The 67443-nt window shown below is 39.4% G+C and overlaps 6 protein-coding genes across 6 annotated transcripts; 2 read left to right on the top strand and 4 right to left on the bottom strand.

Annotated features, from left to right (window-relative positions):
- Nucleotides 1-7356: 7356 nt before the first annotated feature.
- Nucleotides 7357-10756, bottom strand: LOC149104904 (G2/M phase-specific E3 ubiquitin-protein ligase-like). The gene is made up of 3 exons (XM_089271449.1): nt 10690-10756; nt 9964-10163; nt 7357-9619 (listed from the first exon to the last, which is right to left on the bottom strand). The coding sequence occupies exons 1-3, from the start codon at nt 10714-10716 to the stop codon at nt 8101-8103; spliced, it is 1746 nt and encodes a 581-aa protein (XP_089127575.1). The 5' UTR covers nt 10717-10756; the 3' UTR covers nt 7357-8100.
- LOC149104903 (uncharacterized) lies at nt 10746-11381 on the bottom strand (the record flags this gene model as incomplete). Its single annotated transcript, XM_089272292.1, has 1 exon — nt 10746-11381. A coding segment is annotated over exon 1 (636 nt), but the record flags the coding sequence as incomplete, so codon positions are not given.
- A 5734-nt stretch (nt 11382-17115) lies between these two features.
- Nucleotides 17116-27935, top strand: LOC110052805 (uncharacterized). The gene is made up of 4 exons (XM_089271480.1): nt 17116-18055; nt 21754-21758; nt 27271-27477; nt 27745-27935. The coding sequence occupies exons 1-4, from the start codon at nt 17591-17593 to the stop codon at nt 27890-27892; spliced, it is 825 nt and encodes a 274-aa protein (XP_089127606.1). The 5' UTR covers nt 17116-17590; the 3' UTR covers nt 27893-27935.
- On the top strand, nt 20483-24041 carry LOC149104902 (uncharacterized). Its single transcript, XM_089271460.1, has one exon. It carries the CDS (start codon nt 20617-20619, stop codon nt 21487-21489), a length of 873 nt encoding a protein of 290 aa, XP_089127586.1. The 5' UTR covers nt 20483-20616; the 3' UTR covers nt 21490-24041.
- Nucleotides 27936-33268: 5333 nt separating the features above from the next.
- On the bottom strand, nt 33269-39114 carry LOC149104901 (uromodulin-like). Its single transcript, XM_089272291.1, has 4 exons — nt 38715-39114; nt 38361-38510; nt 34498-34626; nt 33269-33641 (listed from the first exon to the last, which is right to left on the bottom strand). Exons 1-4 carry the CDS (start codon nt 39013-39015, stop codon nt 33316-33318), a joined length of 906 nt encoding a protein of 301 aa, XP_089128417.1. The 5' UTR covers nt 39016-39114; the 3' UTR covers nt 33269-33315.
- Nucleotides 39115-58128: 19014 nt separating this feature from the next.
- LOC149104900 (uncharacterized) lies at nt 58129-58798 on the bottom strand. Its single transcript, XM_089272290.1, has 2 exons — nt 58498-58798; nt 58129-58289 (listed from the first exon to the last, which is right to left on the bottom strand). Exons 1-2 carry the CDS (start codon nt 58796-58798, stop codon nt 58132-58134), a joined length of 459 nt encoding a protein of 152 aa, XP_089128416.1. The 3' UTR covers nt 58129-58131.
- Nucleotides 58799-67443: the final 8645 nt, after the last annotated feature.

Raw genomic sequence — 67443 nt, 5'->3', positions numbered from 1 at the left:
AGACACCACACGCACAGCAAGCTTTAAATTCGTGTGCTCTGCTAACCCTCTCCCCTTTTTCTGCCAGCGCCGATCGTGATAGCTGTTTAGCCTTAGAAGCGTACTTTACTTTCTTTCGTCGGAGTCAGGCAAGTGTACCTTTATAGCCCTTACCTTTACTCTAATTAGTCTGTCCTTCTCCATTTTGGCTATTGTTAACCTTCGTTTCAAGTTGCTGTTAGTGCCCTCTCCTTTTATACATCTATGGCTAAACATCGCGTGTTAATAATAGGGCACTCCTTCGTTCACCGACTTGCGGCGTTTGTGCAGAAGAAGCGGCACTTGCATGCGTTTATCACTCTTAGTGATATTGCGGATATTCATTTTCATGGCGTTGGGGGCCGCACAATTGAGAAATTTCGTGAGTTTGACTTTACAGTCGTGCGCCAAATTGCTCCCAAGATCATTATTTTGGAGCTTGGCTCCAATGATCTCGTTAAGGTCGCGCCTGAGACTGTTGGCTCCGAGCTAGAAAAATTAGTTCGAGATTTGCACGATGTATATTCAGTCGAATTTGTTGTAGTAGGGCAGGTACTGCGGCGACGTACGCGGGACTCAGAGGAGTACAATTGTAAGGTGGGCAAGCTTCACCAATATCTTAAGGTAGGGTCCGAGCAGTTGCCTTTTTGTTATTACTGCCGGCACAGAGGTTTCTGGACATGCAAGCGAGACCTTTATTTACCTGATGGGGTCCATCTAAACAATTTAGGCTACTACAAATTTATGCGTAGTATTCGAGGGGCTGTTTTGAAGGCTGTGAAGTTAGTGGGTGTGTCCGCCGATTAATTGCCGTTGCCCAAGGCCACGTAGCCATCGTGATCTTTTAAAGGCGGTATTACAAAATATTTAATACATGCATCATATATACAGATTTCGCAGGCTATACTGGAATTTGGAATTACTTGCACTTGACATTTATGGCGTAATTAGTGTGTTATCACCTGGCGGCTATTGTTATACCACATTAGTGTGCCCAACACACTCAGGCCATTATAGGACAATAGTCCTCTTGAAATGTCTCGGATTGTTTTACAGTATTGCACTTGACATTATGGCGTAATTAGTGTGTTATCACCTGGCGGCTATTGTTTAACTGCATTAGTGTGCCCAACACACTCAGGCCACTATAGGACAACTGTCCTTTTGAAATGTCTCGGATTGTTGGTTTTGTTATGTTGCCTGCTTCTATGTGTACTTGACATTCGTTGGCTTTCACGTAAGCCTTTACGAAATGTCTCGGATTTGTTTGTGCCATTTGTTTTCAACATATTAATCGCCCTTGGCTCATTGGCTGAAGTGCCAACCTGCTAAGACAAGGGGAGTACACCCACTAGGTTTGAGCTTCACAGCGTCTTAATCTGATCTACGTTTGAGTAATGTAATTTCAATTTTTCATAAGCATGCCTCCTAAACGAGCTTCTAAGAGCCAGGCGTCAAAAAGTTCCACACAGGCGGTATCGGCGAAACAGCGCCGTTCAGAGGGTAAGTCTGCGTCCCTGCCTAACAGCACGACGTCCTCACCACAGTTCAGCCCCACCGCACTGAGTGAATTGATATCAAACGCGATTTCTGGGGCCTTACAGTCGGCCGGCATCGGCACTCTCAACATCTCTCCCGCAGTTGGCGAACAGAGACCTAGTAATCAGTCCACGTCACAGCCCACCGTGGTTGAAGATGCCGCCTCAAAAGAGATTGCAGATCTGACGAACACCGTGGCTGCGGGTAGGCTAACCTTTGCGTCCGAGAAACCGGACGGCACGTTTTCCAGTGTCACTTTTGACCTCGAGTCTCGCGTCTCGGATCGTATCAAGGCAAAGATATGGGCGAACGAATATGTTGATTTCGGGTCTCTCCTCTCCGTATCACCAGACGAGTCCCAATATCGATTATCTGTCGCAAATGACCATGATCACCCTAGTCTTTGCCTTGAGCACGTTAAGCCAAAACGGCGTAGCTTATCCATTGACCAATGGGTGACTGCATTTAATGTGTTTGTAGCTGTTTATACAATTAGGGTACCTAAGGCGACAAGTTCTCTGATGAATATTCTGAGGTGGTCAGGGACATTGCGGCAAAACAAGGTAACTGGCGTTATTACGACGAGCAGTTCCGATTTCTTCGCCAGTCTAAACCTGACCGATACCCATGGGATAACGTAACTTGGGAATTACGGCGCCAGGCCATGCATAGCTCCCTCACCACCTCACGCCCAAACTCGAACTATGATTTTCGTGCAAGGCGGCCCAACCAGCGTCCCTTTCAGTCCTTTCCCAAAGGGGTGTGTTGGAGATTTCATTCAGGTCAGTTCTGCAGGGGCTGCAATTTCAAACACTCCTGCTTCAAATGTGGGGCAGTCCATCCCGCAAGCCAATGCAGCGCTAACAGACCGAACAATAACACAAGCAACGCAGCCTCTAGCATGCCCTCTGGGAGTGACAGTCAGGGAAGAGCATCGGTTGTTGAGCCGCGGGCCAACGCCGGTAAGGCCCGACCGTCTCGCATTTTATCTTAAGGGCTATAACAACGTAATTTCGGACTATCTTATCCAAGGCTTTATTCACGGTTTCTCAATACGATATTTTGGTTCTCCCCTTGCAATCCGATCCCCAAATCTGAAGAGCGCCATGGACAATCCGACTAGCGTGAATAATAAGTTGTCAAAAGAGCTCGCAGAGGGCAGAATTGTGGGTCCGTATGATACGCCTCCCTTTGAAACTTTTAGGGTATCGCCCCTAGGCATCGTTCCCAAAACGTTACCGGGAGAATTTAGGTTAATTCATCTTTGTCTTACCCGGAGGGGTTATCTGTTAATGATGGTATTCCTAAAGAGTTAGCCACCGTAAGATATGCCACTATCGATGATGCTGTTAGGCTCATTAAAGCAATCGGACAGGGCTGTTTTCTGGCTAAGACAGACATTAAATCATCGTGCAATATATTTGAATCACTCAGCACTATGGGGTGCCATTTCCGCCAAAATTATTGTTTTATTATTATTAGGCACAATGTTTTATTATTAGGCACCAGCAGGAGCCATAATCGGGGACGGAGACCGTAAGCCTTAGGATCCGCGCGCACCTATGATATGGGACAATTTTTCTATTTTTAGAACAAATTGCGCCATCCTGACGTCATATATCCGCGCGGATCCACGCACATGTCGGGGGCTCTCGCGGGGATGTTGTCACGTTGCGTGATCAAATGGTGAGAGTTGAGAGACTTGAGAGATTATCTTGCGTATTCTTCACAGCGATGGCAGGGAATAAGGCAGGGAATACGAACCAGGGCGCTTATATGTAGTTTTATGCTCTGAGCTGACGGAAAAGGTGGGCTTTTCAGGGTCGAAAACACTTCAATCTCGCGCTGGGAATGAATAATAAGATCTACTCACGCTAGTTGTAAGCTTACGCGTATGTTTTTGCGTTTGTTCTGATTTAAGAATATATCAAGAAAACTATCTACTCTGGTATCGAGTTAATTTGTGAGTTTCTCAGACAATGGTTAATCATAAGCAAAACCTGTTTTGATGGTTTTTTATTGTTTCTGCTCGTTTGGTGAGTTTGCAAAAGTTTTTGAAAGGAAAGTCTGACGCGTACAATTAGCTCATTTGCATAGTGCAGCTCGTGCACTTTCAAGTCCGAGTCGGTGTTTTCAATTGTCAACAAATCTTGACAAAGATTTCTTTCTTTATCTTTTGTGCTGAGATGCTGCAACAAATTTCACGAACGCAAAAAAGGCTAGTAACATCATGTGGGGGAGTTCTTCAACATAAGCATGGTGAAGTTTCACACTGCGAAAATGAAAATAGACAAGGAGTTTTGATAACTCGATCAACAAAATCGAAATCGTTATTCGAAGTTGATTAAAGAAAGCGTCATCGTAACTTTGCTGATTATTTCTGCTTTATTCACATATTTTCAGCTCAGCTTTTAATATGTCCTCAAACATTTATCAATCTTAAACATATTTAAAAACTATAGAGTTATTGTTTGAGTTCGATGTACGCTTTCACACGAAAGTGCGGCGGAAGTACAATTTGCCATGTTTACTTGGACTGTAAAAAAACACGCATCGGCGGGCGCTCTCATTCATCGACAACAGAGAATTTACTGGATTTTTACACGAATAAAACTGAGCAGTATCTACGGACGTAAAGTTATTGGGCCTTGATGAAACATCAAGCGTTGCTTACAATTCAGGCGAAACTCAAACTGACCAAACTAGCAATTATTTTGTTTTACTTTTCAATCGCGATAGACTGGCAAATTCCTCGCAAGCGTGTGGCAAGAGGAGCTGGGAAACTATGAAGTCCTGAAGCTCTGCTATATCTAAATATATCCAGCTAGTTTTTTGCTGTGTAATGGAAAAGCTGTTAATCTTCAACGTATGTGAAATTTAAAGTGGAGTAATGTACAGCTCATGTAAAAGAAGCATCCGTCGGAACACAGCCTGGTCAGCGATATATATAAGCTTAACGTGGAACATACTTAAATTCGACACTGTCTTACTTCACTCAGACTGGAGCAGCTTACGACGAAAATACTTAAGCAAAATTCCAACAGACGTAAACGCGTTGAGTTGTGGGCCAAAAACATGAAAAACTTCGGGAATTTTGGACGCCATTTCCCCCGCGCGACATCCGCAAAAATCCTCGCAGCATGTACGCGCGTGTGCCGCAGGTGATGGCGCAATTTGTTCTAAAAATAGAATTATTGTCCCATATCATGGGGACAACCCCAATACTAGAAATGGCGCGCGCTTACGGTCTCCGTCCCCGATTATGGCTCCTGGCACCAGTTAATTATTATTAGGCACAATGTTTTATTATTAGGCACCAGTTTATTATTATTAGGCACAATGTTTTATTATTAGGCACAATCTCTTATTATTAGGCACTATTTTATTATTGTTTGGCATTATTTTCTATTATTATTTCATCTTTATTATTAGGCACTGTTTCGTATTATTTTCGTACCTTACTATCTCCAAGTAGTCAGCGGTTTTACACATGAGAACAGCATGGCAGACATTGCGAATGATCAAGGGATAGACATCTTGACTTTGTAGGCCCAGAAAAAGCAAAATGTACCTGAGTATGTAGAAGCAATTTATCCTCGAAGTATAAAACGATGGCAACTAACACTATTTCCGACTTAAGGCATGAAGTTACCTCCCGATTACAAGAGATTGTTGCTTGTGTTGGTGTGTCTCATGACAGTGACTTAGTGGAGGAGCTTGAAGAAATTCAAAAGCATGTGAATCTCCTTGATTCAGTGACAAGAATACCTGAAGAGTTGTTTAATTTGTTGAGTAGCGCACGATCACTTTTACAGCAGAATGAGGAAAGAGCAAGTGTTGTTCGTAGTGGTACTCCTGGTAGGCCAGCTTATGACATCAGGAAGGAACAACTTGAGATGCTTCTAAGAGCTAGATTTAGTGTCCGATCTATTGCAGACCTTTTGCACGTCAGTTCAAGGACCATAGAACGACGAATGCAAGAACATGGCCTCTCAGTACGTGCTTTATACACCGAAATGCAGGATAGTCAGTTGGATGACATAGTGAGGGATATAAAAAGAGGGAACCCAAGCTGTGGGTCAAAAATGTTGGCTGGGTACTTTGGTGCAAGGGGTATATTTCTGCCTAGACGTCGGATAAGGGAGTCACTTTCTAGGGTGGACCCTCTTGCAGTTGCTGCAAGACGCTGCAAAGCAATAAAACGGCGCGTGTATAATGTGAGCAGGCCACTTGGTCTCTGGCACTTTGATGGAAATCACAAACTTGTGAAGTGGCGTTTTGTTGTCCATGGCTGTGTGGATGGCTTCAGTCGAATCCCAGTTTTTTTTATCATGCAGCACAAACAACAAAGCTGTTACTGTGTACTCACTTTTTATCAAAGCGGTACAAGACTGGGGATTGCCCTCAAGAGTCAGATGTGATCAGGGATCTGAAAATGTGGATGTTGTCAAATATATGTTGAGTACTCGAGGAACAGGGAGAGGCTCAGCTCTGGTTGGTAAAAGTGTGCACAATCAAAGAATTGAGCGAATGTGGCGGGACGTGTTTGAAGATGTTTTGGCAAATTTCTACGAGTTGTTTTCTCTGATGGAGGAACTGGGTATCTTTGACCCTTTATCTGAGTGTGATTTATGGTGCCTTCATTATGCATTCCTTCATCACATAAACTATCGTTTACATGAATGGTCTGCTGCCTGGCTGAGACATCCCTTGTCTACAGCCAACAACAACACACCTCTTCAACTTTGGATCAAAGGTTCACTGAATTCTGCAGAAAACAATACAGACCCGGTTGATGTTACTGATGAATATGGCATTGATTGGAATGGTCCTGTTCCCCTTGATGAGGACACTGTGGAAATTCCACCTACTTCTCAAGCTCTGACAGATGAGCAAGTTGCTGACCTTGAGTCAAGAACTGAGTTACTTCGAGAGTCTTCAATAACAGATGATAAAATTAAACTTTACAAACTTGCCAAGGAATTTCTTGAGCAGCATTAAGTTGAAGTAACAATCCACTCTGGAATGTTTAAATGAATGACTTCTTACTGATACCTGAATGTGTGTCTCAAACCAATGGCAGACATACATGCAAGAGAGGAGCCTAGGGTACCCAGCTTCACCTTTGATGTTCAATCAGTAATGATTATTTTGATGGTCTGTTGTATGCCCATAAATTATAGTTACTATATGACTTCAGCTCCATTAGAAAAATCACAAGTTTCTCCCACCCATTCATACATAATTTGTTCACACATGGTTGTTTACTCTGTCCTTAAGGCTGCATTCATTAAAAAGCAGGAGGGGGGAGGAAATTGTATAGAGTACTGTATTTTTAACATCCCCCCTGAAAACGGTACAAAATTACGCATCCCCCCTTACCTGCTTGGAAAAAATTTGTATCCCCCCCTAACAGCTTCATGTCAGGAAACTCGAGTCCCAACTTAATGTTAAAGCATGCTTTGTTCTTTCACTTTGTAATCAGTGGCGTATCTAGGGTCCCTCGTGTGGGGAAAATCTTTGGGCTTCCACCTTAACCTAAGGCCCAAAGGGCTGGAAAAAAATTTTGGGCCCTTCCTTATAAGCTGAAATGGATGCACTTTGCAAAAATCACGCTTAAAAATATTACCATTATTCTGTATATATTTGATGTCTAAAAAAATAAACATCCCCCTGAAAATTGCTCTGAGAATTAACATCCCCTTTCTGGAGTACAGAAAAAGGCTAGACATATCCCCCCTCATTTTCCTCCCCCCCCCCCTCCTGGTTTTTAATATGGACGCTATAAAACAACAAGAATTTTAAATTGAAATTCTTTATTCACCTAAATGTAACCCTGCAATAACAAAATGTTGAACTTGAACTTGTTTAACACAACCACTGAGTAATAATATTGGACTAATATAAGCACTATGAAACTAAGCTTACTTTAGTGTAGGATTCTCCTATAACGTTTCCTATTAATTTTGTCCATACAGCAAACCTATAAAGGTCTATAAAATTGGGCATGGTCGTATTATATATGTTGTTTATAACTTGCATGCAAGGAAGAACTGCATATATTTCAATTAATATGTAAAAACATAATTAAAGAGCCCAAAGCAAGAATGTACTCCCAAGCGAATCTTGCTTTTTTGCATCAATAAAAGAACTTTCTTGTCAATATTTTCGGGTTCAGGGATGTGCCTGCAACTCCAATTAACCACCCAAACCCAGAATTCTGTAAACAAAATGGTCTTAAAATTAAAGTCACTTAGGACATTTTTCTCAGGGCTCTTCAATTTTCTGAAACAGTAATCAGTAATATTGATAAACAGTGTGAACTTTATGCTTAACTGTATCCACTCTTACAGGTTTCCCAAGTAATAGTATGGCAACTTTAATGTAAAATGGGTGGCCCTCTCTTGAACATTACAGTATTCTACTGCTATCAAGATGTTTTCATTTTGATATAATATTATAAAAGTCACAGGTTCCCAATTTTGTAATCTTCATACATGGCTATAAAATGTAAATGTCTGCACAGACAATATTCTGTTTTCCCTAAGCATAGCCAAACCCTTTGCAGTTCCTGATTGCAAACGTCATTGCATCTCTAAATGCGACATATATTTTGTGAACAGTTGGAAGGTACAACATAGGCCCACATGTACTGGCCTTGGGAAAGGGGGATAAATTACCATCTTTGTCAGGATCATGAAGGAACCCAAGAGTTAAATCCCAACCGACCCGTAGTGGTGGTAATTGTTTACACCCGCAAGTAAAAAATAGCAGATCACTTAAGGTGATCGTTGTTTCCCCTTCTTCTACATCTTGTAAATAGTCGCACCAGTGAGAAATAATTACATTTTCTAATGCTCTGTTGTTTGAGCCTTCTTCACTCTGAAGAACAGTAAACAAATTCTTGAATGAATCGGCATCTAATTCGACTGGACTGTAGCAAAAAGCTTCATGAAAAACATCAGGATTGTTTGTAATTGCCTTCAAGACACCCAAGTCTGATAAACCCTGTTTGAATTGTTCCAGGGCTGGCCACGCCCTCCCCAATGTGAGCCAATGAGCTGTTCGTTTTACAATGTTGTCAATGTCCTTAATGGACTTAATTTGTTGAAGGGTACCCCCTAATTCCAAAACCGTGTCCAGATTATTACGTGACATAACTTCATTTCCTTCTTGAACTGACTGAGCCCTAGAAAGTTGTTGCAGAGAGGTCTTAAGTTCAGGTTCATATATATCCTCAACAGCTACCTGTACTTTATCTGGACCATAGATCAAAGCATCATACTGAACAGGAGATAAAAAGCAAAGCCCAGGGCCCCCATGGACAAGGGACAGAGCAGTTATTTTCCCTGCATACAGGTATTCTGAGTTTGCTAAACATGAAGCATTGCATGACAGGAACAGTGCTTCCTTTGGACCACGGAACAACTGCGAATTGGCCAGCCGCTCTACAACAAGAGTTAAAAATTCACGTGTTGGCCCTCCCAAATCCACAGCACCCTCAGATGTTCCAGAATCGTCACTGAATCTCACGGATATCTTGTTACTGGGAGAAAACGATTTCCTTGTCAAACCCCTTTTTGTGCCCTCCCAGATATCCTTTCTACAGATATTAAATTTTGAAATTTTGTTTTCATTGACTGCTTCAGCTAACTCTGACAAAATGTCTTGTAACGACAAGACAGGAGTTACATTTATTACTTCCACATTTGCCACCTCAACTGAGGCTTGCTCATTATCAGAGTCCAATTCTATAGCAATTTCATCCTTAAATAAGGAGCCATAGAAAAAATCAGTGTTGCCTGTTTCTTCCAATGGCATTATGCTAGAGATACTTGATAATGGTTCTCCCTGTTCACTCTGTTCCCTTGGTAATGGTTCCCCCGGTTCACTCTGTTCCCCCGGTTCACTCTGTTCCCTTGGTAAAGGTTCACTTGACTTATTCTGTTGCCTCGGCATTGCTTTACTTGCCTTCTGCCTTTGCGAGGGGGTGCTGATTGTCTCACTGCATGCGACTTGGGAGTTTGCATCTTGATTTGAGATGTAGGAGTTACCAATGTCACTGCGAGGAAAAAGAAAGGTAAAACTACTACTTTAGTGCAATTTTCAGTATCAGTTGTGACAAAAAAATGACTACAGAATGGTGAATGAAAATATCACAACTGATATTTTTCCATATGGTAGTCCACCTCTTACAATCACTTCTTTCGAAAATTGCATGTGGTGATACAGTGTACATGGCTAATTATATGTCAAATATTGTTGTTGACAGGTACCATAACTTTGTGATAGTGCCTAATTAGTGTCCAGTTTTTGGCTTTTAGTTATACATGGTTTTTTGGATTGAATTAGTCAACTGATAAGCAACTGTTTTGAGGAATATTATAACATAAAAAACACGCTTACTTGGGTCGAATTGTAAAGAACAATTGATCACAAACAGGGCATTTTGAACTACTGCCATCTGAGGTGTTATGCCACTCCTCCAAGCAAACACTATGAAATACATCACTGCAACATGCTGGGGTAACTCCTTCACCAACAATGTCCTCTAAACAAATCTTGCACTTCTCTTTCCTACACTTCTCTTGCTTTTTAAGGCAGTTCTGGAAAAGATAAAACTTCAATTACAAATACAGAAATACTGAGGTAGAAAGATATGACCCCTGGGTATTCTACAATGTGAGGAGGGCGATGAGGGGGGAGGGTGTCTGGAATGGTTGTCGAGAATGACTAAAACATCTCCTCGGATTACATGTAGATCTTAATGAAATATAAGCGAGCCTGCAAACTAAATGTAATTAACTTTAAAGACTGCCTTTATTTTCTCTTTCCGTGACAACGACCATCTGCATTAATTGATTGAAATCAAACCCTGGTTTTACATGTTTGTACTACACCCAAAATAAACATTTCGTTCGTGACTTAAATACTTGACAATCTGATAAGAATAAACTCAACAATGTCACACAACTTCGAACTAACGACAGTGGCGCTGCGATTTTTCAAAAATACAACAGGGGACTTCACTTGGGCAGACGATAAAAACCTGTGCATTTAGCACCGATTCAGTGAAATATATGCTTAAAGCTTATATCTAAACAGCAAGTATATTTCAGTGACAGTTCTTACCTCCGTATGTTCCCTCAACTTATCCATTGCAACGAACTGTAAACATGAATTGCATATTTCTTCAAAACTGAGGGATCTGTGTGTTCTTGAACTGTGTTAAGATCGATGTCACACTGAATGGGTCGAACATAAACCCTTCCTTGACCTATAAACTGTGATATATACTGCACGGTGTTCCCTTGAGGCCCGGTAGGGATGATGTGCAATTCTCGTTTACCTGGTTCGGCGTACATCAGCTCCAAACCACCCACATCAGAGAGCTTCGGAAAGGAATCCACGAGAACAGAATATAGGCGAGCAAATGTGCCGTCTACGGGAAGGGCAATTTTCTTCTCTCCCAAACCACAAAGAAATAGTTCTCTCTTTTCTTGTACGGTAGGGACTTCGGCCTGACTTTTATCTGCCAGGCATACAAACTTTCGTGTCACGGTTTTCTCCTTCTTCTTCGCCGAGCTGCCACGTCCCCTTTTGACAGTGGATAAGTTTGTATTTGATGGCCTCTTCATGCCGTAAACGTTCGGGAAAAGCCGCTCCATTTCTGTTTTTAAACTAGTGCCAGTGCCCTGGTTCGTCGTGGAAGGAATTGGTTTAGCTGTTGAGGTTTCTCCTTCATCAGGGCTAGCAAGCCCTTCGATTACCTTAACGGCTTTTGAAAGCAGATCCTTTACCACGAAAACGTTGTTCTCCGCCATGTCATGTCAACCTATTTACTGTGCCGTGACTACTGGAGCTGCTGCCGAGCTGCTGAGATTTTCATTGGTCGAGACGAAAAAAGGCGGGAAAAGTGCTAATAATGAAAATCAATGCCTAATAATGCAACAAGGTGACTAATAATAAAAAATAATTCCAAACAATAATAAACTGGTGCCTAATAATAAAACATTGTGCCTAATAATAATAAACTGGTGCCTAATAATAAAACATTGTGCCTAATAATAATTAACTGGTGCCTAATAATAAAACATTGTGCCTAATAATAATAAAACAATAATTTTGGCGGAAATGGCACCCCATACTGCACTGCGTTAGAATGGATCGCTAAATATAGATTGCACGCGTCGTCGGTCATCCATATTTTAGATGACTTCTTATTTATTGGGCATTCGGAGGCCAAATGTCAGGTAGATCTCGATAATTTTCTTTACGTTTGCCGTCGTATAGGCGTTCCGATAGCCGATGAGAAAACTATGGGCCCCACCAATACTCTGCAATTCGCAGGGATCACTTTAGATACGGCATTGATGGAGGCTCGTCTTCCTGAGGACAAGCTTGCCAAATGCCGTACCCAGTTGGCGGATTTTTGCTCTCGTAAAAGCGTCACGCTGAAAGAGCTACAATCTTTAATAGGGCTCCTCAATTTTGCCTGCTGTGTTGTGGTTCCCGGGCGTGCTTTTCTGCGCCGTTTGATAGACTTGACTAAAGGTATCCGGAAACCCACACATCACGTCAGATTAACCCAGGAATGTAAACACGATCTCAACGTCTGGGGGGAATTTTTGAGCGTGTACAATGGCAAATCCTTTTTCCTCGGATCGCGATGGGCCACTTCCCAAAACCTCAATTTATTTACGGACGCGGCGGGCTCCTTGGGCTACGCCGCAGTATTTGGCACACATTGGTGTTTTGGAGAGTGGCCCGCCGCTTGGAAACAACTCCATGTTACTGTCTTAGAGTTCTTTCTGGCGCTTGAGATTTGGGGACCGCTTATACGTGACAAATGTATTGTTTTCTTTTCGGATAATCAGGCAGTTGTTGCTATAATCAATAAGCAAACTTCTAAAGATCGTTCAGTTATGGCTTTGCTGAGGCACTTTGTTCTCTGCACACTTAAATACAATATTTTGTTTCATGCTAAGCACATCGCTGGTCGCGTTAACCGCGAGAGCGATACTTTATCTCGCTTTCAAACCAAAATGCTCCCCAGGTACCCTCGTGCTTTAGTTGTGAAACCCATAGAGGGAGTGCCCGGTTACCCGGGGAGCATTTTGGTTTGACCGTTGACAAATCGTTGCTGACTACCCCCGGTCGGGCTAATTATAGTTACCCAACACCGCGAAAGTGTCCTAACTTTTGTGACGCGGCTGTTTTCGGGTTTGCGAGCGAAGCAATCTCGAAATAAATGTATCGTTGCGAAGGCGTTGTGGACAGAATCGCGTAGCGCGTGAACTGACATGGAACTTCAACATCTCTTCTTCGATTCTACGGAGGAATTGAGCCGGCAGGGTTATTTTCAGTGGATTTATTCGCTTCGAGCGGCGGGCACTCCGGAAATCAGTGTCCGGCCTTGTCTTTCTTTTAGTAGTGGAAACCCACAGAACGATAACTCGCCGAAATCGCGTTAGATCGGCCCGAGGAGCTGGCAAACAACAAAGAATACAACACAGCAACAGGGTAAGTAGATTTCATTCACAAAATATAAGAATAATTGGCTTTTCAAGCAAAGCCGTTGCATTCCAAACATTATAATCCAGCATTGTTCCGTGACGACCTAAAACGCATCCCATGGGAAATCATCGAACTCGAAGAAACACCAGAGGGTAGTTGGAACGCCTTTAAAGACCTTTTTCTAACAGCTGCCGACAAACACGCACCCATTGTTACGCGTCGCGCCCGTGGATATTCAGTGCCGTGGTTAACAAGCGATCTAAAGAAACTTATGCAAGAGCGTGATTACCACCACAAAAAGGCCCTAAGTACAGACAAAGAACAACATTGGAGCAATTATAAGCGGTTACGCAACACCATAAACACAAGAATGCGTAAAGAAAAAATTGACTATTATGCAAATCAACTGGCAGATGAAAAAGACCCAAAGGTGATGTGGCGAACTTTGCATAAAATCGTCCCCCAAAAAATCAAATCAGTACCTTCAAGCAGTGATGGTCTTACAGCCTCAAGATTCAATGGCTTTTTTACATCGATCGCAAACTCTCTGAGCAGCCATTTTGAACGTTGTACTCTGCCAAAAGTTATGTCAACTAGAGTTGAACAAGACTTTGTCCTTGAAGAGGTGTCATCCGGATTTGTTCAAAAAGAATTGCTCAAAATGAAGTCAACTAAAGCTACTGGCCTCGATGGAATTCCTGCTCGATTACTGAAAGATGCAGCAAATGAAATATCTAGACCAGTCGCCTACCTCATAAATTTAACAATTTCTACCTGTATGATACCATCTGAATGGAAAACTGCGAAGGTAATTCCAATATACAAATCGGGCGATAAGAGCGACCCAAATAATTATCGTCCGATTTCAGTCCTTCCGTTGATTTCTAAAGTAATGGAACGAGCAATTCAATCACAGCTTGTAGCATTTCTAATCAGAAACCATTCCTTGTCAGTGCATCAATCAGGATTCCGTAAGAAACACTCCACTGAAACAGCCACTGTACACTTTGTTGATCACATTTTAGAACAAATGGATAAACAGATGATTACCGGGTCTATTTTTATAGACCTAAAAAAAGCGTTCGATCTCGTTGACCACCTCTGCCTGCTCCACAAACTAGAACATTATGGAATTAGAGGGAAAAGTTTGAAATGGTTCGAAGACTACCTTACAGCTCGATCCCAGAAGGTCAAATACAACCAAGACGAATCATCGAGCTTAACTATTAGTTATGGGGTTCCCCAAGGATCCATACTGGGCCCGATACTATTTGTGATATACATCAATGATCTCCCGCAAAGTCTACTGAAGTCACAAATAGGCATGTATGCCGACGATACTGTTATATATTTCTCTGATTCCTGTCCAGATATCATCAAGCAGGTTCTTCAAAACGATCTTACCAATGTTGAGAAATGGTTAGTAAGCAACAGGCTGATACTCAATCAGAGTAAAACTAAATGGATGCTGTTTGGAACTAGGCAAAAACTAGAACACTGTCCAGACTATAAAATAGAGCTTCACGGGAAAAACATTGACAGAGTATCAAGCTTCTGTTATTTAGGGGTAACACTAGATGAGAATCTTTCATGGAACGAACATGTAGAATTGATTTGTGAGAGAGTAAGAAAACGTCTCGGCCTGCTGTCACGCATACGACCCTACCTTACTCTAAAAGCTGCTAAATGCGTGTATAATTGTTTAGTTCAGCCGATTTTTGATTACACTAACACGGTATGGGATGGGCTGTCAATCGGTTGCAGTAACAGCTTGCAACGTCTGCAAAACAGAGCAGCACGCATTATACAAAGGAGGGCAACAACCGAAGGATCTTTTAAAATGTTAGGGTGGGTGGATTTGGAAACCCAAAGAAAAGCCCACAAATGCATTTTAGTTTTTAAATGTTTAAATAATTTAGCTCCTCCATATTTGTCGGATTATTTTATTAGAAATTGCAACGTTCATTCTTACAACACGAGGACAAGGAACGACATGCACTTGCCGAAACCCAAGTTAACGCTAGGGAAAAGGACTTTCAGATACTCTGGTGCGCTTCATTTTAATAATTTACCCACTACAATAAAAGAAGCAACATCGCTCCCCATTTTTAAAAATCTTCTTAGACTTTATTTTAGAGAGTAGTTTTTATTTTTAATTTTTTATAATTGTAAACGTTAATCTCTATGTATAGAAATTTAATGTAGTCTTAATTTACGCAGGGCCCCTTTTGATACCAGCCAAGTGCTGATTGGGCCACCCTGCCTAAATAAAGTTGACCTTGACCTTCCCATACAAACCTTTATAAATTCAAACCGTTGTAACACAACACCTCCATATACTGCAAGGCGTGAGTCATGTTTCGCGTGGTCAAATTCGGTCGTTATGTAATAGTACATGCCATATGTCACGTTAGCCTGAACGTTCGCATAAAAAAAAAAAAAAAAAAAAACCCGATAACATTGAGAGCTTGGGCCGCCTGTGCCGACGCCGGTTCCGCCGGGCTTACTACCCAACAACTGGCGCATCACTTGAACGACCTTCTGCACTCAGCCATTACTGAGGGTTCGCGTAAGACTTACCAAAGAGCTTGGTCGACATATGTCGATTTTTCATCTGAATTTTGCGAGTCGCGTGCCTCGCTCCTTCCGGTCTCGGTAAACAATTTAGCATTGTTTATATCATATCTCTCGGCGAGGAAGTTTGCCTCCTCGACAATCTGGACGTATGTCTCCGCGTTAAGTTAAGTTCACAACCTAGCTAATTTTCCTGATCCCACTAAACAGTTTTTAGTGCAGAAGATTTTAGCGGCTCACAGTAAGCTATACTCTTCACCAGCCGTTCGAATTCCAATAACACGTAGCGTGTTGCAACGATTAGTGCTCGCATTAGATCATACCAACTCATCAGCATATCAAAGGCTGTTGTACCAGACCATGTTTTTGGTGGCCTTCTATGGCTTTTTCCGAGCAGGCTAACTCACGGCCAAGGGTGCGATTTTGAAATCTTTAGTACAAATACAAGATCTTCATTTCCAATTTAAAGACAATTGCGTGACCGCCGCGACAATTGTCATCACCGACTTCAAACATAACTCGGGTAGGCGCCCCTTTTCGGTTGTTTTGGACTGCGCAACGGGAACAGAGTTTTGCCCAGTGAATTATTTACAACGTTACTGTTCTATGCGGGGTACCACTCCGGGTGCCTTGTTCTGCTTTTCCGATGGATCCCCAGTTCAAACTAGCCATTTTACGCAACAACTGCGGCAAGCACTAAACTTTTGTGGACTTGATTCATCCAAACACAAATCTCACTCTTTTCGGATCGGCGCCGCATCGTTGGCGGCTGACCAAGGTTTATCGGATGCCCAGATTCGCCACCTTGGCCGTTGGAAATCCGACGCGTTTAAACTGTATATTCGTCAACCTGGAGAGTTGTTTAAGACTTAAGCTCGCCTTTCAGTCAGGGGCTGGGGCATCACAATTATTATTTCTAGTCTTCAGTAAACTACTTCAGCTGTTAGCTGTAGCTAAGATCAATGCTCGCCTTCCAGGCATGGGCTGGGGCGGCAATTTTAGCCTAGTACATCCTATTTTATTTTTCCAGTTAGTTATTTTATTTTATTCCGACGAAGACCGGGCAAGTGCTGGCTTTGTCTACTATTATAAGTGTTCTTACTAATATTACGGTTAATCATAACGTGATCCACAATTTAGCTTATCTCCAGAATTAGTTTGCCTGTCAGACAAGGGCTGGGGCAACAATTTTATATTAGAGTAGTTGTTAATCTAGAGCGCTGGAACGCGCGCTCTTATCGAGCCCGAGAACTAGCCGTTACTCGTTGGGGCTTCAGGGACATGTCAGAGAAGGGCCTGGTGTTCCTGATGCCTTCATATTACATAGTTTCCATTATCTTTATATTTGGTCGTTTCTGCACTATTTCATAGTGCGTGCGTGCGTGCGTGCCTGCGGCTTGGGTTGGGGCTCGCCACAGGATGTGGCTTGTGGCTGTTTTTTATGGCGCGTTTTCAGGGTCAAATTAAAAACTAACTTTTCCACCTTTCCTTACCTGCTAAGTAAAATGTCTGTCATTTCCTGTCTTTGAAATTAGACAGTACGCATCTCTTTTGACCTCCGAAACAATACATTCCGCGTTTCCTGAATACTAAAATCATAACATCCGGCATATTTTGACCTTTGAACAAAATTCTCCGCGTTTCCTGGCTTCTCTCGAATTTTAAGTCCGGCATGTTCTGACTTTCAATGTAATTAGTTACCAAATGTTGTAATATTTAGTTTAAACATCTCAACGTAACATCCCATACTGACACCTGACAAGCAATTTAGTTCATAATGAAATCTCGCTGCTGAGCCGACATTTTGATTTGCAAAATTTGTAAATGCACGTTTTCTGACTTCTCGATTCTACCAGGCGTCTTTTCCGCGCAAGCCTGGATCCCCTGATGCAAACCTAGTGCCAGGACCCAAGGGGGCCGGGGTTTTCCCGGGGATTTATTAATGGAGTCGACGGCACAAGAGCAATTCTTGAACAGTCTTCGCCATACATCATTCGACCTTGCAAGGAGACTTCAACAGGACACAGTTAGTGAAGATGTGGCTGATTATGTTCTGTTCCGATTGGAACAAATTTCTCGCCATTTGGTTCGACTTGCTGACAACATGCAGGTGTTTGATACAGTTCGACCCTCACTCGCCACTGTGACGCGAATGTTGTCGGAGGTAGAGCGGAATTGGTATCATTCCTCCCCAGCAGTAGCAAACCAGCCTAGAACGGTTGGGCGTCCTAGGTTCGAGATTCCACGGGAGCAGCTGCAATATCTTGCCGATTATGAAATCAACTTACCCGACATGTCCAGAGCCCTTGGTGTGAGTGAGAGTACCATAAAAAGACGTATGCGGGAGCACAATATCTCCATTACCGACAGGACGACAACCATTAGTGATGATGACCTTGATAACATGGTAAGAGTGAATGCCTACAAAAATGGACCTAAATCGCCTATCAATGGCACAAGTCGAAAAATTGATTTCGCTTGTATTTTGTCCATAGATAGGTCCTAGTAAGAATAGAAACGGACCATAGTTAGTTTCTGCTAATACAGCTTTCTTTGGTAGAAATACGCCAAAAACGATTTCGATCCGATTGGGCTCAAAATCTACTTCCGGTTTTGCTGAATTTTCCGAATATTTGATTGCTTCGCGCTCCGCAGAACAGTTACTTGAGAATATTTCAATGGATTTTATATTCAGTTCAGGTCTTCGTAGTATGACTGAGCGAAAAATAAAATAAATCAAAGTTAGTTTTGAGCCCGAAAAGAGATCAAACTGACACGCAAAATTTTACAGTGTGTGGCAAGAGAATTATTGCTTAAAAACATCGCCATATTTTTCTATGGGCTATAACTTTAAATACCGTAAAAACACTTTCTACGGGTTAAATATACACCCACCTGTTAGGCTATCAAAAAACATCTCTGGGCAAATGGTTTCAAGTCGCCCGTCTTGGCCTGTGTTTCTCATAGATTTTGCCCAAAATCCGCCGTTGGAATGTAAACAATTCCGTGACGCGGATAGCCAATCTCGAGTAAAATATTCGTTTCCAGCAATCCGATGAAAGCAATTTTTGAAACGTTGTGTGGATAAAATAATGGAAAATGTTTTTTTTTTTGTTTAAGTTAGTATAAATATATGTTTTTTCATTTGCATTGCAACACCCACGACATCCCTGATAAAGAACGTTGCTACAGTACTCCGGGAAATGATTTTAACACTTGTTTATTTTATTGATTTCACCGATAACTTACAATATAGTGGCAGTTTTAGAGATACACTTAACCAATCCTCTATGGTTTATGGCAATTGAATCATTGACTGACAAATAAAGTCAAGTGGAAATACCATAATTTCTATAAACTACTAACTGCGTGATGGCATCTCAGCTCTTCTAGCTGTGTAGAAAATTTGTACCTACACAATATGCTCAAACTCAGCTAGAAAACCTGGAATTTCTTGAATTGAATTAGCCCAGGAAGAAATTGCGTTTAAGTTTAGATCATACTGGGAAAAACTCCATCTTTTCTACTTTGGTTGTTTGATCAATTAACTGAAATTTGCAGATCATAACACTGGTAGACAAATAAACATTACAGTGGTCGATCTAGGACTAGGTTTACACTAAAGGAGTTTTTTTTGGATTCGTAAAAGTTCCGTTTACACACGACGATAACTCCGGGCACATTCATGATGGAATGGTTAACAAGCAGTTTGTTGCCTCGACAACGAGAAACAAAATGCCTCCGAAAATAAGGCTAGGGGTAGGTTGAGACAGTCTGAAGTTTTCTTTCGACTCGCTGACCACGGACTGTTGTCCATCATGTCAGGTCCCTCCAGGAAGTTATTCTGGTCTTTACTTAATATCTAGAACCGTCGAGGTTTTCGATCGTGCCATCGTCGTCATCTGCGCAGTATTATAAAAGTGATTATCTACACCTGAAACAGCACGAGGTAATCACCCAGCGACCGCCATCAAATGGCCATCAATGTGCCTACGACTCGACTACGTAGACGACTGGATCATGTAATCCGCCATTTTCGTTCCACCGCAAACTCAAAAGATCACAGGCGGAAAAATATGCGGATTCGAGAGAAAATTGTTTACACGACAAAACTCTCCAGATTCAAAAGTTTTCGGATTCAAAGTTCCCACTTTAAATTCGGGGGAGTTTTTTTTTTTTCAGATTCGTCCACTTTTATGTAAACGGCAAAATCAATCCGCCACTGAAACGTTCCGAATTCATCACGAATCCGGAACAATTTCCTCTCGTGTAAACCTACAATCCTGGCCATAAGTTGTTGGGACACCTCCCCCTTTTGCGCGCTAAAACCCTCGATTTCAACTACGTCCTTAAAGTTTTAGAACAAAAGATGAATAGAAGCAAGTACAATTGACCCCCCTCCCTCCTAGCAATGTTGCATGAAAACGAAGCTATTGTAAAGACTAGATCGGATGTGGGAAAAAAGGAAAAAGGGACAATAGAAAGTGGTTAGACAGTTGTGTTGGAACCAAACGCGATTGCTGAAAAATCGCTATTATTGGAGTAAGACGTGAATATCTATCTTCTCGTCTCTTTAGTTCGAGAGTACTGTTCTAGGAGGCGAACAATTCTTCAAACGTGGCTATTCTGAAGCTATTGTCAAGGATTTTTTTTCTTCAAGATTTTTATCAACATTGACAGGGGGAGGGGGGTAGGCGGGCTTGCGCGGTTTTGGTCTTAAGAGAGGCTGCCTGTGAAGTCATCTGCCGTAACTGTCCCAACACTTTTGACCAGGATTGTAGTCTTAAATGAACAGCGAACAGCCATCTTGTTTTGTTCGCGGAAGTCGGTCACGGAAGAGCGTGCGTGAGCCCGTCATGGTTGGACGTGGTTTCTGAGCGGAGCTTAAGTTTCCTTCTTTTATAATATTTCCTTGGTATTTTCGACCTTAATCACATCTTGGAGTGATGCTATGTAGTGCCAATTTCAATGAAGAAGACTAGTGGGAAACATAAAAGAGGAGAAAGAGGTTCATTGGAAGAAGAAGATAACGTTTCGAAACGATGCAATATGGCGGATAGTGTCGGCGAAGTACCAACTGCTGCAGCCACTCAGCCCGAACCAAACCTAATTGACATCAAGGAGATGCTAGTTGAAATACAAACTACAGTTGCAACGATACTCAGGGAAAACCAAGAACTGAAGCAAGAAATTCTAGAGCTGAAATCCGCCCTAAATGCCAACCAAAGGGAAACGGAGAAGCTTAAAACGAAACTTACCAAAGCCGAGAAAGCAAATGACACGTTGAGGAACGAGCTTAACCACACAAGAATGAAACTAAAAGATCATATTGAAGAAATGAATAACTTAGAAGAAAAATATGACGACCTGGAGCAATATTCTCGTAAGAATTCGTTGGAAATTTTGGGCGTACCTGAAGGCGCGTACACATCAACCGATGAAGTTGTTATCCGTATTGGAGAAGCCATAAACGTCGATATCAAACCGGAAGATATAGAAATATCACACAAACTGAAAAGAAAAACCACTAAAGCCGTAATTGTCAAATTCGTGAGCCACAAAGTAAAATCTCTTCTCTACAAAGCGAGAACCAAGCTTAAAAACGTGAAAACCTCTGACGTATTTCCAAGCTATGCTTTCGCGTCTCGAGAAGACCAGCGTATATTCATCAACGAGAATCTTACGAATTATCGAAGAGAGCTTTTCTGGAAAGCAAACAAGATGAAGAAAGATAACATGATTACCAGCACTTGGACAATGGATGGAAAAATATTCGTAAAGACATCGCCGAGCGGAGCACCGGTAAGGATTTATTGCGTAGAGGACTTAGACGATCTCTAAACTGTGTTAATATCAAAGGACTGCTAAATAAAAGAAGGGACTACGGACTGGATTGCTAAGCGAAGGAACTCCTAAAATAGGTCTGTTTTTTAAATTCATTATTGGTAATTTTTTTGTTTTGTTTTGTTTTGTTTTGGTGCTTACAATCGTTAATACGAGGGGGAATGCGAACCGAATTTTTTATTCCAAAAATCTATCCTTAAATGCATAAATTACACCTACACAAATGTTCGGTAATTTCATTGAATGTGAGAGGTCTCAGAGATACGGTTAAGAGAAGGAGCATTTTTACGTATTTGAAAGATCAGGAGGCCAATTTTTATTTTCTGCAAGAAACGTTTTCCAAAGTAAGCGACGAAGCCGTTTGGAGAAATGAATGGGGAGGTGAAATTTACTTTTCTCACGGGACTTCTCATAGCAAAGGTGTTTGTATCTTGATTAATCGAACGGTAAAAGAAAAAGTGACCTTCACATCCAGTGACGCGGACGGTAGAATAATCTTAATCAACCTCACTTACAACGGTCTAAAATTGTCATTTTGTAATATATACGCGCCCAACGACCACACACAACAAGTAAGTTTCATTCAAGAACTAAATTGTCTCTTAATTGACAAATCGGAAATTACAACTCTTATAGTAGGAGGTGATTGGAATTGTACGCTATCTAAAAAAGACAAAAAAGGTGGTTCTCCTTGGAGGCCAACAGCATATAGGAATTTGGTAAATATCACCATGGATACCCTTGACCTTGTCGACATACAAAGAACTCGTTATCCGAATGTTAACAAGTTCTCTTACAGGTCTAAAACGTTAGGCGTGAAATCAAGGATAGACTTCTTTTTAATATCCAAGCACTTGACAAAATTTGTTAAAAAAGTGGACATCCAAACCTCAATAGCACCAGATCACAACACGATATTATTATCATTGTCGTGGCCGAACGAGAATCCTCGAGGACCGGGTTTTTGGAAATTCAATAATTCTCTATTAGAGGACAAGGAATACACAACCAAAATTCTAGAATTATATCCTCAGCTTCGCGAAAAATATAATTATGTAAATGACCAACAGCTGTTTTGGGAACTGATTAAAATGGAAATAAGAAGCACAACCATTTCGTTCTCTAAAGGAAAAGCACAGGCGATTCGTAAGCATGAAGTGGAGATCAAACAACAACTTGATGAGCTGGATAAAATAATCTGCAATAGCCAGAACCTTGATAACATTGACGGAATCCTTAAACAATATGATGACCTCAAAAAAGAACTCCAACATCAATATAATAATAAAGGTAAATCTGCAATCTTCAGATCTAAATGCCGCTGGGTAGAAGAGGGCGAAAAAGCCACAAAATACTTTTTTAATTTAGAAAAAAGGAACTATAATAGAAAAACTATCAACGAAATTAAATTGGAAAATGATGAAACAACTACTGATGAAACACAAATTCTATCAATGATCCGAATATATTATAGTAATTTGTATAATTCTCAAACAACAGATGCACAGGATAACTTTGAAATGTTTACCGAAAGCATGGAAATTCCTAAACTAGATGATGCAGAAAGAGATGCTTTAGACGGTCCTTTGACTTATGGAGAATGTAAAAAATCATTGGAGACTTTTGAAAACGGAAAATCACCAGGCGAGGATGGTTTTACCGTAGAATTTTATAAGCATTTCTTTGATCTTGTAGGAGCAGATCTATTAGCAAGCCTGAATGGAGCATACGAGCATGGGAGGTTATCGGTCTCTCAGCGTAGAGGCATAATTACGCTTTTACCGAAAGACGACGCTGAATTATTGCTTTTACAGAATTGGCGACCAATCACTTTACTTAATGTGGATTATAAAATTGCATCAAAAGCCATCGCAAGGCGAATTGAGCCAATGCTCTCAAAACTCGTACATCCGGACCAAACGGGCTTCATAAAAGGAAAATATATTGGAGAAAATGTAAGATTAATAAGTGATATTATGGAGCAAACTCAGGTGAACAACACTCCAGGTATATTAATATCAGTTGATTTTAAAAAAGCTTTTGACTCACTGGAATGGTCTTGTATTCAAAGTGCTCTCAAAAAATTCAATTTCGGTGATAGCTTAAGAAAATGGATCGAGATCTTCTACATGGACATAGAAAGCGCAGCTTTGAACAACGGTTTTGCAACGGACTGGTTTAAACCCTCTAGAGGAGTTAGACAAGGATGCCCACTCTCGCCATATCTGTTTATCCTGACAGCAGAAATACTATCAAACAAAATAAGACAAAACTCAACCATAAAAGGAATCAGAATTTTTGGCTCAGAGATCAAACTAAGCCAATTTGCAGACGATACCAACTTATTTTGTGCTGATGTGGCTTCTGCTGAACAAGCCCTGAAAACTATGAGTGCTTTTGGGAATTTCTCTGGATTAGTGCTCAACGTAGAGAAAACAAAAGCATTCTGGTTAGGGAAATGGTTGAATAATAGAACCAAACCACTAGGGATGAAATGGATGAATACTCCCACAAAATTACTAGGAATCTATATTTCCTATGACGAAAAAGGCAATAACCAGATGAACTTTAATTTGAAAGTACAAAAACTGCAGACAAATTTAGACATTTGGAAATCGAGAGGATTAACACTTTATGGAAAAGTACTGATAATTAAATCTTTGGGGTTATCTAACTTAATATACTCAATTTCAAATGTTAACGTCCCTAAGGAAATAGTGCCAATGGTAAAAGATAAAATGTTTCGTTTCCTTTGGAAAAATAAGAAGGACAAAATAAAACGGACTAGTATGTACCAAGACCTTTCCTCGGGTGGCTTACGGATGGTTGACATCGAACTTACGATAAAATCGCTCAGACTTGCATGGATCAAAAGACTTCTCTTTAGAGATAACTGCAATTGGAAAGTAGTACCGGACTATTTTTTTAACAAACACGGAGGTCTCAATTTCCTGCTTCGATGTAACTACGATGTCAAATATTTAAGGCACATTCCAACATTCTACAGAGACATACTTATTGCATTTGATGAAATCAAGACTCTGTACAATTATGATCAAGGAACCGAAACCATTCTCTTTAATAACAAAGAAATCTTAGTTGATGGAAAACCGCTATTTATAAGGGAATGGTTTGTCAAGGGTATCCACACGATCCAACAGCTTTTTAATGAAAACGGTCAATACCTAACTTTTCAAGAATTTCATGCTAAATATCATTGTAACACAAATTTTCTCCAGTTCTATCAAATCTTGAGTGCAATTCCTGTGAGCTTGAAGAACAGAGCGCGAGTCCTAGGGCAAAACTCGATCTTTAATTATAGAGAAAACTGGAAATCTTTTTTACTGAACGAAACTAATCAAATCAATTTTGAAACGTATAAGGCAAGAGACTATTACCGCCTACTTCTTGTTAAGAAACACCAATCACCTCATACTGGCCCGGAAAGATGGAAAAGAGATATTTCAATAGACACAGAGAATTGGACAGATGTCTTTAAAATGGCTTCAAAAACATGCAAAGAAAATAAGTTGAAAGAATTTCAATTCAAACTTATCCATAGAATTGTCATTACAAAGAAAGAACTCTTCAGATATGGGATAAATACAGACAGTGACTGCATCTACTGTGGTGAGCCAGACTCCATAAATCACACCTTTATCGACTGCGAATTTACAAAAACCTTCACATGCAAAGTCATCAATTGGTTTAACACTCAGAATGGTTCAAACTTTAAGCCAGATACAAAAGAAACGCTTTTCGCCACCTTTAAACACCCAACATATATGGAGCTAGTGAGAAAATTCAATTACACCCTCCTTTTTATGAATTTCTATGTGTATATAAGTAAACTAAACAACAGTTCACTTGTACTACCCGAATTTATTGCTAGAATCAACTATAAATACAAAGTTGAAAATTTGTAAATTAACACCGAAAAAGTACTCGTAACGTAACAATGCTCGTCACAAACTTTATAGACTAAGTTACTTTTAATTGTATTAAATCAAGATTAGAAATCGTTCCTCCTCCCCCTTCCCCGCGCTACGAGTTGTTTGTTTGCTTTTTTGCTTATTTTGTAATTTTAAGTTTTCCTTTCCTTTTATTGTTTTTTTTTTCTTTCTCTTTTTATTTCTGTTTCTTGCTTTTTTATCCTGTTTAATTTAATTGTAGCTAATGTGTGCTGTCAGAATTAATTAATTATTTTATGTTATTCGTTTTCCTAATGTAAGTAACACCTGATGTAAATAAGTAATGTACATTGTAGTATCGGAGTAGCCATGCCAGAGTACTTTGTTATTGTAATTTTTTGTAATTTGTGATACGTGTAATTTGTTAAGACGTGTTACTTTAAATAATAATAATAGTAATAATAATAATAATAAAAAAAAAAAAAAAAAAAAAAAAGAATTTCAATGAAATATATATATATAATTTGATTAAGCAATTAGCCAAAAATAGGTTGGCCGCCAAAACAGTTTAGGGTTTAGCTTAACTCTAACCTTAAGTTTTAAGACTGAAGAAAAAAAGAAAAAAAAGCATTGAGCATTTCAGCTGTTTGAAACAGAAACATTCGCGCACAATGAACTATATGTATAATACGTGCGTAACCTGGAAAGCAATCCGTCCAGCACAGTAATTGTTCAAATTAACAGCTTACCGAGACACTCGCAGTGTCGATGCCTCTTATTTATGATTTAAACTTTTAGGATTTGTTTACTTTACTTTTTCCAACTTTTTAGAAGGAGAAAAGGCACTAAATGTGTTGGTACAAATAAAAAGGTTTAACCGAAAATCGATCCGTCGAAATCAATCAACAAATACAAATTTAATCACTGTAGCGTTCCTTCAGATCACGTAAGGCTACAATACAAACCAACAATATCAACTTGTCATTACGCTTAACAAATGAACTTAGAACGATTTTCTTTCTAGAACTCGCTCTTGTAATTAAAATGATCAAAGAAAGAACGACAGCTTAAAACGACATAGCAGTAACACCCGAACTCCAAGTAAATTGCTTTTAATTGACGTTTTTAATTAACGAAATTTCCAAAGCGATGACTTTCAAAATATTAAAGTTAAAAGTGGTCCATTATGTGTTTCTTTTTTCACCCAAATGTTCTAAGATAGCCATCTGCGGTTTGTTGGAAACGAATAATGTATTCACGGTGACCGCCCGCGTCACGCAATTGTTTACATTCTCACGGCGGTTCAGGGAAAAATCTATGAGAAGTACAGGCCAAGGCGGGCGACTTAAAACCATTTGCCCAGAGATATTTTTTGATTTTCAAACAGGTGGGTGTACAGTTAACCCGTAGAAAGTGTTTTTATGGCATTTAAAGTTATAGCCCATAGAAAAATATGGCGATTTTTTAGTGCTATAATTCGTTTGCAACACATCGTAATATTTTGCGTTTCTGTTCGATCTCGTTTCGGGCTCAAAAGAAACCTCGATTTATTTTATTTTTCGCTCAATCATACCATGAAGACCTGAGCTGAATGTAAAGACCATTAAAAGATTCTTAAGTAGCTGCTGTGCGACGCGCAAAGCAATCAAATTTTCAGAAAATTTAGCATAACAGGAAGTAGATTTTGACCTCAATCGGGGCAAAATCGTTTTTCGCAAATTTCTCCCCAAAAAAGCTGCATTAGCAGAAACTAACTATGGTCCGTTTGTTTACTAGCTAGGGCCAATCTATGGGCAAAAAATGAGCAAAATCGATTTTTCGACTTGTGCCGTTGTTTGGTCCATAGTTATGGGCACTGGCTCGTAAGATCCTTTCATAGGGATTTTCCAGATGCGGGATATCGGAGGGTCCAATCGCAGCTAGTGTTGCGCAATATAAATGTGCTCCAGCTGAGAGCCCGAGAATGCATGCAAAGAACGGATCCGGAGGAACTTGCAGTGAGATGGCTATTCCTTACACCAAGAGCTGTGTACTGTGGCACATGGCACATAGACGGGAATCATAAATTGATCAGGTGAACCTTATTCGTAATTGATTATAAATAAAATTTATTCAGATTTATTGCGCCTAGTTTCTAATACAGGTGGTTGTTGGTTAGTCTCCTTCCCAGCCGGTTTTTTTTTTCGGGGTGGGGGGTGGGGGGATGTCACGCAACGCTCTCTCCAAAGAAGCGTTGCGTGACACCCCAAAAAACGGCTACGAAGGAGACTAGTTGTTGGTAGTGAGGACAGAATCCATGAAAGGACAGCAAAGTATGGACTCATGTATTTTTAAGTTTCAGATGGAAGATTGTAGTGCATGGTGGAGTTGATGGATACACAAGATTTCCTGTATATCTTAGGGCTGGAACAAAGAATACCGCAGCTACTGTTCTTGGCCTTTTCCAACAAGCAGTGGCAGAATATGGACTCCCCTCAAGGAATTTTTAATAAACCCTTGTTAAAATAAAGTGTACAGTAGCCTCCGACAAAAGCACTTTTCAGTCATCAAAATGCTTCTCAAGACAAATAGATTTTCGAATTTTCCACGGTCTTCATCCCATTGCCCTCCCCCCCCCCCCCCCTCCCCCCGTGCAGGAGCACGTAAGCCATTCCGGCACTCCTCTACACGTGTGGCCTCCTTTATCATGACCCTAGAGTGTGCCGCCTACTTTATGATTTCCTCCCGCTAATTTATTCCAATTTGAAAACCCTGATCACATGTTATGTGTATTATTGTAGGATCCACGCCTACGCGGAAAAGACGCCTGGTAGAATCGAGAAGTCAGAAAACGCGCATTTGCAAATTTTGCAAATCACAATGTCGGCTCAGCGGCGAGATTTCATTATGAACTAAATGGCTTGTCAGGTGCCGGCATGGGATGTTTAGTTGAGATGTTTAAACTAAGTAGTACCGTATTTGGTAACTAATTACATTGAAAGTCAGAACATGCCGGACTTAAAATTCGAGAGAAGCCAGGAAACGCGGAGAATTTTGTTCAAAGGTCAAAATATGCCGGATGTTATGATTTTAGTATTCAGGAAACGCGGAATGTATTGTTTCGGAGGTCAAAAGAGATGCGTACTGTCTAATTTCAAAGACAGGAAATGACAGACATTTTACTTAGTAGGTAAGGAAAGGTGGAAAAGTTAGTTTTTAATTTTGACCCTGAAAACGCGCCATAGTTTTTCGCCCCAACTTTATTCACTGAATCAAATATAGCGATGTTTAATTGATTAATTTGACACCTTAGCATTTAAATGGTTTGAAATAAACGCCACGTGAGTGGCCAAATTAATCCAAACAAGTGTTTCAGTGATTCAGTGGTTTCTGGCCGCATGCACGACCGCGATTATAACCATTTCATTATAGTCTTTTGTGCGCTGGGTTTATAAATAGGCGTCGCTCTCGGCATAAATATATTTACAGGATTATTGCATTCATGTCTGGATGGAACAAATGTTTTAACTATCGAGTTTAGAGATTGTACTCCTAATTTAATCAATTCAATCCTGTGTTTATCCGCCCTCATTTCCATCCTAATAATATACATGAAAAAATTACTCGATTCTGATTGGCTGAGAGCGGTGCAGTTCAAGTGTAACACCAGTGCAAAAAGTGTAACATCAGTGCAAAAAGTGTAACACCAGTGCAAATTACACATCGTAATTCTATATTATGATTGGCTGAAAGAAAATAGGAAATTTACTAAGCCAATGATGTCACATAAAATGATGACGAAAATTTAGTGCAGAAACTTTGAAAAAAGTTTTCTCGAATGAGAAAAAACGGTCTCAAGAAAGATCTTCCGGCATTTCCTCCACGCAAATTTTTTTTCATGCTTATATTATTAATAAGTAATCATACGGTTTTTCTCGTTCAATTTGGAATTAATTAGCACTTGTGAGTTTTTAAAAAAGCTAAAATTGCACTCGCCGAAGCGGCTCGTGCAATTTCAGCTTTTTGAAAAATTCACTCGTACAAATTAATTCCAAATTGAACTCGAAATCGTGTGATTACCTATACAAATCTCTAGAAGGAGGCTCTTCAGTCGTTATTGACACACTGGAAAAATTTACATGAAGAGAAGTTATTCTTCGCCGTATTTTTTATGCGTTTAGCACTGACGGCAAGTTAATGTTTAAAACAAACCATGGTTAAGTGACGTGTTTTGATTTCCCAACAGAAACACCTTTCGAGATAACATCATTACGTTCCATCCAGACTTCTGGCACATTTAAACAATAAAACAATATTTACACCGACAGGTTATAACTATATCATGCATTCAGAGAGAATGCTTTAATTTACTAACACAGAGGTTTTTACCCTAAATTCCCAAGGTAATTCACATTAATTTGCTTTGATTTTGCCTCGCTACACTTAGTGATTGGTTTAAAAGTCTAACTCGGCCTCACATTCTGAAGCAATCCTAGCTAAGCCTCGCTCGGAAATCCTTTCTCAAGTTCGTCTTCGAGTTCAATATTGCTTCAGTCGAATGTCTGTGTCCTTTTTGATTGGTCATAGTGATTACCTTGGTTCTCGTTTTACCACAGTCAGTTAAAAACCTCTCTATGGGTTGAATATTAAAATATATTGGATAAGTCATTTCTAAACGTTGTATCACATGTAATTTAATTAGTACTGCACTAAGATGGCATAGAGCCTCAGTGTAGCGTGATAGCGCGCAAGTCATTAGTACAGTTTGAAAATTGTATTTAGATTGAAAATTGATTGGTTTCTGCTGGAATCTCTTAGAGAACTAATAACTTCGTGGGATGCAAATTTAAGCAGGGAAGAAATTTGGTGGGATAAGAGTCAGTTTCATCCTCAACTTGAATTTCGTTTAAGTTAATTTGTTGCTATTTGAAATCTATTTCTGCATCATGAACAAATTAATCAACAATAATTCCAACGCTTTTCTTTTGACTCCTGGTGCCTTTTGTCGCACGGAAAACTTGACAAAAGCACTATCATGGTACTGGCCCTTTGAATAACTCTAGCGCTACGGTAAATATAATTGAACATACATGTATATCTAAGCGAATTCGCAAAAACATGCCCGTTAGGTTTTCGAGTTTTCAGTGTTAAAGAAGGTTGATGTTGGCTGTTTTTCTGGGTATTTTACTCAGTTGTTTGACCTTGTTTGAGGCTTCTGTGTTGACATGGCACCCTGCTGGAGTGGTCCATGCCACGTGCGTGCGTGATTGGCCAATCTCCTAGCCAGGGGGGTGGTCAGAGGACTTCTGGCCGCTGGGACTGTCTTTGAGTCAATGCGGGCATGTTTTTTGCGAATTCGGTTAGATATGTATAACTTAGTTGTACTAATCCCGCTAAACATTCCATTATTGTGAATAACGAGGTGAATGATAATTACTGTTATAATAATAAAGTGTCCTTATTCATAGTGTTAAATAGACGTTAAAACTTACAAGGTACTTATAGAGTTAAAAACTGTCCCAATAATAACAATTTTTAACTATAATCCAACTTGTAAGCAAGGCAATTTTGGGCATTTTGTAGTTTCTGCCGGAAATTGTCTCGTATCCACTACATTTAAACTGTAAGGCAAATGAGGAAAGTTAATAAGGAGTATTGATATTCATTACTAACATATGCAGAATCAAATAACAAAGGTACTGGACGTATATCTATAAGTGATAATTGTCTGTTTAAATACCTTACACGATGTTAGCACTACAGCTTAAATATATTTACAAAATTAAAGTAAGGAATTTGATCATTCCCTTAAAGATGCCTGTCTGTGGAAATAACTTCGTTGCCTGGAGTCTGTCACAGTGGAGTTAACTAAGGAATATGAAGACTAAGATTGCGAAATAATGTCCTAATGACGTAAGGCAAAATCCTTGAAGAATTAAACAAAGCTTAATGTCAATCGATATGATAAAAACTGAAATTTTCATATCAATCTGATCAGAAAAGTTGAAACACCAAAACGAATTTTGAGACAGATGTTGGCCTAAAAGAAAGAGGAGACATACAAACTGAATTGTTTCTTGGTTAGATTACCAAAGGAAGAGTTTTTCTGATAGATTGAGGAAACAGGCAAAATGTCTGGAAGTGATTTCTTTTGTTGGCCTCTTAATATCTACATTATGTACACACAATTTACCAGCTCAACATGCTGCAACAGAAATCAGTAGCCTTGGAACTTTCAGAGAAGAGATAATTTCTTTTGTAAAATCCGCCATATTGTACCTAGAGAGTTCTACCACCGTCATTCCATATCAGCCGGCATTTTCAGCCGTGCAAGGAATTCGTAATTCTCTCCTCTCTATCCGTCTCGTACGTGCAAGCGCCGGACGCTATCGCATTCATTGGTACTACGGTGGCTAAAACCGTGAGCCAAAACCTTGGCTTTCACAATTCAACGTCACCTGCTTCCTTTCATAAATCCGACAAAACCTTAGTGGTTTGTGTCTTTGAAATGGCCGCTAGTGTGGCTTAAATGCAGGCGTTTAGTGTATGTTTGTAAAACTACCTGAAGAGGTCTACTACTAGTTTAGTGTTTAATTTTGATTTTAAAAAAATGTAAACCAAATTCAAAAAAAAAAGAAAAAGTTGTAATTTAAAAAAAAAAAAGTTGTAAAACTTCTCGGTCTGCTTATACTACAGAAACTAGGCTTGCTACTAAGTTAAATTTACGAGAAATTACTATTTTATACAATTGCAAATTGCTTGTATAATGTCTGGGATGTCAGCAAATTTTTAAGTTTGACTGTTGTCTGGGCAATAGCCAAACATGTTTACTAAAGAACTATTGCCATTCCCTACAGGCGATTACACTAGATACATTTTTTGAGAAACCAAATCGAACAAAAACACAAATAAACAAACATACAACACAATAGTTAACCTACACGAGCTAAAAAGGTGTATATTGTATATTGTATACTGCTTATAATTTCAATCAAAACTGGTTAAAAAGTGTTCAATAACTTTTAAACAAGTTAAGCTAAACCGATAGGAAGAGCAGTTTTTAAGATAAGACAAAGTAATGGTTGTTCCTTGCAATGAAGAAAAATTGTTACTCTGGTTTTCACATCAAATTTCTTTTTAAAGTCTCTTGTCTTGAGGAATAGAAGTTATGAAAGTTTTAAATAACCCTCACTTTTCACAAATTATATACACGACTGAATATTGAAAAAATTATCAGATTTTAAGCTTTTGTAATCACACTCTATTTCCTGCTCTGTAAACGAGAGCAAATGGATTCCTCAAATCACCCAAAAGAATAGAACTGCTTTGATTCAACATCTTTACTGCAGGGCCAAACAAAGTTCTCAGAAGCTCTCTTAGAAGACAAACTGTACAAAGGTATAACAAATCAACTTGAGCAACTAATTTCTTTAAAGCCTTTACTTTCGTTAAGAGAATGCGAGTTACTTTGCTAATGCTATTCGCATTGATATTATTGCTATTCATCTACTAGCTCACTGTACAGCGTTACAGTGTCTTGCCTAAAAAAAAAAAAGCCGTCTTATGTCACGCCGTCAAGTCTTCTCCCGAGAAACGCCTGAAACTCGATGTGCATTTTGTTTGTTTATAGTGGTCAGGTTGTTCGTAATCCAGGTTTAAGAGTTGATGGAGGCTTAAAGTTTTCTTTCGTGGATAAAGTATTTTCTTTGCTTATTTTTAGAGGTCTTAGAGCTTGTAAGCCGTCGTCAAAAGTAACACTGATTTTGGCCTAGCTTGGTCATGCTTTGAACAACCAGGCCATGGTTAAGTTTTACTGTAGGTAATCATGTCGGAAAGTAATATCCCGCTTGGCACTAAAAGAGACAATGACCTAAGTCTCTTGCCACTACTATTCAACTGAAGCTAAGTGAAACATACATATGCTATGACCGGATTAGTCAGTACTGCAATATCGGGCAGGACAATGCCACGGGTCAAATAACTTGTAGATATAATAGGAGCCGCAATTCTTTAATTGAATGGGGAAGAATATGTCACAACAAGCAGCCTTATTAATGCAGACGTTTCTTGTGACTTTACCCTCAGCTACTGTAGGATGACCACCACTCAACCAGATAGGATAGAGTGCATCACAACGGTCCATCGGTGGACATGTGGTCACCATTTTGGTGCCTGCAGCTCCTTGGAAGCGATACCAGCCATTGAGTGTGTAGTGACATTTGTCGTTTACGTTTACGTAGTCATATTTTCTTTCTGCATCTATCAGATTTTGGTAATTTTGCCAGTGACATACATCAACTAAAGGAAATACACAAATGTGTAAATAAATATGTGATAAACACAGAAGACATTTGACATATCTCGTCTTGTGTTGCGTAGTCATATCTTCTTTCCGCGTCTTTCAGATTTTAGTAGTTCTTACATATGTCAACTAAAAAAAACAAACAAAGTAATACGTAAATAACTCTCCCCTGATCCGTAGACACCTCTGTCGTGCTGTGTCGTCGGGTGTTACTTGCTGTTTGAATACAGTCACTTCATATATTTTGTTCAATTTTACATCACCTTATTACATCCGGTCATGCACAAACCTTTCTCTATGATTTGTCTTCGTTTCCATTTTTCCTGGGAACAAGGTTGTTAAAAGATCTCGCCACCGAAATATAGCTTCTACAATAGGTATTAATTACCACCTTTTTGTCTGTTTATACGAGAAAATCTTCATATTTACATTTGAAATTTCCAGTTCAAATGTTGTTGGGTAACCTGTAGGTAAGCCATAGGTGAATAAATTTGTCCTTCATGCGATGATATATATCGGCTCTAAGTGCGAGAACATCGCAATCAGCGCCAGTGTTTCTCCACTAAGGTGTGTTTACTCTCTGGCATTGGATAAACCGCTGGAGGAATACCATGTGGGATACTTTAACCAACTATGTAGTGGATTCTAACTTCATATGGGTTATTTTTTTTTTGTCCTGATACATGCCTACTTGTTAAATAAGGTTCTGAAATGTGACAAACCGTCCTTACATAACGACAAATAAAGTTTTTAACTGTAGGTAATTAAAACAGAATAGAAGATATCCCTACTAATGATAAAACTGTGTTGCACCTTCACAATTAAGACCGTTCTTTACAAATCCATCTTTGCACTGGCAGTTGTACGATCCATCCGTATTCTTGCACTCAGAGTTGGCAACAGCATCACATGGGTCGACCTGTGCAACACACTCATCGATGTCTAAAAACAAAGGGATCTAAGTGTTACTATTTCAATGTCACAATGGATGGTTAAGTGTCCCATTACGAGCATAAAAGGGAATTCTGGGGGAAATAAACTACTTAACACATGAAAAATACAAAAAAATATATATATATCAGAAAAACCTCAAGAGAACCTTGTTACGAAGGAAAATAAGTGGAATTGGCGCCTTAAATCCACTCCAAAGTTTTCACATTTCTAAAATGATTACACGGCATATAGAAACACCTTTAGCAAATACATTTTATTAGAGAAACTTTCAGTGATATCAACCACACAATACTGCCATCTGCCGATCGATTATAGCCGTTTCAGCCCTATTACTTGCATCTGGTATTACCTGCTGTCATCTACAGCGATTATCTCATTCTCACTGTTCCAGTAAAGTCTAGTGCGCAGCTGCAGTTGAATTCGTTCACTCGTCTAAGTAAAATATTTGTCTTCACTTTCAAATAACTCTTCGCATCATTTCTCCTCCACCTGGCCGCAGAAGGTGTAAAATCGGCCCGGAAGCCATACCCATCCGGTCAATTCCCCATCGGTCCCCCCTTCACCAGACTGGACGATTGACTTTCTCTTTTTTTCCCTTTTCCAGTGGCTGTCAATTTCTAGGAAATACACCTTTTGATTGGCTCCCAATCGTTTGTTAACATTGCTGTTTTATTATTTACACGAACTACTACCTGTTTCACATTAACAAAGTGTATTATCGTTTGTCTCACGATGTAGTCACTTGAAATGTAGATCGCGACGTTTCGACTGCTTACTGCTAGTCTTCTTCAGGCGATAAGGTCGACTGATTGCACGGTATCATTTATATCACAAAGGTCGGCTGTGATTGGTGCATTTCGATCCTCCTATTGTTCCATTGTTCCGGCGAGTAGCTGTTCCCTCAGTGGTCCGCTGTTGTACCGTTCTGCTGTTGCTGTGTTTCTTGATCGTGGGTATCCATGCTTCAGGAATTTCAATTCCACAATCCCTGTTGATGTTGTTAGGGTGAAGTCTTATGTGAATAGCTTCCTTGACCCTACGTGTGTACCAGTGAGGATCTCGATCAATAAACTTGACCTCATTCCAGATAGGATAGTGGCCAGTCTCGTGGGTGTGTTCAGAAACGGCGGAGGTCTGGGTACGGGCGAGTCGTATATCCCTGTCGTGTTCTTTGATCCTCTCCTGCATAGATCTCCCTGTTTTCCCGATGTAGACTTTGCCGCACTCACAGGAATCCTGTAGACAACACCATCTTGTTTAGCCGGGTTGACGGTGTCCTTTGGTCGCACTAAGTGTGACCGAAGTGTCGTGTCGGACTTAAAGACGGTGCGAACGCCTTGTTGTTCTAGGCAGCGGCGGAGAGACTCCGAAACCCCTTGGACATAAGGTAAAACGGCGGTGGATTTAAATTCCGCGACAGGCTCTCTTCTTGGGGTTGTTCGTGCCTTTGTGATCTTATGTACAAAAGAGCAGGGATATCCGTTAGAAACAAGTACAGACGACAGATGTTTCTTCTCTCCAGCGAGTACTGATGGTTTGGTCACGAGACGTTTAGCCCGGTCGTACAGACACTTCACAATACCGCGCTTTACTGACTGAGGGTGGTGTGAATCATACGCTAGGTACTGCATCTACAAGATGAATAACAACAACCCTTTCCTCGACACTGTTTCACAGTGTGTGCCATTAAATCCTGGTGCGCAGCTGCAGTTGAATCCGTTCACTCGGTCTGTGTAGGTCCCGTTGTTCTTACACGGATGACTTGCACAATCATCGATATCTGTTTCAAGGTGATGAGGCAGAAAGTTAATAACGGTCACATTCGATAGAACCTGCAACAACCAACAACAAAACTCAGTAACAAAACTACGCTTGAAGTCAAAAGATACAACACTGAAAAAGAAAACTTAGAAAGAGATTCAAAACCGTAGAATATCAATGAAAATTAACTAGTTTTGGCTACAGTTACCTGTTTCACATTGTGTGCCATTAAATCCTGGTGCGCAGCTGCAGTTGAATCCGTTCACTCGGTCTGCACAGGTCGCGTTGTTCTTACAGGGATGACTTGCACAGTCATCGATATCTGTTGTAAGGGAAAAAGGAAGAAAGATAACTGTCAGGAGAGAAAATCAGATTATTTAGTATATTTTACATATTCGGTTTAGATATATTTGTTTTAGTTCATTTTGCATTTCTAAGTTACAGTTTACTATTCCAGTTCATTAACCGTAACAAACACCTGCTATTTTTGTTGTAGATCATAACTGTAATAAGCGCTGAGTTGTAATTACTACCTGTGGTGGTCCGTTTGTTGAACTGTTATCTCCCTTTATTGTTTTGAAAGTTATTAATGTTGAAAACTGCAAATTCCGTTACAGTTAATCGAGCTTTCTGAAATGTATGAGATAATGTTTAGTTGAGATTTTTTGAAAACTTTCGCAAACCTTTAGAATTGTGTTTTCGGCTTAAATGGCCGTGCCTTGTGAAATATTCTTTTGTTACGTTCTTGGATTAAAATGATATCGTTGGACCTAAGTGCTGAGTGCTGTTGGCGGCTCTGAAGATATTTCCCTGTAACAGATTCCGGTCCTGATCCTCGCAACCAGAAAGTTTTCACAAGTTTTACAGAAGTGCTTTCCCAGGCCAAAAATCTATTATCACATATCGGTCATATACAACAGAACTTTGCAACAACAAAAATATGTCTCTGCCCTTTTCAAGCAGTTTAAAAAATAAAAGCACAGCAAGCGACATAGAAAGAGATTAAAAACTCCTAACATCTGAGGGAAAATAAATTTTGGCTATAGTTACCTGTTTCACATTGTGTGCCATTAAATCCTGGTGCACAGCTGCAATTGAATCCGTTCATTCCGTCTGTGCAGGTCCCGTTGTTCTTACAGGGATGACTTGCGCAGTCATCGATATCTGTTTTAGAAGAAAAGATTGAAAGGATTAAACTGCAATAGCTTCTGTTGATATATTTGACGGAGCCCGGCCCGGAGCAAATAGGCAAAAGAGATCAGTAACTAAGTAACTTTTAAAATTTTTGCTTTTTATAAAGAAAAACAAAACATCTTTATCAGATATCCATCATTGTCATAATCCAGTCAGGGAATAGCAACGGATCTGCTCCTTGAAATATATCTGTTCCACACACAACTTCTTGCTGGGTGGGAATCTTCTGGTTCTGACCACCCTCTGTCAGTTGCACGGGGAAGATAGAGCTTGTTTGACTGTTAATTATTAGTCGAGAGAAGATAGCAGACCTGAAACCCATCTTTGTAGCTCTCGGCTTCATGACCTTCATAGATGCTATTGCTGGTTTAACTCTAAACAAATAGTTTTGGGCGAATGGAACATGATTGAGTTTTAAAGCTAGGCTTCTTCTTTATGAAGAGCATCCCATAAATTAAACAGTCTATGTCCAAGTCTTGAACGTTATTTTCGCTATGGGGACGCTTATTGGAAGGTTTTATTAAAATACACTCCTGGTTGTTACCTTAATAGAAAGGTCACATAACTTATGCGTAAAAGTTCGTAAAAATTTGATTTAACGCCAATGCAAGGTTGTACGCATCGCAAATATGCTTATTTTGTAGAATACAGAGTCTCTAATCATACAAACAGCCTGGAGATTGATGCATTTTATAGCACGTAGATGAGGCTTATTGGAAGAGGTTTGAGAGTAATAAATCGAAGTAAAACCCCGAACTTCTAGTTACCTAGTTTAGACATGTCACAACGAGCCAGGACTACCTCGCCAGGTTTAATTGAATCGAGCCAGTAATTACCGCTGACTGCATCTTCTCCTTCACTCGCCCTGATCTCGGCGCACGACTCAGCTGGCAACTCGGAAACGGATCCAAGAGGAACTAAAAATAAAAAAAGCAAATAAGTTGTTATTTGAGCCTTTTCTGTCATAATTAAACATCACTATTGTTTAGCTCTCTTGACGAAAAACTGCAGGCTTTGTTAGCAGTCCTTAAAATGCCAGAAGGTCTTGGGCACTTTTTTCCTGGGATACGACTGCCTCTCCTTCAAAATGATAAAGATAAACACTCAAAGAACAACAGTACCTCTTCCATCTAATCGTTTAATATAGAAGCGATCGCTGTCTGGAACAAAATCTTCAGGTCTGGCTTCTTTGGTGCGGTTGTTCAACTCACATATGCCTTGGCTGATGACATAGTTAAAGCTTTGACATCTGATGTCATGGTTACACTTGTCTACACACTTCAACCAGTTTGCAGTTTTCTTGGCCATGAAGATATGCCCTTTCAACATCATGCCGCGGATAGAATATTCGCTTCTACACTGCTGAGTGTCCAATTCGCAAGACACCTGACACATCACAAGCAGCGTGAAGACCAGACTCATACTTACAGAGTAAGAAAGCCACTGGCTAGGTTCTGAAGCTATTAAATTTATATGGAGAGAAAAAGATCGCGGCTTGTATAAAATGTTAATCTTGCATCGTACATAAGCAAATTAACTGTTAGATGGCAGCGAACAGTATCCTAACCTAGGAAGCCTCGCCCTCTTATAGCTAGGCTAAATGGTGAAAGGTTTCATCTGGCCATGGCGCCGTAAACAATCAGCGCCAAACTGTCAATCTTGCAATCAAAAGAGACCAATAAAATAAAAATCGTGAAAAAGGTAATATTCTTAACATGAAAATTTTTTGTCGAATTCTAGGCCTATGAACAAAAAGATAAGCAAACAAGGAGAGAATCAAAGAAAAACAATAAAGAAACGTAGAATATATCAAACTGAAAGTAAGTGGCGCCTCCGTTAGACAACCTCAGTTTTCTGCAAAGTTCACACAAAACACGAAGCAATGAGGGTCAGATTAACCACCTTGTCAGCATTATCCTTCTGTAGGCGATATTATACAAAGCAGACACGGAATCTACAAATCCCTTTTGCCATCTAGTGAGAAAATAGCTGGTTTTCAGATTCCTTCCTATCTTCATCTCTATTTAAGTAATGAAGGGGTGAATCATCTCGAAGAACCTCACAACGCTATAGGATAAATAGGTGCAGCAGTTTGTCGCAAGGCGTTTTGTGAAGAATTATTCGTCGGCAATCGTGTCGACACCATAAGGCGCTGTTATTCTGGCTTATACTAAAGACACTCGCAATTTTTTTTTGCGACACAAGATGGATGAAAAATCGCCCAATGTAATGTCCCTTGTAACAACCATGTCTCGTAACGTTTTCGTTGCAGCGACGTTGCATTAAGAGGAATCAAATTCTACTTTTTAAAACGATTGCTGTAACGAAAACCTTGCGAGACGTGTCCATTTCAGTAAGTGTTAGACTAGGTAACGTTGTGACAACGGGTTTTTCCGCTCTGAACTCTAACTAGGGGAAAACGGGCGTTGAGAGGCCTAACAGGCTGGACGACTGCACTTGACTCAGGAATTAGCTTACAGCAACTCGCTTGCTGCGGGAAAGGAACTTGTCACGGGTTCCAAAGTACCGTCGGATCTGCTACTACTGAAATCAGGACACTCAGAGAACTTGGACTTCACACGTTTTATTCTTCGTACTTCGCTACACGTCTACGATGCACAACTCGTTGATGTAAAATCGTAAATCGTCGAGATGTTAATCGTCTTACAATGAACAGAGTACTTTACTTATACTAGCGCAATACACGATTACATCATGTAAGGAACAAAATAAAGACGGCTAAATAAAATCAGCTAGAAACTAATGACAACCTAAAAGGCATGAATAGACTTCTGAATAGAGTCGGCTTCATTGAAATCGTCGACTAACTAAGCTCAGCTTACAAGATAAATGTGTCAAAAAGACAAAAGTGATTTGCGTAGCCTGTATATTTAGCGTGAAAAAGCTGCATAAAGATACGTTATTTTTGGGCTGAGGTCAAAAAGGAAAATTGAGACTAGAACAAATTAAAATAGCTTTTCTTTTTACTTTCTTACTGTACAAAACCGTAGTTTGAACCGCCGCGACCATCTCTACGCGAGCGTATTGAGACTTATTTACTTAAAACGCAATACAGATTGCTTTATCACAAGTCACTGTTTACTTAAGTTCCGAACATAAAAAATGTTTGACAAATTTTAGCCAAACAATGCTCCAACAAAGCAGAAGTTCTATTTTTAACACCATTGCTATATTTTTCCGTTGACAACGTCTCGTGCAGATTGCTTCGCACACGCGCAACAAAATTGGGAGACAAATTACAAATCAATTATTTTAAATAAACTTAGCGATGCAACAAGAACTTGAAATCTCCTAAAAAATAGTTTTCTTTATCTCACAACCTGTTCCAGTATTTTGAAATTGCAAGAACTAACCTTTAAAATACCAAAGAGTGCTCAGTAAATAAAGAAAGCTTCCACGAAACACAAAGACAAAATGACAAAGGTGCAACTTTTAGAAGATTAGTTTCCCAAATTATCACAAAAGACTGTGATCTAGATCTTAGCCTCTTGATCATCAGTCACCATCATCATCATCATCATCATCATCATCATCATCATTATCAAGAAAACTATTGAACCAAATCAGAAGCCATAATCGGGGACGGAGACCGTAAGCGCGCGCCATTTCTAGTATTGGGGTTGTCCCCATGATATGGGACAATAATTCTATTTTTAGAACAAATTGCGCCATTACCTGCGGCACACGCGCGTACATGCTGCGAGGATTTTTGCGGATGTCGCGCGGGGGAAATGACGTCCGAAATTCCCGAAATTTTTCATGTTTTTGGCCCACAACTCAACGCGTTTACGTCTGTTGGAATTTTGCTTAGGTATTTTCGTCGTAAGCTGCTCCAGTTTGAGTGAAATAAGACAGTGTCGAATTTAGGTATGTTCCGCTGGAAGCTTATATATATCGCTGACCAAGTTGTGTTCCGACGGATGCTTCTTTTACATGAGCTGTACATTACTCCACTTTAAATTTCACATATGTTGAAGATTAACAGCTTTTCCATTACACAGCAAAAAACTAGCTGGATATATTAAGATATAGCAGAACTTCAGGACTTCATAGTTTCCTAGCTCCTCTTGCCACACCCTTGCGAGGAATTTGCCAGTCTATCGCGACCGAAAACTAAACAAAATAATTGCTAGTTTGAGTTTCGCTTGAATTGTAAGCAACGCTTGATGTTTCATCAAGGCCCAATAACTTAACGTCCGTAGATACTGCTCAGTTTTATTCGTGTAGAAGTCCAGTAAATTCTCTGTTGTCGATGAATGAGAGCGCCCGCCGATGCGTGTTTTGCACAGTCAGTAAACATGACAAATTGTAATTCCGCCGCACTTTCGTGTGAAAGCGTACATCGAACTCAAACAATAACTCTATAGTTTTTAAATATGTTTAAGATTGATAAATGTTTGAGAACATATTAAAAGCTAAGCTGAAAATATGCGAATAAAGCAGAAATAATCAGCAAAGTTACGATGACGCTTTCTTTAATCAACTTCGAATAACGATTTTGATTTTGTTGATCGAGTTATCAAAACTCCTTGTCTATTTTCATTTTCGCAATGTAAAACTTCACTATGCTTATTTTGAAGAAACACACATAATGTTAGTTGCCTTTTTTGCATTTGTGAAATTTGTTGCAGCATCTCAGCACAAAATATAACGAAAGAAATCTTTGTCAAGATTTGTTGACAATTGAAAACACCGACTCGGAGTTGAAAGTGCACGAGCTACACTATGCAAATGAGCCAATTGTACGCGTCAGACTTTCCTTTCCGACAAAATCTTTTGCAAACTCACCAAACAAGCACAAACAATAAGAAAACCGTCAAAACAGGTTTTGGTTATGATTAACCATTGTCTGAGAAACTCACAAATGAACTCGATACCAGAGTAGAGAGTTTTCTTGCTATATTCTTAAGTCAGGACAAACGCAAAAACATATGCGTAAGCTTACAACTAGCGTGAGCAGATCTTATTATTCATTCTCAGCGCGAGATTGAAGTCTTGTTTTCGACCCTGAAAAACCCACCTTTTCCGTAAGCTCAGAGCATAAAACTACATATAAGCGCCCTGGTTCGTATTCCCTGCCTTATTCCCTGCCATCGCCGTGAAAAATACGCAAGAGAATCTCTCAACTCTCACCATTTGATCACGCAACGTGACAACATCCACGCGAGAGCCCCCGACATGTGCGTGAATCCGCGCGGATATATGACGTCAGGATGGCGCAATTTGTTCTCAAAATAGGAAAATTGTCCCATATCATAGGTGCGCGCGAATCCCGAGACTTACGGCCTCCGTCCCCGATTATGGTTCCTGATACTTTTCGCGTATCTTCAATTAAGGACCGAAATTACTTTCGCAAAAGAGGCAGACAGGAGATAAAATGTTACCCAAAAAACGTATTTTTCTCCGTTTTTGTGAGTGATTAATGAAATATCGTGTCAATTTTACCTGAGAAAATTTTATCATGACAATATTGCGTGGTTTTTGCGAATACTAACTGAATGAAAATATTGAGTGTGTTTACAGACAAACCAAGACAAACTCGGATTCTTGATCAAATTGGAATTTAAGAATGTCGGTTTTTATGAAGAGAGGAGAATAGAAGTGCATGGATGAAAACATGAACGAGAAGAAGAGGTTGAAGAGAAAAACCAACAACAAACTCAATCCGATTATGAGGCAGAGTTTGGGATGCCAGCCCAGACAAGGAGATGTTAGGATGCACAAAGTAGGAGAGTATAAAACGCGATTTAAAGGCTATCAATGAAAATGTAAGGAAGTTTTCGAACTCACCCTCCGCTTGCGTTGGATGAAGCATTATTGAAATCGATGACACAAAAATGAGGAGGGCACAAACATTCATTTTTACACCGTCACGAACGTCTTCAGTTCTCAAGTCTTATGAAAAGTAATGAGCTAGCACCAGCTGGCGATATGAAGTCGACATAACAGCTCATTTCAAGTCAACACTGTAATAAGAGATGGCGTGTTTTGTCTCTGTCATTCAGAACTATGTTTCTTCTCATGTCAGTTTGACTCCTCTTGGTCTTACTAAGACTTTCCGTTTAAATTACGCACATATTATGTAAAGAAAACATTTCTCTCTGCGGGTTTCTCAACTAAGCTTACAAGAAGAAATTCCTTCTTGCGCTTGTTTATGAGTGAATGTTTTATTCCAATGAAAGATACGTTCCAAGCTCATGTTTTTAACACACTCAGTTAAAAACCTATAATTTCGACTGTATTTTCCGTGTTCCCTATCTTTGTTTTGGTTCTTTGTTATGAATTGAACATAGATTTTGTTGTTTTCATCTTTTTTTTTTTTTTTTGTTCAGATTTGTGCGTGATAAAGTTAGCCTGAATGTTGAATGCATATCTATATCAGGGCGTCATTGCGACTTCGACTGTTAGCTTAACTATATTCCTCCCGGTTTTGTTAACGTTTTGGCACAAGGTATGATGCTGAACAATTTATTCTACAGCCGTTTATTTTACAGCCCTGCATGCATGCGATTGTTATAAGTTAAAAGTTAGTTAATTAATTAAACGCCGTTCAAACAACTGAATTTAGATTTATGCTTTTTCTTTTGCAAGCTGATTGACAGATTGCCTGCTTCTCATTTTGCCATACTCTTAAATGGAAAAGAAAAAGACATATATTTTCAGGCGCCAAGTTACGCTTGCGATGTAAATATGGCAAACTTTTTTTTCTTTCTTTTTTGTCTTTACTTTCACTCAGTAAAAAATCTTAAATTCCCATGGCATTTTTCGTGTTCTGCACCTTTGTTTTTGTTCTTTATTGAAAATTTCAACATAAATTTCGTTGTTTCAATGTTTAAAATATAGTGTTGTTTAGTTCAGGGTCGCTCAAGATTAGTTAACCTGAATATTGAATAAATACCTATGTTAGGGCGTTATTTCTGCTTCGAGCTAAGCTTATATTCAATTTAATAATAATAATAATAATAATAATAATAATAATAATAATATAAATGTTTATAAAAGGGAGTGATATTAAACATTATATTCTACAGGCCTCCATGTACATAAGACAGGCATAAGATGATTACAAGTTAGCTAAATGCCATTCAAGAAACTGAATTTACATCATGCTTCATCAGTTTTCACATTTTATGTCTAGTGGAAAGTGATAAGATAGTATTGAGCTAACACAAGCTGGAAACGTGGAGTCGAAATATCAACTCATTAGAAGTCCTCTCTCAGAAGAGATGGCGTGTTTCGTCTCTGTCATTCAGAGCTATTTCTACTCGTGTCAGTTTGACTCCTGCTGTTCTTACCGGCAGAGACATCCTGTTTAAATTACGCACTTATCATGTAAACAAAATATTCCTATCTGCGGGTTTGTCAACGGCGCCTACAGGAAAGAATTTCTTCTTGTAGGCCTGGGTGCATGTTTTATTCCAATGAAAGAAACGTTGCAAACTCATGTTTTTACAATCACTCAAATAAAAACCTTCAACTTCGTCGACATCTACCGTGTTCCCCAGCTTTGTTTTGGTTCCTCATTATGAATTAAACATCGAGGTCGTTGTTTCCATCTTAATAAGTTTTTTTTTGTTCATATTTTTTCGTGATTGAGTTGGTCTGAATGTTGAATACATATCTATGTCAGGACGTTATTGTGGCTTCGACTGTTAGCTTAATATATTCCTCGGTTTTGGTAACGTTTTGACAAAAGGCAGGATGTTGAACGTTATATTTTACAGGTCTCCATGCGTATGATTGTTATACGTTAAAAGTTACTTAATTAATTAAACGCCATCCAAAGGACTGAATTTAAATTTATTCTTTTCCTTTGGCAAACATTTTGTCCGTTTCTAATTTTGCCATACTCGTAAAAAAAAAGTATCAGGCGTCAAGTTAAGCTTGTAATGTAAATATGACAAATTTTATTTTTTCGAAGACGTTTCACTTTGTTTTTTGCAAAAAAAAAAACGTTTTTTTCATAAAAATAAAAATGCTGCAGTCCAACCTCCCGTTAGCGACCATCCAAAATGTCAAGTTTAGGTAGACGTTTACGGGAGGTGGTCGCTATGGAGAACTCAGACCTTTTTGCCGGTCAAATTTTACCTCATTAGCATATGGTAACTGCAGAGTCTTACTCATGTTTTAAATGTCTTATTCATCAGAAAAATCAACTTCGAGAAAAAAAACAAAACAAAAAAAAAAAAACGATAGTCTCATTTCCTTTGAGAAAATTTCCATCTCTTGTACTACCTAGGAATGCGAATACAACATCTTACAATGTGTGTTATTGTCCAATTTTCGCACTATCATTTGTCAAGTGGACGCTCACTGGAGGTTTAAACAAAAGAAAACTTCAAGCTTTTAGCTCTTAAAGCCCTCGCGGTCGTTTACGAGAGGTGGGCGCTTACAAGAGGTTCAAAACATAGTGATCTGACTTTTTGTATTCTGGGAAACTGGTCGCTGAGGAGAGACGGTCGCTTATGAGAGGTGGTCGCAATCGGAGGTTCGACTGTTATTATGTCACTCTTGGTCTACAGGCAAACCAACAACAGACGACCACATGTATAATATGAGAGTTAAAAAGTTAACCTTTGGGAACCACGAACTGAATGATAATTTCATTTCCGGTCTGTGCGGAGTGGACGACGGTGAGCGAGCATCACTGACATACGCAGAATGTTGACGGAAGTCATTTGCTGTTTCCGGTAGCCGTTGCAACCAGTCACGGTCGTTCTTGTTAAAAGTCTGTCTCCTCGAGAAGGCTCGTATGTACAGCGAACAATAAGGGACCATTCAATATTTATGTTTTGGGGGGGAGCTGGAAAAAAAAAAAGAGGGGGAATCATCAAAAAATTAAGAAATGAAGAGGGGGTCACTAAAATAAACAGACATAGGAGTAGGGGGCTATGTATTTCTTTTAGCCATATAGAGCATACCGGTGAACACTTCCAAACGGTCTATCTACATGGGTCAACTAATACAAAAAAGTCACGACAGTGAGAGAACGCCCTCACAATATTAAGCCCAGGTCGGGTTTGGTCAGAGACCTGTGCTACAACAGGTACTCTGTCACTGTTGGTTTCCATTTGAATCACTCTCGCTTTCCGATGAATCAGAGCTGCAAAGATGCGAAATAACAATATCATCTCCGCTGTCACTTTCCGCATCAGAACTGCTGTCCATATCATTGTCACTGGTATCATCTTGCAGTACTTCGTGCCGCTGAAGAGAGACATGGTTATCAAGTACCTCATCCATTCTGATCAAGGCATGTGCAGTGACTCGTTGCACCTTATCATTTTTCTTGCCCTTTAATTGAAGGTTGAAATGACTGACGGATACTTGTCAAGCTCTTGATTGCTTAATTGCCCAACTTTACCAGTGCGACAAGGAGTGTTCCAATCATAGTCCTCGAAGCATTTCTGTTGTTTCTGCTTGCGTTTCCTGTTGTCTCTGCTTGCATTTCTAACGTCATGTATCTGTTTAAGTTTCCATCCGGTCTTGCGGGTTCTTTAGCATTATTTTCTTTTGACATGCTTTTAATAATACAGTTCTTTGCTATTTCATTGAAACAGTATTTTTGGACTGAACAATTTGCATGGCAGCAATTGAATGACAATGTGAGGCCTGTTCTCATTATATATTTCTTTCATTATCTATATTTATGTTTCTTTATATTTTATTTCTTCCATGCCGGCTGCCTTGGAATTCATCACCAAAATTGTCAACTGGAACAGAGAGTAACAGCGAAGGTTATTTCAAGTACTTGTATAAAGACCTAAAGCACGAAAGGCCCAAGTAATTCAACAAAATACTCCCAGACATGTACAGACATATACAACCTAGACTACGAGTAGTCCCTCTTTCGCTTAGTCCGTCGTGCGTGACGCGAAAGAAAACCGCTAGAAAAAAACATGGTCGCGCGAAATCCTTTTGCGCGGCCATACTTTTTCTCGCGGTTTTCATTCGCGTCACGCACGACGAACTAAGCGAAAGAGGGACTACTCGTAGTCTATGCACAATCCTATTTACTGGATAACTTTACAAGGAAAGGAAAAGAAGATTTCAAACCCAAAAATATCATGAAAAGGTCAAGCATGACATGAGTGTACTTTATTTCTGAAACAAATGAAGCCTCCTGTTTTAAATTGATGAGAATGTCCCCGACACAACTAAGGCCTAATCATATAGGCATTGTGTCCAAAGGTGTTCAAAAATTCGAAAAAATTATGTCACAAATGAAAAAGGAAGAAAATAACATCCCAGCTAATTTGGGGACACTTTTTAACAGAAATAAACTTAAGGCATGGGCCAGTGAGCAATATCAGTATACTAAAGCAGTGCAAGAGGAACTTGCTCAAATGAAAGGCGATGTCAGTGACAAATAAGAGAAGTTTTTAAGCATAAAGCAAAGTCTTGACCGAGCCTTCAAAAGTTTGCTAAATAAGACAGGAATGAAGAACGGAAGACAAAAAAAGAAAAAAAGAAAAGAAAAGCTGAAAAGGGCAAGAAAGAGCGCCTAAACAAAATCCAAGAAGAAACAAGGCGTAAAATCATCAAACGTGATTCTGAGGAAGCTTACAAGTGTATTACAAAACAAATACTTCTGTTAAATGAACTAGAAAAATTGAGAGCAGACTGGTACAAAGCTCGATTAGCAAGCCTCATTAACAAGGGAAATTGGCATCCAGGAGCAAGGATATGTGCACTTGCGCTTATGCAAAGCTCACCGATTAAGAATTAGAGGCAAACTGCCGTGAAGAGGAAGGACATAGTGAAGAAGAAGTGAAAAGTGAAAAAGATGATTGCAAAGAAAGAAAGAAGTGGTGGAGGATAATAAAGAATTCAATGAAAGAAATTAAGTGTCATTGTCAGAGAGAACCGGGCAGTACCAAAAGATCGAGGTCGGCCGTTTACCTTCATCTTTTCACAGTATAAAAGCTATCTGAAAAGATTAACAGCCATGACATTTAAAGGAATTTTATTTAGTTTAACTTTCTGAAACGTGTACATGAGTTTTTCTAAAACAAACATATATTTACAGATTTATTGCATTCATGTCTGGATGGAACAAATGTCTCAACTACCCAGTTTAGAGATTGTACGTCTAATTTAATCAATTCAATCCTGAGTTTATCCACCCTCATTTCCATCCAAATCTCTACAAGTAGGCTCTTCAGTCGTTATTAACAGACTGGAAAAACTTATAAGAGGAGAAGTTATTCTTCGCCGTATTTCTTATACGTTTAACATTAACGGCAAGTCAATGTTTAAAACGAACCATGGTTACGTGGCATGTTTTGATTTCCCAACAGAAACACCTTTCGAGATAAGATCACTACGTTCCATCCAGACTTCTGGCACATTTAAACAATGAAACAATATTTATACCGACAGGTTATAACTATATCATGCATTCAGAAAGAATGCTTTAAGTTACTAACACAGAGGTTTTTACCCTAAATTCCCAAGGTAATTCACATTAATTTGCTTTGATTTTGCCTCGCTACGCTTAGTGATTGGCTTAAAAGCCTAGCGTCACATTCTCAAGCAATCCTAGCTAAGCCTCGCTCTCACATCTTTTCTCGAGTTCGTATTCGAGTTCAATATTACTTCAGTCGAATGTCTGTGTCCTTTTTGATTGGTCAGAGTGATTACCTTGGTTGTCGTTCTACCACAATCAGTTAAAAACCTCTCTATGTGTTGAACATTAAAATATGTTGGATAACTCATTACTAAACGTTGTATTGTACGTAACATAATTAAATTAGTACTGCACTACGATGGCAAATGAGAAAAGTTAGAAAGGAATATTGATATTCATTACTAACATATGCAGAATCAAATAACAAAGGTACTGGACGTATATCTATAAGTGACAATTGTCTGTTTAAATACCTTACACGATGTTAGCACTACAGCTTAAATATATTTACAAAATTAAGGTAAGGAATTTGATCATTCCCTGAAAGATGCCTGTCTGTGGAAATAACTTCGTTGACTGGAGTCTACCACAGTGGAGTTAACTAAGGAATATGAAGACTAAGATTGCGAAATAGTGTCCTAATGACGTAAGGCAAAATCCTTGAAGAATTAAACAAAGTTTAATGTAAATCGATGTGATAAAAACTGAAATTTTCATATCAATCTGATCAGAAAAGTTGAAACACCAAAAAGAATTTTGAGACAGATGTTGGGCTAAAAGAAAGAGGAGACATACAAACTGAATTGTTTCTTGGTTAGATTACCAAAGGAAGAGTTTTTTTGATAGATTGAGGAAACAGGCAAAATGTCTGGAAGAGATTTGTTTTGTTGGCCTCTTAATATCTACATTGTGTACACACAATTTACCAGCTCAACATGCTGCAACAGAAATCAGCAGCCTTGAAACTTTCAGAGATGAGATAATTTCTTTTGTAAAATCCGCCATATTGTACCTAGAGAGTTCTACCACCGTCATTCCATATCAGCTGGCATTTTCAGCCGTGCAAGGAATTCGTAATTCTCTCCTCTCTATCCGTCTTGTACGCGCAAGCGCCGGACGCTATCGCATTCATTGGTACTACGGCGGCTAAAACCATGAGCCAAAACCTTTGTCACGCCTTGTGTAAATATTTCACAACGTCACCTGCTTCCTGTCATAAATCCGACAAAACCTTAGCGGTTTGTGTCTTTGAAATAGCCGCTAGTGTGGCTTAAAAGCAGGTGTTTAGTGTATGTTTGTAAAACTACCTGAAGAGGTCTACTACTAGTTTAGTGTTTAATTTAATTTTAAAAAATGTAAACCAAATTTAAAAAGAAACAAAAAGTTGTAATTTAAAAAAAAAATTGTAAAACTTCTCGGTCTGCTTATACTACAGAAACTAGGCTGTGCTACTAAGTTAAATTTACGACAAGTTACTATTTTATACAATTGCAAATTGCTTGTATAATGTCTGGGATGTCAGCAAATTTTTAAGTTTGACTGTTGTCTGGGTAATAGCCAAACATCTTTACTAAAGATGTTTTGACATTCCGTACAGGCGATTACACTAGATACATTTTTTGAGAAACCAAATCGAACAAAAACACAGATAAACAAACATACAACAGAAAAGTTAACCTACACGAGCTAAAAACGTGTATATTGTATATTGTAGACTACTTATAATTTGAATCAAAACTGGTTAAAAAGTGTTCAATAACTTTTAAACAAATTGTGCTAAACCGATAGAAAGAGCAGTTTTTAAGATAAGACACAGTAATGGTTGTTCCGCGCAATGAAGAAAAATTGTTACTCTGGCTTTCATATCAAATTTCTTTTTAAAGTCTCTTGTCTTGAGGAGTGGAAGTTATGAAAGTTTTAAATAACCCTCACTTTTCACAAATTGTATACACGACTGAATATTGAAAAATCATCAGATTTTAAGCTTTTGTAATCACACTCTATTTCCTTCTCTATAAACGAGAGCAAATGGATTGCTCAAATCACCGAAAAGAATAAACCTGCTTTGATTCAATATTTTTACTGCAGGGCCAAACAAAGTTCTCAGAAGTTCTCTTAGAAGACAAACTGTACAAAGTTATAACAAATCAACTTGAGCAACTAATTTCTTTAAAGCCTTTACTTTTGTTAAGAGAATGCGAGTTACTTTGCTAATGCTATTCGCATTGATATTATTGCTATTCATCTACTAGCTCACTGTACAGCGTTACAGTGTCTTGCCTAAAGAAATCAGCCGTCTTATGTGACGGCGTCAAGTCTTCTCCCAAGAAACGCCTGAAACGCGATGTGCATTTTGTTTGTTTATAGTGGTCAGGTTGTTCGTAATCCAGGTTTAAGAGTTGATGGAGGTTTAAAGTTTTCTTTCGTGGGTAAAGTATTTTCTTTGCTTATTTTTAGAGGACTTAGAGCTTTGAAGGCGTCGTCAAAAGTTGAGAGCAAAAAAATGGCTGAAGTTTATAAATGGGTAACACTATTTTTGGCCTAGCTTGGTCATGCTTTGAACAACCAGGCCATGGTTAAGTTTTACTGTAGGTAATCATGTCGGGAAGTAATATCCCGCTTGGCACTAAGAGAGACAATGATCTAGGTCTCTTACCACTACTATTCAACTGAAGCTAACTGAAACATACACATGCTATGACTGACCGGATTAGTCAGTGCTGCAATATCGGGCAGGACAATCCCCCGGGTGAAATAACCTGTAGATATAATAGGAGCCACAGTTCTTTAATTGAATGGGGAACCAGTCGTAGCAACAGTCCCGGCGCTTATGAAAGCAGACTTTTCTTGGGACTGTACCCTCAGCCACTGTAGGATGACCACCACTCAACCAGACAGGATAGGCTGCATCACAACGGTCCATCGGTGGACATGTGGTCACCATTTTTGTGCCTGCAGCTCCTTGGAAGCGATACCAGCCATTGAGTGTGTCGTCACATTTGTGGTTTACTGTTACGTAGTCATGTTTTCTTTCTGCATCTGTCAGATTTTGGTAATTTTGCCAGTGACATACATCAACTAAAGGAAATACACAAATGTGTAAATAAATATGTGATAAACACAGAAGACATTTGACATATGTCGTCTTGTGTTGCGTAGTCGGTCATATCTTCTTTCCGCGTCTGTCAGATTTTTGTAGTTCTTACATATGTCAACTTAAAAAAACAAACAAAGTAATACGTAAATAACTCTCCCCTGATCCGTAGATACCTCTGTCGCGCTGTGTCTTTGGGTGTTACTTGTAGTTTGAATACAGTCACTTCATATATTTTGTTCAATTTTACATCACTTTATTACATCCGGTCATGCACAAACATTTCTATATGATTTGTCTTCGTTTCCATTTTTCCTGGGAACAAGGTTGTTAAAAGATCTCGCCACCGAAATATAGCTTCTACAATAGGTATTAATTACCACCTTTTTGTCTGTTTATACGAGAAAATCTTCATATTTGCATTTTAAATTTCCAGTTCAAATGTTGTTGGGTAACCTGTAGGTAAGCCATAGCTGAATAAATTTGTCCTTCAGGCGATGATATTTATCGGCTTTAAGTGCGAGAACATCGCAATCAGCGCCAGTGTTTCTCCACTAAGGTATGTTTACTCTCTGGCATTGGACAAACCGCTGGAGGAATACCATGTGGGATACTTGGATCAAATATGTGGTGGATTCTAACTTCATATGGGTTATTTATCATTTTTTTCCTGAGACATGCCTACTTGTTAAATAAGATTCTTAAATGTAGCAAGCCGTCCTTACATAACGACAAATAAAGTTTTCAACTGTAGCTAATTAAAACATAATATAACATATCCATACTAATGATAAAAACTGTGTTGCACCTTCACAAGTAACACCGTTCATTACAAATCCATCTTTGCACTGGCAGTTGTACGATCCATCCGTATTCCTGCACACAGAGTTAGGAACAGCAACACACGGGTTGATCTGTACATCGCACTCGTCAATGTCTAAAAACAAAGGGATGCAAGTGTTAGTATTTCAATGTCAATGGATGGTTAAGTGTCCCATTACGAGCATAAAAAGGAATTCTGGTGGAAGTAAACTTGTAAACACATGAAAATAACAAAAAAAAAAAAAAAAAAAAAAAAAAAAAAAATCAGAAGAACCTCAAGAGAATCTTGTTACCAAGAAAATCAGTAGAATTGGCCCCTTAAATCCACTTCAAAGTTTTCACAGTTCTAAACTGATTACACGGAATATCGGAAACACCCGTTAGCAGATACATTTTATTAGAGTAATCGTGTGTACTGGCTAACGGGAAACTTTCAACCACACGATTCTGCCATTTGCCGTTCGAATGTAGACATTTAAGCCCTATTACTTGCTTGTGGTATTGGTGAAGTCTGCATGCAAGCCAAGTGGCCCATCAGGCCGGAGCTTATCCCGGTTTCTGTAGCATGAAGCGACTAGGAGTATTTCTACTCCCCCCTGGATGGGATGCTAGTCCATCGCAGGGTTACCCCCAGCATTAAGTTCGCCGGTACCCATTTATACACCTGGATGGAGAGAGGCACTGTGAGAGTAAAGTGTCTTGCCCAAGAACACAACACAATGTCCCCGGCCAGGGCTCGAACCCGGACCACTCGATCCGGAGACGAGCGCACTAACCATGAGGCCACCGCGCCTCCCATGCTTGTGGTACTACTTGCTGTTATCTACAGCGATTATCTGTTTCACATCGTGTTCCATTAGAGTCTAGTACGCAGTTGAACTCATTCACTCGTCTAAGTAACATATTTCTCGTCACTTTCAGATAACTCTTCGCATCCTTTCGCCTCCACCTGGCCAAAGAAGGTGTAAAATTGGCCCTGACGCCATACCCATCCCATTAATTTACCATCTGTCCCCCCTTCCCCAGAGTGAAGGTTATGACTCTGGAACTATACCCCCAAGTGTGTTTAGCATGTGCATATTTGGGTCATGTACCCGCTCACAGCCAAATTTTTACAAGGAAATATGCTACAATGAAGGAATTAAAACATTTCTGCTGGAAAAATAAAAAAAGATGAAAGTTTCAGAGCAACTCGAAAAAAAGGTTTATCTTTTGGTTTCCTTGTGGCAATAATAGTCAATGAAGACTTTCTCTTTGTTTTCCCTTTCCCAGTGGCTGTCAATTTCTAGGAAACACACCTTTTAATTGGCTGCCAATCGTTTGTTAGCATTGCTGTTTTATTATTTACACGAACTATAAGGTTGGTGAAGTTATTTGTTACGATTACCTGTTTCACATTGTGTTCCATAAAGGCCTGGTGCGCAGCTGCAGTTGAATCCGTTCACTCGGTCTATGCAGGTGCCGTTGCTCTTACAGGGATGACTTGCACAATCATCGATATCTGTTTCAAGGTGATAAGGCAGAAAGTTAATAACGGTCACATTCGATAGAACCTGCAACGACCAACAACAAAACTCAATAACAAAACTATACTTGAAGTTAAAAGATACAACACTGCAAACAACTTAAAAAGAGATTAAAACCCGTAGAATTTGAATGAAAATTAACTCGTTTTGGTTATAGTTACCTGCTTCACATTGTGTGCCATTAAATCCTGGTGCACAGCTGCAGTTGAATCCGTTTACTCGGTCTGTGCAGTTCCCGTTGTTCTTGCAGGGATGACTTGCACAATCATCGATATCTGTTTTAAAGGGATAAGGTAGAAAGTTAATAACCGTCATACCATAAAATACCACGTTAAAGCCCCTACCGGATATAAACCCTTCTATTTGCTAACAGAGATATTATTCCCGATACAAGCTCCCCCCCCCCCCCCCGATACGAGCCCATCTAATGTATAAATCAGATAACGTTCTGTTCCTTTCCAGTTGCTCCAGTCACACTAGTGTTTTAAAGATGTTTTTGAAACATACTCTCCGTTTATTGTGACTCACAATAAATGTTTTGAAGTTTATATGAAATAATTCATATATGAACTGCGGTTGTAGATGAAAGTGAAGAATGATCATCGCAGTTAATTTTCCAATTTAAGCAATTGGAAAGAAGAAGCCTGAAAAAAATCAGGGCTTCAACGGGATTCGAACCCGTGACCTCCGCGATACCGGTGCGATGCTCTACCAACTGAGCTATGAAGCCACACATTGGAAGCGAGGTCAATTAATTGAGTTCATATCTTCCCGTGAGGAGTGAAATGAAGTGAAGTTTATACGAAATAATTCATATATGAACTGCGGTTGTAGATGAAAGTGAAGAATGATCATCGCAGTTAATTTTTTCAGGCTTCTTCTTTCCAATTGCTTAAATTGGAACATTAACTGCGATGATCATTCTTCACTTTCATCTACAACCGCAGTTCATATATGAATTATTTCATATAAACTTCACATCATTTCACCCCTCACGGGAAGATATGAACTCAATTAATTGACCTCGCTCCCAATGTGTGGCTTCATAGCTCAGTTGGTAGAGCATCGCACCGGTATCGCGGAGGTCACGGGTTCGAATCCCGTTGAAGCCCTGATTTTTTTTCAGGCTTCTTCTTTCCAATTGCTTAAATTGGAACATTAACTGCGATGATCATTCTTCACTTTCATCTACAACCGCAGTTCATATATGAATTATTTCGTATAAACTTCACATCATTTCACTCCTCACGGGAAGATATGAACTCAACTAACTGACCTCGCTCCCAATGTGTGGCTTCATAGCTCAGTTGGTAGAGCATCGCACCGGTATCGCGGAGGTCACGGGTTCGAATCCTGTTGAAGCCCTGATTTTTTTCAGGCTTCTTCTTTCCAATTGCTTAAATTGGAAAATTAACTGCGATGATCATTCTTCACTTTCATCACAATAAATGTATTATAAATGTAATGGTTCTAAATGTAATGGTATGTTAGCTTTAATTCCTTGCTCAGATACGTTATAACTCCTCGTTCCGAAACAATATTTCTATTTCGCTTATATGCTGCCCGGAAATAAGCCTCCCCCGCCCGTCTTTAAGCCCACACAAAACCCCTTATGAAGTTATATGAGCCCAGGGCTTTAACGCGGCATTTTACGGTATACGACAAATCCCACAGCAACAATATCCGCAAAATAACCAAAAATTCATAAGATCGTCTATCGGCCCAAATTTCGCTCCTTAGAGACTTGGATAGGCCAACTGGATAGAATTATGAAGAAAAAAGAAAGTTTTGGAAAAAAAATGTGCTTTTCTTTAATCAAATATGCATAAGCAAAAATATCTGTGAACATTGCTGTTTTATTATTTACACTAATTATAAGGTTGGTGATGTTATCTGTTACGATTACCTGTTTCACATTGTGTCCCATTAAATCCTGGTGCGCAGCTGCAGTTGAATCCGTTCACTTGGTCTGTGCAGGTTCCGTTGTTCTTACAGGGATGACTTCTACAGTCATCGATATCTGTTGTAAGGGAAAAAGGTAGAAAGATAATAGCTGTGAGGAGAGAAAATCAGATTATTTAGTATATTTTACATATTAGGTTTAGATATATTTGTTTTAGTTCATTTTGCATTTCTAAGTTACAGTTTACTATTAATTCCAAATCATTAACCGTAACAAACACCTGCTATTTTTGTTGTAGATCATACCTGTAATAAGCGCTGAGCTGTAATTACTACCTGTGATAGTCTTTTTGTTAAACTGTTATCTCCCTTTATTGTTTTGAAAGTTATTAATGTTGAAAACTACAAATTCCGTTACCGATAATCGAGCTTCCTGAAATGTATGAGATAATGTTTAGTTGAGATTTTTTAAAAACTTTTCGTAAACCTTTAGAATTGTGTTTTCGGCTTAAATAGCCGTGCCTTGTAAAATATTCTTTTGTTACGTTCTTGGATTAAAATGATATCGTTGGACCTAAGTGCTGAGTGCTGTTGGCGGCTCTGAAGATATTTCCCTGTAACACTGGGATTCCGGTCTTGATCCTCGCAACCAGAAAGTTTTCTCAAGTTTTTACAGAAGTGCTTTCCCAGGCCAAAAATTTATTATCACATATCGGTCATATACAATAGAACTTTGCAACAACAAAAATATATCTCTGCCCTTTTCAAGCAGTTTAAACAATAAAAGCACTGCAAGCGACATAGAAAGAGATTAAAAACTCCTAACATCTGAACGAAAATAAATTTTGGCTATAGTTACCTGTTTCACATTGTGCGCCATTAAATCCTGGTGCACAGCTGCAGTTGAATCCGTTCATTCCGTCTGTGCAGGTCCCGTTGTTCTTACAGGGATGACTTGCGCAGTCATCTATATCTGTTTTAGAAGAAAAGATTGAAAAGATTAAACTGCAATAGCTTCTGTTGATATATTTGACGGAGCCCGGCCCGGAGCAAATAGGCAAAAGAGATCACTAACTAAGTAACTTTTAAAATTTTTGCTTTTTATAAAGAAAAACAAAACATCTTTATCAGATATCCATCATTATCATAATCCAGTCAGGGAATGGCAACGGATCTGCTCCTTAAAACATATCTGTTCCACAAACAATTTCTTGCTTGGTGGGAATCTTCTGGTTCTGACCACCCGCTGTCAGTTGCACGGGGAAGGTAGAGCCTGTTTGACTGTTAATTATTAGTCGAGAGAAGATAACAGACCTGAAACCCATCTTTGTAGCTCTCGGCTTCAGACCTTCATAAATGCTATTGCTGTTTTAACTCTAAACAAATAGTTTTGCGCGAATGGAGCCCGATTAGGTTTCAAAGCTAGGTTCTTCTTTATGAAGAGCATCTCATAGATTAAACAGTCTATGTCCATGTCTTGAACGTTATTTTCGCTATGGGGACGTTAATTGCCGGAAGGGTTTATTAAAACTGACAAAGCTGGTTAGATTACATTAATAGAAAGGTAAAATAACTTAAATGTAAAAGTTCGTAAAAAAATTGATTTAGCGCCAAGGTTGTATGCATCGCAAATATGCCTTATTTGGTAGAATACAGAGTCTCTAATCATAGAAACAGCATGGAAGTTGAGGGATTTATAGCGCGTAGATGAGGCTTATTACAAGAGCTTTGAAAATAATAAATCGAGGTAAAACCCCGAACGTCTAGTTACCTAGTTTAGACATGTCACAACGAGCCAGGACTACCTCGCCAGGTTTAATTGAATCGAACCAGTAATTACCGCTGACTGCATCTTCTCCTTCACTCGCCCTGATCTCGGCGCACGACTCAGCTGGCAACTCGGCAACGGATCCAAGGGGAACTAAAAATAGAAAAGTCAAAAACATTCTTTTTTTCTTGGCGCTTTTCCGTCATTACTAAATATCACTATTGTTAAGCTCTCTTGTCTTAAAACTGCGGGCTTTCTTTGTAGTCCTCGGGATGCAATGAGATTCTGGGCACGCCTGTATACGACACAATTACTATCCTCAAAAAAAGATAGAGATGAACTGTTCAAAGTAGAACAATACCTCTTTTCCTGAATCGTTTAATATAGAAGCGATCGCTGTCCGGAACAAAATCTTCAGGTCTGGCTTCTTTGGTGCGGTTGTTCAACTCACATATACCTTGGCTGATGACGTAGTTAAAGCTTTGACATCTGACGTCATCATCACACTTGTCTAAACAATTAAGCCAGATTCCGGTCTTCTCTTCCATGAAGGTATGTCCTTTTAACATCATGCCGCGGATGGAGTATTCGCCTCGAATTATACACTGCTGAGCGTCCAATTTATAAAACATCTGAGACATCAGAAGCGCCGTGATGGCCATACTTATGCCAGCTTCTGAAACTGTCATATGGAGAGAAAAATATCATGTCTTGCATAATATGTTTCTGGCGCCTTACATAAAAAAATTTACTGTTAGATGCAAGCGGGCATCTCGCTCTCTTATAGCTGAGTGTCAATGAGCAGAAATAGCTCTGAATGGCAGCGACACAACACGCCATCTCTTATTATACGGTGTTGTTTGTAAGCAATCCTGTAAGTAATCTTGAAACAAATGTAAAAAAGACTATAAAATAATAATCTTGAATCAGGTAATAGTCTACTTGAAACGTATTTGTCGAACTCTTGCCCTATACAAACAACGAGAAAATGAAATAGAAACACAAAAAGAGTCTAGAATATCTCAAACAGAGGTGCGGCCTCGATCCGTTACACAATCTCAGTAACGCTCTGTATCTAGGTACCGGCTTGTGACGAAATCATCGAATTTAACTTCAATTTGTGAGAAAACGTGAAAAAATCATGTTGCGGCCACAATAAAACTGAGGAATTTGAAAACACGGACTATATTTCTACGGTTAGTTTTACCGTGTACTCTAATCCTTTTCGAAAATGCTCTTCAAATTGGAGAAATTTGAAAACGCCGGCTTGTGTTTTAGTGGGGACGGAAAACATTTTGAAAACAGGGCTTTTCAAGAAGGATGACGTCACGATAATCAAGCGATTTCCCTGTCAGAGTTTTCCTCAAACACAAATCCAAAATGACCGGTAATTGTTGCGTTTTCCAAATGTTTCCAGCGTTTGGTTGACGGAAAACATTTAATGGGCTTTCAGATGCATTCTGTTGTATTAAGAACCAATTCCTCTAAATACCGAGAATGAGATGACAGTCGCGAAATTTCGGATTTCTTCATATTTCGCCCAAATCACCTCTATAGTGAGTTGTTTTGGAAAATACCCTTCAAAGGTCCTGAAGCGCTTTAGTTTTTTTCGTACTCCAGGAAAGTTTGAAAATTGCCATTATAGCTGCCAGCCGCCGCCGAAAATGGCGGAAAATTGTGCATTTTCTTTTCGCTCGTACAGATCAACGCGATCATATCTATCAATATACTTTGGCTAGCTCATAGTGCATTTTTTGCTGTTTCTAAAGCATTCATTTGATTAGCAAAAGCTCCAAATGTTATAATATTTTAGGCCGATACAAGTACCTTCATGAAAGCTGGTAAGGGAAAGGGCTAATTTTAGGTAATTTCAGTACCATCAAAAGCCCACTGGTGCACAGAATTTGAAGTCGAAACTAAAAAAGTACCCCTCAAGAGACATAAACGTGAGGTACGTTTTGGTAAATTCGTCATTCGTGAAACCAACATTGAACTTGGCCAGCTACTTTCATCAAGAACAAAACTAAGCGAATTTGGAAACCTTTTTTCGTCAATAACGGATGCTTGTAATTTGTTGTTGTTGTTGTTGTTGTTGTTGTTTTCCTTTTAGATTGATCACATGATTAGCTTTTGCAAACATTTGCAGTTAAATGAAAATAGACGCTGCTGTTGGTACATTGTAATGTTATGCAAATTTATTTCGATCACCGACACGTGCATATCGCCCGAAACCTATTTTCCTCCCGCCTATGTTCTTGTTTGTTTGTTTTTTTTTTTGAAGGTGACAACTGTAGCACACATTATTTGCTCAATATCGGCAGTTTTAATTTTTTTAAAACGTGAAGCTTGAGTAAACAATCGATTACAGTTGCATCTATCATGTTTGGCGTAGGCACCACAACCATTTCATGCAGACAGGTACACTCTACTTTGATCAAAGCCTTTCAACTTGGAAAATGAATCATCTGTAAACAGTGACAATTTTGATGCCACAGACTTGAGGTTTAATCCGTAAGTTAAGTTAAGGAGGTTTAATCCGTAAGTTAAGTTAAGGTTAAGTTAAAGCCCACTGGCATTGTTAAGAAATGGTGCAAAACGCAACGGTAAGAGAATACACGAGGAGATGTAAAACTGTTGAAAACATTCAGGAAGTTATCAGTCCGCGAGACAGAGTTATCCTCGTCCGAGAGACCGAGACAATTATCAAGAAAGTACTGCTTCCTGTGAAAGCAGGTAACGATTCTCACTTTTATTCCTCTTATTGTTTTTCGTTCTTTATTTTCCAAGCCAGCATCAATGATATTTTTTCTTTGTTACCTTTTCTCATAACCGTCTCATCGCAACATTTCTTGAAATTCTGGTCTGAGACCAGGTAATGACAACAAAGCGCGAGCAGTTGGCGAAACTTCATCATCAACTGTCGAAAAGTTCTGGCATAAACAAGATGATTCAACCTTTGTATTTCTTACCCGTGTGCTTGCAGTTCTTATGGATACAATTGCCCGTGTCTTTTACCACCAGATTTATAGATGAATGTTTCGTTTCCTATCACATTACATGGCAAATACCTCTGAATAAAACACATACTGTACAGGTGACGTCATTTCCTTGGAGTGTTCCAACAGTCGTCCGCCATTTGCAAAAACGTAAGCAGCAAGACAGAAAACCACAAAGGCTTCTTCGTCAATCGCACTACGCTGTCCAGATTTCTTTCTTACAAAGTTTCCAGACTTCACTCTCTTTTAAAGTTCCAAGACTTCGCCATTCTGTTGGTCACTCCTAATTACTGTCATGCCGTTAGTTGAGTAAGTACTTGACTTCGTTTGCTGGTCCCACTTCAGACAATTTGGCAAATATGGATTGCGTGACAATTTGCCTCGCCGATGAACATCTGTAGTTTTGCAAAGTTAGTGAAGATGGCGACGTAGATCCCGAGGGTGGCGGGGGGGGGGGGGGGGCACCCATATAAAAAGGACGGGGCTGCCCGTCGCAAATTTTTAAAAGAAGCCGTAAGAGGTACCAAGATCCTTTTTTGTGGGCGTGGCTTGACATTCTTTCTTCCCTAAGAGATACCAATTCTTGCATAACACATTATCTGCTGTCATAATGTTTTCGGCTCAGTACCCTAAAAGGTGCCGGAAAAGCTCCCGCTGTTGACCTTTTAAAGCTAAGCACCCTAAGGGCTGCCAAAACCTCATTTAACACTTAAAAGGTTCGATGAACAGCCCGCGATTTTTATATCGGAGTCTGCCCCCCCCTCCCCCCCCCCCCCCTTCGGGGCGTGCACTGGGAATCCAAACTGCTCCTTACTCGCCTTGTGTAGGCAGAGTTTTTTCTCCCTATGTCTGCGTGAAACGGAAATGGAAACTACAGTTGAACCTCCACTTCCAGCCACCTCTCTACAACGGCCACTTTTTCCGTCCCGGTGGATGGTCACTCTTGTTTTAACCTCTCTACAACGGCCACCTCTCCAGAACGGCAACAGCCATTAAAACACGTCCCAAATGCCAAAATAACCTCTTCACAACGACCAGTTAAGCAACAACTGACGAACGGTGTCCACAAAACCGCATTTTTTATTAGACATGGTTACGAAACTTGATCTCCATACTGCGCGTCGTTGGTCTCTATATCTGTTTGGTTTCTGTCTTATTGATACATTTTGATTTTGTTACGTATTTACATGTCACACTGACCATTTTTTCTTAAGATAAAAAGGTTAAATCCCAAGAAAATATCGATGTTATGTTTCACCCTTACTGAAACCTCTCCATAACGGCCGTTCTAGAAAGGTTCGACTCTGTAACCGTTAATAAAACACTACATCTTTCCTATCCAACTTTAAAAAACAGGGATATTGTTTGTACTTTTGGCATAGAAACGCACTGGGGACATGGCTGGGATGGAAAAACAAGGCCCATGAGACACTAATCTTTAATGGATACGTGTTGAGAATTTACGTACATATTCACTCCTGCTACTTTCTTTTTAAAAACTATATAGACTACACAGTCAAACCTCCACTAACGGCTACGTCTCCACAGCAGACTCCTAGTCTACAACAGACACTTGTCTTGTCCCGGTGGACAGTCCACACATTCACTCTTATTTTTGCCTCTGAAATGCGCAAAATAAGGTTACAGTACATAATGCCTAAATATTTTATACCGCCTAATTATGGATGTAGACGTTCGCTATGTCAATAATTGCGAATTCTCAAGGTAAAATAAAGGAAAATTTTTGCTCTTCTGAGTGGCCGATTTTTCCGCTATTTCCCGGCTAACGAGGTATATATATGGGCACTTTCCCTTCGACCAAAAAATTTCCGGCCAAAAATTTCCGGACTTTCTGAAACCTTTCCCAGGAAATTTCCGTACCATTCGCATCTCTTTCAAAAATTTTGTAACTTTTGGTTGTATGGCAAGCGCCCATATTATAGTCTCTATAGTTTAGCAGAAAGCAACAGGAGTGAATATGTATGTAAACTCACACCGCGTATCTAAAATCTGATGCCCTCTAGGCCTCCTTTGTCCTTTTTGTATCCCAGCCCTATCACCGGTGCATTTCTATTCAGAAAGCATGAACGACAAACATGTATTTTAGAGGTAAAGAGGAAAGATGTGTTGTACAACTTTTGTGAACGCGGACGGTAATACTTTCCAATAATCCACGTAGACATGCCGTGATGGCAGGACCCTCGGCTCTGTGATTCGTCGAGTTTTGTCCTCTTTCCACAATTCTTCTAGCTCTTTCCTTTAGTAATCCGCCCTTCTACTCCCATGTTTTTTTTTTATGTTCGCTCCAACGAGATGGAGGCTAACTCGATAACCTCGCGGTTCTATTAGCCTCCATGCACAAACTATAGACCATTGTCACCTTTAATTGTTATATCAGGAGCCATAATCGGGGACGGAGACCGTAAGCGCGCGCCATTTCTAGTATTGGGGTTGTCCCCATGATATGGGACAATAATTCTATTTTTAGAACAAATTGCGCCATCGCCTGCGGCACACGCGCGTACATGCTGCGAGGATTTTTGCGGATGTCGCGCGGGGAAAATGGCGTCCGAAATTCCCGATATTTTTTATGTTTTTGGCCCACAACTCAACGCGTTTACGTCTGTTGGAATTTTGCTTAAGTATTTTCGTCGTAAGCTGCTCCAGTTTGAGTGAAGTAAGACAGTGTCGAACTTGGGTATGTTCCGCTTTAAGCTTAGATATATATCGCTGACCAAGTTGTGTTCTGACGGATGCTTCTTTTACATGAGCTGTACATTACTCCACTTTAAATTTCACATATGTTAAAGATTAACAGCTTTTCCATTACACAACAAAAAACTAGCTCGATATATTTAGATATAGCAGAGCTTCAGGACCTCATAGTTTCCTAGCTCCTTTGCTACACGCTTCCGAGGAATTTGCCAGTCTATCGCGACCGAAAAGTAAAACAAAATAATTGCTAGTTTGAGTTTCGCCTGAATTGTAAGCAACGCTTGATGTTTCATTAAGGCCCAATAACTTTACGTCCGTAGATACCGCTCAGTTTTATTCGTGTAAAAATCCAGTAAATTCTCTGTTGTCGATGAATGAGAGCGCCCGCCGATGCGTGTTTTGTACAGTCAGTAAACATGACAAATTGTACTTCCGCCGCACTTTCTGAAAGCGTACATCGAACTCAAACAATAACTCTATAGTTTTTAAATATGTTTAAGCTTGAATATGTTTGAGAACATATTAAAAGCTAAGCTGAAAATATGCGAATAAAGCAGAAATAATCAGCAAAGTTACGATGACGCTTTCTTAAATCAACTTCGAATAACCATTTCGATTTTGTTGATGGAGTTATCAAACTCCTTGTCTATTTCCATTTTCGCAGTGTAAAACTTCACTATGCTTATTTTGAAGAAACACACATGATGTTAGTAGCCTTTTTTGCGTTCGTGAAATTTGTTGCAGCATCTCAGCAGAAAAGATAACGAAAGAAATCTTTGTCAAGATTTGTTGACAATTGAAAACAACGACTCGGACTTGAAAGTGCACGAGCCGCACTATGCAAATGAGCCAATTGTACGCGTCAGACTTTCCTTTCAAAAACTTTTGCAAACTCACTAAACAAGCAGAAACAATAAGAAACCATCAAAACAGGTTTTGGTTATGATTAACCATTGTCCGAGAAACTCACAAATTAACTCGATACCAGAGTAGAGAGTTTTCTTGCTATATTCTTAAGTCAGAACAAACACAAAAACATATGCGTAAGCTTACAACTAGCGCGAGCAGATCTTATTATTCATTCCCAGCGTGAGATTGAAGTCTTGTTTTCGACCCCGAAAAACCCACCTTTTCCGTTGGCTCAGAGCATAAAACTACATATAAGCGCCCTGGTTCTTAGTCCCTGTCTTATTCCCTGCCATCGCTGTGAAAGATACGCAAGAGAATCTCTCAACTCTCACCATTTGATCATGCAACGTGACAACATCCACACGAGAACCCCCGACATGTGCGTGGATCCGCGCGGATATATGAAGTCAGGATGGCGCAATTTGTTCTAAAAATAGAAAAATTGTCTCATATCATAGGTGCGCGCGGATCCCAAGACTTACGGTCTCCGTCCCCGATTATGGCTCCTGGTTATATATGTATCTTTTTTCCTTTTTTATGCTAATATTGTAATTTCAAAACTGTAAATGCAAAATAAAGCCTGAAGATGAAGTTGAAGTTGAACTCTTGCAGAATTAAACAACACTCCCTTCTCCTTACATGCTCCAATTTCGTCCAAAAATGTTTATTTAGGCTGACAATGCGAACCACCTTACTTGGACGAGCAGACAGTTTGGACTCACTCGCCGCCATCATTCACTCACTTTGCAAAACGTCAGAGGTTCATCGACATATTTGGTACAGTGGCCGATTGTCACGCGATCCACATTTGCAGGATTGTGTGAACTCAGGACCACCAAACAAGGTCAAGTACTTTCAACTAACGCCATGACAGTTTTTCGGTCTTGGGACTTTGAAAGAGAGTGAAGTCTGGAAACTCTGTAGGAAAGAAATCTGGACTGCGTAGTTCGATTGACGAAGAAGCCTTTGTGGTTTTCTGTCTTGCTGCTTACGTTTTGCAAATGGCGGGCGATTGTTGGAACACTCCAAGTAAAATAATATCACAGTATGTGTTTTATTCAGATCAAGTATGTGCCATATTAGCTAATAGGAAACAAACGATTCTTCTATAAATCTGGTGGTAAAAGACAGGGGCAATTGTATCCATAAGAATTGCAAGCACACGGGATGAAATTCAAAGGCTGAATCATCTTGTTTATGCCACAACCTTTCGACAGTTGATGATGAAGTTTCGCCAACTGCTCGCGCTTTATTATCATTACCTGGTCTCAGACCAGGATTTCAAGAAATGCTGCGATGAGACGGTTCTTTTTTAAGTAGAGTGTACCATTCTACATGGAATTGAAATGGTTGTGCTGGAATATGTACCCCAAACATGATGGACGCAACTGTAATCGATTGTTTACTCACGCTTCACGTTTAAAAATGTTTTTGTTTTCCTAAAAGTCAGGTTCAGCTGTACCTCTTCCACGAAAATTAATACTTCCGATATTGAACGAATAATGTGTACTACAGTTGTCACCTTAAAAAAAAAAAACAAGAACATTGGCGGGAGGAAAATAGGTTTCAGGCGATATGCACGTGCCGGTGATGGAAATAAATTTGCATAACATTACAATGTTCCAAAAGCAGCGTCTATTTTCAGTTAACTGTAAATGTTTGCAAAAGTTAATCATGTAGTCAATCTAAGAGGAAAAAGAGAAAAAAATTACACGCATCGTTAGTGAAGAAAAAGTTTCTATTCGCTCATTTTGTTCTTGATGAAAGTAATTGGCCAAGTTCCATGTTGGTTTCACGAATAACGAATTTACCAAAATGTATCACACGTTTATGTCTCTCGACGGGATACCGTTTTCGGGCCACAAAAGACACTTTCACACAACATAATATAGAGTATATGGGGTTTTAGAAAATTTATATTCGACTTCAAGTTCTATGTACCAGTGGGCTTTTGATGGTATTGAAATTAGCTAAAATTAGCCCTTTCGCTCACGAGCTTTGATGAAGGTACTGGTATCGGCCTAAAATATTGTAACATTTGGAGCTTTAGAAACAAAAATCAAATGAATACTTTAAAAACAGCAAAAAATGCACCATGAGCCAGCCAAAGTATATTAATAGATATGATCGCGTTGATCTGTACGAGTGAAAACAAAATGCACAATTTTCGGCCATTTTTGTGGCTGACGGCTAAAATGGTGATTTCGAAAACACTAAAGCGCTTCAGGACCTTTGAATGGTATTTTCGAAAACAACTCAATATAGAGGTTATTTGGGCAAAATATGAAGAAATCCGAAATTTGGCGGCTGTCATCTCAGTCTCGGTGTTTAGAGGAATTGGCTGTTAATAACCTGCAAAGCTGACGTTTTTGCTGGAAAAGAGCTGGTTAAATTTTTTCACTTATCACCTTAACTTTTTGGTCGCTTTCTTCAACTCACTGAATCCAAGATATCGCTCCCTTAGACAAAAAGAATACAAAAAGGTACGACGAAGCATTCGACTTTTCTCGCTCGATAAAAACAACCCGCCTAGTAACCTAAAGACTGCAACATATGTAAAGAATAAAGATGTTTTCCGTGTAATTTGTCTTAATTTAGGGACTTTAAGGCAATTATGATAAACGGCAACTTTATGCAGAGGAGAAAATGCAATATTCAAATCCACCTGCTATTAGCATTAACTCCCT

The sequence above is a fragment of the Orbicella faveolata genome, unplaced genomic scaffold, assembly GCF_042242905.1.
Source record: "Orbicella faveolata isolate gen_17 unplaced genomic scaffold, um_ofav_v1 contig_34, whole genome shotgun sequence".
Taxonomy (NCBI): domain Eukaryota; kingdom Metazoa; phylum Cnidaria; class Anthozoa; order Scleractinia; family Merulinidae; genus Orbicella; species Orbicella faveolata.
This window is presented reverse-complemented; position numbering and strand designations above follow the sequence as displayed.

What these genes read in the sequence shown, in the direction of transcription:
- LOC149104902 (XM_089271460.1), top strand. Translation starts at nt 20,617, where the DNA reads ATGAAGAAGACTAGTGGGAAACATAAAAGAGGAGAAAGAGGTTCATTG.
- LOC110052805 (XM_089271480.1), top strand. Translation starts at nt 17,591, where the DNA reads ATGGAGTCGACGGCACAAGAGCAATTCTTGAACAGTCTTCGCCATACA. An exon ending in GGGAATCATAAATTGATCAG is followed by an intron (nt 27,478 to 27,744) that starts GTGAACCTTATT and finishes TTTAAGTTTCAG; the next exon opens with ATGGAAGATTGTAGTGCATG.
- LOC149104904 (XM_089271449.1), bottom strand. Translation starts at nt 10,716, where the DNA reads ATGGATAAGTTGAGGGAACATACGGAG. An exon ending in AGTTGAGGGAACATACGGAG is followed by an intron (nt 10,164 to 10,689) that starts GTAAGAACTGTC and finishes TATCTTTTCCAG; the next exon opens with AACTGCCTTAAAAAGCAAGA. An exon ending in TTCTTTACAATTCGACCCAA is followed by an intron (nt 9,620 to 9,963) that starts GTAAGCGTGTTT and finishes TTTTCCTCGCAG; the next exon opens with TGACATTGGTAACTCCTACA.
- LOC149104901 (XM_089272291.1), bottom strand. Translation starts at nt 39,015, where the DNA reads ATGAGTCTGGTCTTCACGCTGCTTGTGATGTGTCAGGTGTCTTGCGAA. An exon ending in TTGTGACATGTCTAAACTAG is followed by an intron (nt 34,627 to 38,360) that starts GTAACTAGAAGT and finishes CTTTGTTTTTAG; the next exon opens with ACATCGATGAGTGTGTTGCA. An exon ending in GAACGGTCTTAATTGTGAAG is followed by an intron (nt 33,642 to 34,497) that starts GTGCAACACAGT and finishes AAAATCTGATAG; the next exon opens with ATGCAGAAAGAAAATATGAC.
- LOC149104900 (XM_089272290.1), bottom strand. Translation starts at nt 58,798, where the DNA reads ATGGCCATCACGGCGCTTCTGATGTCTCAGATGTTTTATAAATTGGAC. An exon ending in TAAACGATTCAGGAAAAGAG is followed by an intron (nt 58,290 to 58,497) that starts GTATTGTTCTAC and finishes TTCTATTTTTAG; the next exon opens with TTCCCCTTGGATCCGTTGCC.